Source organism: Bidens hawaiensis, unplaced genomic scaffold (assembly GCF_021521415.1).
Source record: "Bidens hawaiensis isolate Kalapana, Puna unplaced genomic scaffold, B.hawaiensis_p1.1 tig00052952_1, whole genome shotgun sequence".
Lineage (NCBI taxonomy): Eukaryota > Viridiplantae > Streptophyta > Magnoliopsida > Asterales > Asteraceae > Bidens > Bidens hawaiensis.
The window spans coordinates 39,397-111,485 of NW_027506237.1; the positions used below are offsets into that span (position 1 = coordinate 39,397).

Consider the following 72,089-nt stretch of genomic DNA (forward strand, 5'->3'; position numbering starts at 1 on the left):
TAGCTGAAAATCTCTAATGCACACAACTTGTTAACTAGTAAATAAAAGAAAGCCTTACCTGAGAAAGCAGTTATCCAAACTAGCAGAACCGCCGTTAAATGTGCAGTTGACGAGGTTAGAAACAGCAGTATCAAAACAAGCGACACACTGATCAACAGAGAGGTAGTCCCGGCACTGGGCTGCGGCAAAGACAGAGACCCCTGCACTTAAGGTCTGCGCTCTTGCATAAAGAGCCCGTTGATTCAATAGTTGCATTCTGAGATCATTAAAAGTAGAGTTGCGATTATTGATAAAATTCGGCAGACTTATCACCGTGTTTCTACCACAAAACACTGCAATCTGGAGATCAGTACTGTTGTTATCACGATCGTTCGACTGTGAAAATCCTTGCTTAATTAATAATAATACAAGAAACACAACCAGGAAAGACATGATCAGCCACTTTGAGAATCAAGAACAAATTTAGAAGAAGAACAAGAAGAAAGCTTGCCTAACTTGTGGTTATTACAAGAATTTTTAAATTTGGGCTGTTTCCAATATTTTATTGAATGTTCAATTTTGTCGACTCAAAAATCAAATGGTGTGGTCAACCATAGCAGTCTGGAATATTGGTGTAATAAGTCACTAATGGTCCATATATATTTCATAATTAGATAGGAATAATGATGCATTACTTATTTCCTGCTTTCTAGCCTTAATTATCCAGCACATCGTTGATATTTAATTACTTATACAGATCATGAAAAAAGTTTAATACCACATTCGGCCAATAAAGCTAGGATGATACTAAAGCATATATATACCCAATATATATGTTATTTTCTCTGATTTTAATCTATAAAATGTTTTTTTAAACGATGAATCTGTAACATTATTTGATTAATTAAATTGCTTAATCTTACTGTAGCCATCCGGAGGGATAATTAAGGTTGAAAAGCACGCAGGGCCCAAAGAATAAATTGAAGTATTGAAGCATCTTCATCTGTGGTAGGTCCAGCCTAAAAATATATTGTTTAATCAATGGCTTGGAACAAAAAGATATTTAAATGCCACCTCGTTACCATATCAGCATTTTATACAAAATTATTAGTTTGAAGTTTGAACATTCATTTTCTGAAATATGCGGCAATCATCTTAAAGGTTTTTAAATGAGCCGTATCTTTTTATATCTGGTAAAAAATAATAATATTTTTCTTAAAATAATTTAACTTTATTAAATATTTTAAATCACTTTTTTTTTACTTTATAACTTGTATAAAATATGAAATATAGTCACTTGCTTGTTTCTAAATCAATTTAACTTTATGAGACATCAGACTTTAATAATCTCAATTTTGTTGTGGGTCAGGCTGCGTTGAAGGCTGAATCGGGCAAAATTGTTAAACACGAGAAAGCTTGTTTAGATAATCAACATGTCTTTCTACCATTTGCCTTTGATACATTTGGTTTTCTGGCTCCAGAGGCTGTGAAATTTTTGAGTAGGGTTCAGCGCGTCGTACACGGAACCTCTTCAGCTTCTAGGTCCCAAAGCTTCGTTTTTAGCAGGATTGGCTTTGCTGTTCAAAAGGGGGTTGCGGCGCAGCTTGTTGCCCGTTTGCCTGCCACTTTATTGTAATCGTTTTATAGTAAATTATATAAAACTTCGATTGTGATAGATCAATTCTAACTTGGAAAATGTCTAAATACAGTTTTAATTTTAAACCTTTTTTATATAAGTATTTTTTTTCGATTAACTGAATTAGTTACTACAAAACGTACGTTTACAATAAAGTGGCAAGCAAACCGGTAACAAGCTACGCCGCAATCTTATAATAACTAAAAGTTAACCTAGTGAGTTTCTTGTACTATTTAAGTGGCAAAAAGATTAATTTGTTTTTATTTTTTAAGGGATATTGGTTTTCAATTCTCCCAAGTTTCACCCGTTACTTGATACCACTCCCAACTTTTGATTTGTTATCTACTACTCCTAATTTTTATGAATTTCCTGTCACGAACTTTTACCTCTCTTCTAGCACGTTAGGTTAACTGCCACCACCATGAAATTGCCACCTCCACTCCTTGAATCACCACCAATATGTAGTTCTGATTACCACTATGCACCACAGTCTGAACCTTGACATCACCTTCGACGGCCCCACCATATGCATCTTCTCTTTCAATCGTTTTCTACCACAAGTGTCTCCACAAGATCTAGGTTTCAACACCGGAAAAAGGAGATATATGATGACCTGCAACCAAATAAAAGAGATTGATCGAGAAAGATAAAAGGATGAAGTCAACTTCTCTGCTTCCGGAAAAATGAGATCTACGACGACCTACAAGCAAATCGACTTCTCTATTTCCGGATGTTGCTTGAAGCCCGACTGTTGAGTGAAGCCCTAATTGAAAAGTCGAGGGTGAGGTTTCTAATGCAAAGTTTTTTTGGCGTCCATATTTGGGGGATTATGACTCTCGTTTCATCTTGAGTAGAGTTGGTGGTAGAAGGGAATGAATGGATGATGAGTTTTGGATTTTAGGGTTGATAAGGATAGGGAAAAGTGGGTTGGGTTTAAAGGATTAAGAAAAGAATAAAAAAAATGCCAGATATCCATGCCAAGTCATAAAAAATGCCACGTCAACAAGAAAAACTAACGGAGTCAGGGTCCGTTAAGTTCGAGAGTGTCATAAACAAATAAGGTGAAAGTTAGGAGTGATGGGCAACAAATCAAAAATTTGGAGTAATATCAACCAACAGGTGAAAGTTGTGAGTATTAAAAACCAATATCCTTTTTTTAAATACCTCTACACACAAAAGAAAGCATGTAAGGCTATCCGTAATGGGCGAAATATAGGGGGCGAGAAGGGGCGAATTTGGGTTCCCCCTGGTCGATTTTGAGGCAATAAGGGGCGGGGGCGGAGGAATATTGTCGCCTGAGAAGAAAAAGAAATATTATTATTATTATATTAATGTGTGTGCGTGTTATATATATATATATAGGGGATGGATCTTGCGAGAAGTGATATTACAGCGAGAAGTGCGAGAAATGAATCATGACCATTGATTGTGTTTAATCAATGGTTTACAGTAGAAATGGCATTATCGTAATTAAAAACACATATTTATGACATATTTTTAATTAAAAAGGGTAGACATGTCTTTGATGTAGGCCTCATTAAACCGGAAATTAATGTATTGAACAATTATTTTTTCTTATGCATAATCAATGCTCATAAGATGATTAATACTATTTAATTTTTCTCATTAAAATTTTGCAAATAAAGTATAATTTCTTTCTTTTTTTGGAATTTACGGTTGTGTAAAGTGTTTATTTAATTTTAGGATTTATTCATAAAGCACATAATTTTTTCAACATTACATTGTATATTATGGATTTTTTTTCATATAGTACCTACGTAGAAAAATTAGAATCATACAATTATTTGAAAGGAGGTTTTGTGAAAATGTAGTTACATATTAAATTCAAATTTGTATGTGTGTGCGGGATAAATGTTTATATAGTAGTGTATTGTGTGATATGTAGGGATTATATTTTACGGTGTAGAGTGGTATTTCGAACTGTGTATTGTGTATGTTCATATATTATACTATACAGGGATTAGGGATTAGTTCAATGTGAAGGTATTTTTAGTTCATTTCATTTTCACAACTAATATTATTTGTGTAGGAAAATTGTGCTTACTATGTAGGGTATGTGGGAAAAAATACGTTATATGTTAGGTATGTAGGATAACTTTGTTTACTATGTAGGATAAAATATTTAATGTGTTGGATGTGTAGATTCATATATGTAATGTGTATGTGGTATTTTGAATTGTCTATGCGTAAATTATATCGTGTGTAGATTCATATATGTACCGTGTAGGTGCTATTTCGAAATGTGTATGTGTAAATTTTATCATGTGTAGGTTCATCTATGTATGTGTTTGTGGTATTTCAAATTGTGGATGTGTCAATTTTGTCATATGTAGGATCATTTATTTACTGTGTAGGTTCATATATATACTGTGTAGACGGTATTTCAAATTATGTATGTTTAAATTTTATCGTGTGTAATATATAGGTAATAAAGTATTTGTAGAGTAATTCAATATTTAAAGTCATATATGTAACCTAGGCTTGATCGTATGTGCACGTACATGAATATGTTATATTATATAATATGATTTAAAGATATTGAATATGTATTTATCTTAGTTTTATTAGTCGTAAAGGAATCTTTTGTTAACGTCAAAATAAAATCCTAGAAATTATGCAAGCTGATTTGGATGATGAATAATTAAAAATTAAAAAAAGAAAAACATTTTGAAACTTCCTAAAACATTTATTAGTTACCAAAAAATAAAAGCTAAGAATTTTACTATTATGCCCATCTAATTAATTAAAGATAAAATAAATAGAAAATACCTGATTGATTCTAATATCTTCTCGCACTAAGAAACACTTCTGAAATGAACCAAAACATATATATATATATATTACTATTTGTAGCCCCTACACTATTACACCCTAAAAACAAAAATCTACCATTTGTTAACTGGGCGCCATATAGCTCAAAACGCCCCATTTTATAGCCCCTCCAATACACATAGTCTAAGTGGAGTGATAAGATTTTTGGAAACCATTTCTCTTCTCTTCTTTTCGTTTTTCTTTTTATATATATGTTTCTTTTCCCTTTTTCATTGCTTTTTTTGCTTCTTCTTTTTTTTTTAAGTTAAAGGAAGCCAAAATGTTAATTAGAAACGTTTCACCTGATTTTATATTACGATTTGTTTAAAATTGCGTACTACATTTTTATTGTTAAGTTTCTATACGCAAAATGAGTCATTGCATCTTTTTCATGTAGATATCTTCTTTGTATGGAAACGGTTCCGGTTTTCGGGTACAAATCGGGTCCGGTTCAGGTACGAGTTTGGTACTGAAATGCATACCCTATCTATACCCTAACGGTAGGGTCGGGTACGGGTTCAGGTATAAAAAATCCAGGCATACGAAAAACCGGTTCTGGGTTTTCTTTTTCAGGTCCGGTTCCGGGTTCGGGCTTTTGGTGCACCTCTACATGCCGGTACCGTAACAAACCAAACGAAAATCAAAATTAAGCAAATTCAAACGCATTGTGGCATGAATCCCAATAGTTATTATATTTTTTTTCCCGAATGGCAATATTTTGTTTACAAAGGCAACTAACAAATAGCTAGTCACCAAAATTACTAAGTGAGACACCAATTTACATGTTTAAAAATGCAACATCAAAGTTAACCCATTTAGCCCAATTAACTCAAATGGTACTTGATCTAGCGATCACCCGTAAAAAGGATTAGGATCTTTATTTCCTCCACGATTTTAGTTGATCTCGTATCAGTTCCTTTGAAAATCTTCTTGTCCCTCGCTCTCCATATGTTTCACATCGTTACCCAAAAAATTGCTTGAATTAGTTTTCTTCGAATTGAGCCACAGTCCAAATGATTTTGTTGGTCTATGACATCTAAGAGTGAGAAGACATAGCTAGAAAGGTGGGATCTTGCACCATCATGCAATACCATGCCAAACCGTATCCGTCAATGAGCATGTGAATAGTATGTGTTCTACTATATCTTCATGGTCCGTAGAAAAAGGACAAAACAAGTTACTTTTAAAGATAAAGGACATCGAGTGAAATTTGGTACAAACATAAAGGATAATTTCTGTAAAAAAAACACACCCTTGTAAGTTGCTAGCTTCTAGGGATGACACAATAGTAGAGCAAGTTCAAAAGGATCACCACAAAACTCAACCCACTTACGTTTTATCTTCAAGACGCTTGTTTTCTAATAATAGTTATGTTTATCAACCCTAATCTTGTTCTATTTCTACCCTGCATAATGTAATTCTAATCTTGTAACGAGCTTAATAAAATACCTAGTTGCAACCCGTTGATGTAGGTCGTCTTGACCGAACCAGTTTAAATTGTTGTGTTCCTATTGCCTTTTGTTTTATAGTCATTTGCGTGATATTCGTTTGTGTGATTGTGTTGGTTCCGTTGCGCAGTTAATCCTAACATAGAATAACTTTTACATCTAGTTATTATTTTGATTTTATTGCAACTAAAATTGTGTTGCCATTTTAAATGTAGGTTTAATATATGTTCTCAGTTGTTTTGTTACCGTTTGGCGTTGGTTTAAGTTCTTTTAATGTAACGGATTCTTTTAGCAAACGAGTGTATCATTATTGAATTGCCACCTAAGCCTAAGCCTAAGCCTTCGACGTTTGTTCAGACTTAACTGAGTGGCCTTCAAGTGCCCAAACCCCACATTTTTAAATTAACGTGATTTGACTAAAGACCAAAAGAATAGCGAATTTGGAAAAATCAACCCACTAAAGCCAAGTTCATGATTTTGGTACCACTTAACAACTACAACATCGTGACGAAACTTCCTTGTTATTATCTAATAATTGAAGACAATTATGGCTAAATCGGGCCATTAACAAGTATTGGTTTAGTGCTTACAATATTATTCAATAACTAATCATTAATTTTCCATTAACCCCAACTAAACGACCATGAAAGTAAACCCGGCCAGCGACATTATGTTCCAAGGAGATAAGCGTTCACTTGGTCTTAGTTCTCGAGTATCCTTGAGTGCTGCAGTTGCACGTTTGTTCAATCTTTCAAATAAATCATATGTTCTAAAATATCTTGCCAATTTCGGTCAACAAACTTATTAAAAAATAATCTGAATTAGTTCCAAGTAAGACATATGAGTCATCCAACGTATTTTGCGGGCTTTACAACAGTGGCCAACTCTCGGGTCAAGTCAACAAACGACCTTTACAAGACGTTATTAATCAAAGTGTAGGTCCGATAGATACAGGGAGGTGCTAATATACGGTATCTATGGATGCTTGTAGTTAAGGGTAAGGACAACCCATGTGACGAAAAAGGTGGCAACATTGGTAACGACAAGAGACAGATATGTTAATGTAGGATATATGTGGGCTCTTGGTATTTTTGTATTTCCTTTTATTATTGGCACAAGAATTTAATTGATGTAGAAGAATTTACGATTTTCGACATTCTTTAAGAATTTTGGCATTATTGTACGCCTTTCTTTAGTCCACTTAATTGGTTTACACTACGAGAAAACTTATCTGTCTGACTACCCTTATACCGATAACATTTGTCGTCGCTATAGCATACAAGTATCAATCTCATGTCTTCGGTATATACAGGGTTTGAGCATATTTCAATTCTGACCAATCCTATACTGACGACATGTGGTTGGAATAGATTTAGTGGGAATTTTCACGCCTTGTGAAAATTCATCCCGATGTCATGTCCTCTGAAAAAAGTAATTCTTTTTTATATTTTTTAAATTAATTCAATCCTTAGCCGCATAATAATGTTTTCACAAGCCCTATTTTTAATAATTATTTTCACGAGGTTCGAAAAATCTATAACTTCTTGTTTTTTTTATTTTTAATAATTATTTTATTTAATAGCTATTTTCGTTAGTAAATAGTAATGGTGTTTTAATACTGTAAAAAAATATTTGTGACAACTTGTTGGTAAATTTTTTTATTTTTATATTTTACATATATTTATTATAATTTATATATCTAGAAAAAATTCGCAACAAATTATTTTGCGGCCACTTGTCGTGAAGAATGGTGTATGTATAGACATTTTTTATGCCGGCGACATTTGTGGCCTATCTGACTATCTCGACTGTTTTCTAGCGACTAACCTGTGTCGAGTTATCCTGCCAACATTTGGTTGGGAGAGGCAATCAGATCTAAATGATTTTTAATAGCCAACACACTCAAGTAGTGAGAATAGAGAAGTTGCGATGGGCACATTTCATACTGGTCCAAAATGTTTAGAATTCTTGTGCTGGCAATATATTACTTAAGTCAACATTGATCGATTTCAATATGAGGCAATTGATGCTGATAATTGTATTATTTTTTGTAACAAATTATTGCAAGTGGGATCCGAAGACCAGAAGTTAGGTTTGTAACATACCATGATTTCGTATTGTACATCAAAATCGTCAGCTGTATGCATATTATATTCAACTTAAATATTAATCACGAACTACCCTATTATAATTAATACCATTAGATTTACGGGAACCTAGAAACAAATCGCATCTTGTGTATAATTGAAAAAACTAAAAGCTTTATTTACTCTTTGGCTAAAAAAATATTCATAGTAGAATCTGGAAAAATGAATAGTAAATGCATTAAAACATAAACACAAGTATGCATAACCTTTTTTGTAATTTTTACTGTAATTTTACTTAAAATATCCTATCTGCGTAGGTGGAAATAGAGGAAGGGGCCAGATTTATCCTGACGGGAGCAAAAGTAAAGATACAATTTATAATGCTACGTCATTAGGTATAGTAAGCAAAATTCCACGAAAAGAAAAGAGGGGATACGAAATAACCATAGCGGATGCATCAGATGGACGTCAAGTGGTATATATTATCCCTCCGGGGCCAAAGCTTCTTGATTTAGAAGGCGAAAGGTGCTTTAAAAGATTAATAAGTGTTTATAGGTTATCTTTACATATATGGTTTGTAGGTAGTTCGACTATCAGGTAACGGACTTTGAGTAATGTCCAAGTCCACTTAGTTAGCGGACTTTACTTTTTTCATTTTCCTTTTTTTTAATTTAATGTTTATTTAATAATTTATGTTCGTTAGTTATGTTTTTCTGAAGTTTGAAATAAGTTGCTTTGTTTAACAAAAAATTTCTGACATTGTGATATATATTCTCAGTAATATTAAATATTTTAATACGTAACTCAGTTTTTTATCAAATTTATATTCAATTATTGGAAAAGAAAAAAAATTAAACGTACAAACTTGTATATATATTCAGACATAAAAATATATTAGTGAGCAAAATTTATTAAAAAAATAATAAATATACGTAAAGTATATATTAAATGAAAAAAAGATTTATGAAATGAATTGATGTCCACAAGTTGAATAAACAAAGTTAAATTTATGTGAGACCTTATAAGTCAGGTTTCGAACTTGAAACCTCAATGATTCAAAGCCTTAATTAACCATTAAGTATATTATTGTATCAATAATATTTGTTAAATTAAATTCATTTTTCTAATAATTGTGTTCATTTTTGTCAAACTTAGAGTGTTAAAATTAATTTGAACGATTGCATCATATCTTATAAAAGCTCACTCAAACATTGAGTGTAATTTCAAACCTATGACTTTACCATCTACAAGAAAAGACTTAATGATAGTTAATGTGAGACCTCACCATCCATCAATGCATGATGTTCTTTAACTCATTGTTACTCTAGATGGTGAAGATGTTACTGACTGTGAACCAATATTTGTTGTTAAGAAAAAGATACAATAATACTTGAAAAATATGTGCATGATCAGAAAAAAACGGAGTATAATTGAAAAGTAAATAGATTTGCATTAATTATATAAAGGGAAAAAAAACTTATTTGGTATGAACTCTCTTGTAATAATAATAATTATAAAAATAATAATCTTAAAGCAGTCTTTAAAGTGGTGGGAGTGCTCAAAAGATGAAGGATCAATACCGCGTGCACGTCAACAAATTGAAAAGGTTATTCGGGAGCTTCAGAGTGTAGAGCTAGCCTGAGTGGGGGGGAAAGTTATAAAGAGTAGAAGATTTCGAGGAAAGGGGATTCGGGAGAGCGGGAATACATTCCCTCCCCCACGGTCCAGAGCGGAACGCTGCCCCCTCCCTTTTCGGTCCCAGTTCAAATTTGCTTTCCGATTAATCTAATCTCCCGAAGCAACTCCGTGCACCCTAATTGGCAAAAAAAATTTCAGTAAAACAATATTCCTATTTCGTGATACCATTACTATTGGAGTATTATTGAAGTATTCAAACAATACGTACGTACCACACTCCACTCATATTCTTTAATCTTTATTGCGCATGCTGATCATCTTTATTGACATTAGATAATAGTTAATAGTAATAAAAGATATAATTTATGAGTGGAAAAGTCATGCATGGGTATGATTACTGTTTTGGATTAATAACGAAATATGGATTATATTGCCTTGTGGACACCACTACACCCTTGCAAACTAGTGACGTCTTTTACAATACATATAGTAATCGCAAGTTACATATACTTTTACAATACATATAGTAATCGCAAGTTACATATATCTGCTGATAATCGACGGGAAATGAAGAATTCCACAAATGCCTACCAAAACGCAATAGAATATTATCAATCTTTTTTTATTTATTTTCTTATAGGGTTGTAAACGAACCAAACGTTCAGCGAACAATTCGTGAACTGTTTGGCGGTAAGTTCGTTATATTCGTTCGTTTAATAAAGGAACAAACATGAACACAATATTTTGTTCAATTAGTTAAATAAACAAACATGAACAAAATCTCCGTTCATTCAATTGTGTTCATGAACGTTCGATAATTAATGTGTTCATGAATGTTTGTTCACGTTAATTTGTATATGTTGTTAAAGAAAGTTTTTTTGTACATTTAATAATTTTAGCTAAACATTTTATATTTTTTTTTTAATTTAGTACCCCTAACATCAAATATAAAATAGAAAACAGTTTTCTCATATAGTTTTTACATTTTTCTAATTTTTTTTCCATTATATACATCGATCTTAATCTCTAGGCTCCGTCGATTTTATTTGTGTTTGTGAACCATTCGTGAATGCATTCATTTTTCAGTGAACGAACATGAACACAAAATTTGGATATGTAAGTGTTCGTGAGCGTATTATTTTCCTACCAAACGAACATAGGCAAGACCTTGTTCGTGTTCGTTCGGTTCAGTCCTGCTTTTATAACTAGGCTTTCTAAGAAAAGAAGACGAGTTCAAATAAAAAGTTTCATTTTTGTAAGAAGAGTTAATAGGATTCTAATCACTTGATTATGAAAATATCTCATATTTGTTGATTTTCTCTCTACACTTAAAAGACGCATAGTGCTCCCATCAATTTAAAACGTCGCCAACTTTTTATACGATCTTTTTTTATAAAAAAAAATAACCATATTAACGGGGAAAATTCCCAAAATAGGTATTTTCAAAAACAAGTTTCTAGTTTTAGGTATCATTTGCAAATAGTTTTAGAAATAAGTATTTTAAGCTAGTCGTGACAACTATATTCTTGGTTTCAATGAGTAGTTTACAAAAATGGTTACGACGACTATTTTAGGATAAGAAAATTTTCATACGAGTATTTTGAAGCACAAAACTTGTTAGGACGACTAATTTATGTAAAAAATAGTTTGGACGATTTTTTATGAATATTTTGTTACTTTTCTTGAAATTATATTATTATATTTAATTTTACTCATGATTAGTTTTCTTTTATAACTTTTAAAATATAAAGTTTTATTAATATTTCTCATGCTTTTTATTTTTGTCCATAACTCAATATATAAATAAAAAACAAAAAAAAATTGAAAAAACCATATTGTTTCCCCCGTATTCCAGTTCAAAAAAAAATAGCGAAAAGACACAATGCCGAAATGAACAAACAACACGATGATAAACAAAAAAGACACAATATATCGTAAAATATAACACCATGTCGAACACAATATTAAGTAATATAACACAATATCAAGAAAATTTCAATGGCATCAGTTAAAATACTACTCCATCCGTCCTATTATAAGTGTCCACATTTCATTTTTTATTTGTCTCATTACAAGTGTCCACTTTCAAAATTTATTAACCAATTTTCAAATTTACCCTTAAACACACAACTAACATTAATAAACAATATTGATTGACCCACTTTTCAAGGACGTTATTGTCATTAGATAAGAAAAAAAAATAATCATTCAATTCATCTTAAACTTTGTATTTTTAAAACATGGACATTTATAATGTATCGGGGGGAGTATTATCATATGCATGAAATCAGTCCAAGTATTTCTTTACCATTTTGCCTGTTGCACTCCATAGTCGACTCACTATGTGGAACCGTAAACTAAAAGGGCCCTCACATAATGGATTATATGCGTATATCAAATCAATGAGATGGATCGTTTTAACTTGTTGCTTTAGCTTTCTGCGATGACTTTCTCATTTTTATAAAGTCTTGCCGTTATATTTTGTTTATAATAATTGACATTTTTTCCTAAATGGCTACATCAATTTTTACGTTTAAACAGTATCTAATGTTATACTTGCGACACCATTTTTATAAAGGACAAACATCATACTATAGACATGTGCGTCACAGTTTACAATAATTTAAGTGATCTAAATAAACAAATAACTTATAAAATTAAATTATCCACATGGTTTAAAGGGATAAAAAAAACGTTATACAAAAACTAAGGGTCTGAAGTTATGAAACAACTTAAAAGCATGATACGAAACTTACACGATTTTCACTTAGGGTGAGATTTATTACCAGAACATAAAAAGTAAAAACGTGACACAAATCAAACATTAAATTTACATTTTCCAGTGTACACTAACTACTGCCAAGGCCAAGAGTCGGAAGATTCTGACATCAATAAAGAAAGCGATTTGTCTAATGAAGAATTCTACGAATTAATCACTGGAACCGGCCCCACAAAAAGTATAAAAACGAGCTAGAAGAAGACACTTTAGCTAGGGGGTTGGGTCTTCATATCGAAGATAATAAACTAAAACTTGAAGTGAGTAAACGTACATTCGCTAAAAACAAAGTAGCACAACTCGTTTGGAAGTAGGGATGAGCATGAGACACTACATGTATCCGTACATGTACGTGTACCCATACAAAAAACCAATAAAAACATGTACCAACACCCGTACCAAATTTTTCGGTATGGTACGGGTACATGTATTCTGATACGGTACTCGTTTTTGTATCACTTTGCTTTTTTTATTTCCAAATCTTCGACGATCTTGAAACCGGATAGTACAAGTAACAAATAACCTGAATTAGTCTAGGTATCGGTATTTGCAAAGGTACATGACGGGTACCAAATTGGTCGTTGATTTAATAATAAGATAGTATTGAACAACCATAATTCATTCGCCTACTTGTTGGTTTGTGTCTTGGATGTTATATTATTTAATATTAAAGAAACATTTGGTACTTGTTCAATAACAATGTGGTTGGAGAATTTATTTTATATATTAAATATGAAAAATCCGAATTAAATCCTATATATTTCAAACAGGTACAAAATACCAAACGTATACGTACCTGTACCCAATTATACTTACACCAAAATTCAATGAAAATGAGTACCAATATCCGTACCAAATAGGCTAAGTCGGTACGAATACAGATACATATACGGGTATTTGAGACAAAATGATCATCCCTATTTAAAAGAACTACATCAAACGTTGTTAGGAAAGCGGGCTTCTTTTGTCAATCACATGATAATATGACCGAGGCAAAGTAATTGTCAATTTTGGGAAAATGGTTTCATTAATTTGTATCTTAAAAGAATCTCATGTGTTAATTTGATACTAGGGTATAGAATCTCATGTGCAAGTTTGCAGGTACAGACAAAAAGATCAAAATGCCCTTACATACATCTCACGTGAGGGTATTTAACTGAGTTTTTCTAACCTAATTAGCGTAAATGACATAACGTGTAGTAAAAAAAATGTTTAAAGGAAACCGCTTCTAAACAAACTAAAAAATGACAAGATCCATAAATTGGCTTTGTTTAAAGGAAAAAATTTGTAATTCTGTCAATTTTTAATTTAGATACCAAAAAATATAGCTAATTTTTAAGTTAAAATTTCAAATTAACATATTTACAAAAAAAATCTATGGATTTGATCTCTTTTTAGGTGTTTCACAAGACGACATTTTATAAAGAAGAAAATAACAAAAATAAAAAATAGTTGTTTTTATTTTTGGAATAATTTGAACCTACAACCAATAAGTCATGAATGTCGGATTTAACGTTTAGTGTGTAATCAATAAGTCATAAGTCATGAATGTCACATTAAACGTTTAGTGTGTTAAGGAAATTAATATTTCTTAAAATTTTCTCCCTAATAATAACATTTAAAAGTTCAGCCTTTTACTATATATATTTTAGAGTAAATTATCTTATATTGTTGCTTTAATTTATTGTTTAGTGTTTAGGAATCAAATCTATTGTTTACTTTTAAGGAATCAAAAACGTTAAGTCGTGAAAAAAGGTTGGGTGTTAAATTAGTAATTAGTAATTTTTTGTTTAAATAAAGACAAATTTGTCGTTTGAAGTTTGAACATTCTATTCCACGTTGACCAACTTGTAATTATTGGTCAACCTAATACAACATGTTCTAATTAATTGACCCTTCCAATACGGCCCATGGGAAATGGACCATGACTTTCCACAAAAATCCTACGTCGTGTTCTATAAATTATGTAATAAGCAAAAAAAAAAAGACACCAAATAAACCAAACTGAAAATAAACATGAGGCAAGTGGGAAGCTGGTGGTTGTCATGGCGGCTGGGCAGCTTGCTACTGGTGGTGGCACTTATAACCATGGCTGAGCAAGTGACATCACAGCCAAGTGATAGAAATAGTACTCTGATGAGATACTATTGTAGTATGTACAGAGGTATGAACGGAGATTTTTTCAAAAGAAACCTTAACACCACCCTTTCTGACCTCCGTCACCAGTTGAACACCAGCGGCTTCGCTGCCTCACGCACTTTGCTCAACGGCGAGTCGGTTTGGGGCCTCGCTTGGTGCCGGGGATATCTTTCCACACCAGATTGTCTGTCTTGTTTCGATTATGCTGTTGATCAGCTAAAAGTATGCGGGCTTGGTAATGGTGCTCATGCTATTTACAGCGATTGCGATCTCAGGTGCGTATCTATATCTAATAAGTAACTATCACGGTATAAAAAGATTTACAATAAAACATCAAATGTTGTATACAAAGAATTAACTCGGTGATCATTTTTTTCAATTTCAGTGTTATTACTTTACTTTATTATTTACTAGAAATTACTTGTACGTAATTTCAGTCATGTCTAATCTCAAATATCGTCTTATAATTTATTAAATATCCTTACAAACTCTTTAATATTTTTTGTTCAAACCGTGTATTCAAAGCTTTCTAACTTTGTATACATATTGATATAATATATTTTTGTTTGGTTACTTATGGATTTAGCTTGGATTCTAAATAACTAATTTTGCTATAACATGTTCGTTCGTTATAGGTACGAGAACAATAACTTCTACACTGAGGCTAACAACCGGGCGGGTGTGGTATTATGTGACAACACAAAATCGCCTCAGGAAACAGAATTCCAACGAGCAGCGCAAAAGTTATTATCAGACCTTCAAATTGCTGCACCAAGAGCACCCATGTATTATGCAGCTTCTACAAGAAAAGTAGGTGCTAGTGATGCAACTGTGTATGCCATTGCGCAGTGTAATCTAAAAGTAAGCCAGAGTGTTTGTTTAGAATGCTTACAGTTGAGATCCAAATCTCTGTTTGATTGTCTTCCTACTTCTTCCGGGCGGGCGATGGACAATGGATGTTTCATGAGGTATGACAGGACTCCATTTTTTCGACAAGATCAGAAAACTGATATTTCACCTCTTCTTTGGGACGGTGAGACCTCTACTCACATTCGATTGATTTTTCCGAAACTGATTTACGACCATTTTGCGACCAATATTTAATATTAATTTTTCACTGTTTTACGACCACTTTTAGAAGGTCGCAGTTTGTGAGACCAGTTTGCGACCGCCATATTGATATAATTTTAGTTAAATATCTTTAATTTTTATGCGTTGATTTACAACCAAAAATGGACGCCACAAAATTAAATTGTGACTGGTTTGCGACCGCCACATATAATATTATTTGTTAATACTTTTTTCTTTTATTTTTTATGCGTTGATTTACGACCAAAATCGGACGTCACAAAATTAGCGACCGTTTTGAAACTGTATCTTTTCGTCGCTAAATTTTGTGATGGTTTTGGTTTCGGTCGAAAATCGGTCGTAAACATATTTTTTGTTGGCATTTGTTCATTAGTTTGTCACTTTGTGAATCGATTACATTTTTTTGAATATCTATAACTTACAGATGATTCAAGCAAGAATAAATCAATAATCGGTGGAGTTGTTGGAGGCGTAAGCTTCCTGTTGCTTCTACTTGCAGTTTTCTTATGGTGTCGAAGATCTAAGAAGACAGGTAGAGGCCAACAAGGTAAAAATGATGAACTTCGACTCCTTAATTCTTTCGACTTACGTCGTAACAGGTATATTACATGCCCTCTGGAACGTATTTATTAATTATGTTGTCCACTTGGTAGATAAATCAACTGGATCAACTGATTTGTTGCAAGCTCCAGCAAGATATAGCTACAATGATTTGAAAGTAGCGACCGATAATTTCAATGATGAGAACAAACTTGGAGGGGGGATGTATGGAGAAGTATATAAGGTAATACTTATGTGAGTCATAACTATATACTTCTATAGTTCTATGTATATGATGTCCACTTACTTTAGTTTTGTGTTTGGTGGCACTTACTAGGGAACCCTCAGGAACGGAGATGTGGTTGCGATTAAGAAAACCTTTATGGCCTCTAGTAGAGGAGAGACACACTTTAATAATGAACTTAAAATCTTGAGTAATGTCCATCACCGGCATCTTGTACGTCTTCTCGGATATTGTAGAAAAGGCCCACAGTTGTTCCTAGTACATGAGTACATGGAAAATCATAGCCTTGATCAGTTCCTCTATGGTGAGTTGAAACAGATTACTTTGTTTTTATACCAATCCCTTTAATAGGAAATTCTGGATTTGATAGATGTTAAATCTTTGAATTCAATAACAGATAATAATTTTAAAGACATAAAAAACCTAGTAAATTAACTGACCAATAAGTGATTACGCGTGTTACACTAAAATGGAAAGACTCATAAATCACTAAATATTCACTACGAAATGGGAGTCCTAAATGATGGAATCCCGGATATGAAACATGATCTGACTCACTGAGACCTTTTTGTCCACTATTTATGGCTCTCGTAACTCTAGTGGTAGCGTAAGTTATGTTCTTTCAGTTATCTTGGAGCATTTTTTGCCCTGTTTTCCTCTGTGTAGATGATCCAGATAAGACTGCTAAATTATGTATTGGCTCCGTATCACTATCAAGCTACTAATGTGTTTTTATCAACAGGTAACAAAACGACGACTTTAAGCTGGAAACAGAGGTTTGATATAATCTTTGGGACAGCAAGAGGTCTTGCATATCTACATGAACAATACCATGTTACCATCATCCATAGAGATATAAAAACCAGCAACATTCTACTTGACAATGAACTTCAGCCAAAAATTGCAGATTTTGGGCTGATTAGACTATTACCTGAGGATAAAACTCATATTAGCACCGAAGTGGCACAGTCATTGTACGCCCAAATCAATACGTACAAATTAATTAATAGCGGTTTTTTTTCCGTATAAATGTATTAACAATAACAATTATTAAATGTTTCCAGGAATAGTGGTTATGTAGCACCTGAATATGCCAATCATGGACACTTATCTGAGAAAGTTGATACATACAGCTACGGTGTTGTGGTCCTAGAAATTATTAGTGGAAAGAGAAACATAGATGCCATAGATGGCAAATCAGTCACCCCAAGCCTTCTTGATCATGTAAGTGCATCGAAACTAAGGTTTCATTTCTGTACACAACTCTCATGATTTATTGTTTTAGTTAGCTATATCACAAGCCCGGTTATTTGTGGTCACGGATATACTATGTGATGATATGATAACCATGGTTGCTATATGTTTGACAGGCATGGAATCTATATGAGAGTGGCACGCATCTGAATTTGGTCGATGACAAACTAGACCCTAGTGAATACGGAATAGAAGATGTAAATAAGATCATAGAGATTGCGTTGATGTGCACTCAACCAACTGTTTCAGCTAGACCAGCAATGTCTGAGGTGGTTACTCTTCTAAGTGACAAAACACTTGACGAAAGACCACCGATAAGGTCTACCAATACAGATGATGAGGTGAAGATTCAAGTTGCTATGGAATCATCAATATCCGATGCCACTGCCTCGACAATTCACCTTTCAGGCCGTTAACGCTTTCTTTTCATACAACATTTTCTGGTTTTGAGTTGTATAAATATATGCAATAAGAAGAAGCTAATAATCATTACACTAAACCCATAGAGTTTTATTATAATGTAGAGTTAATGGCCATTTTCGTCCCTGTGGTTTGCTACTTTCGCGACTTCAGTCCAAAGTTTGAAATTTTGTCAATTTAGTCCTCAAAGTTTTAAAGATTAGCCAATTACGTCCTATCTGTCTAACGGCATCCGGCTTTGCCGTTACTTTAAGGGTATTTCTGTCTTTCTTCTTTTTATTTTGAGTTAATGGTCATTTTCGTCCCTGTGGTTTGATACTTTTGTCACTTCAGTCCAAAATTTGAAACTTTATCAATTTAATGTTCAATTTTTTTTCTTTTTGTCTATAACCCTGAAAAGGATAATCCAAGCCCAAAACCAGCGAGCATCAACCGAGCAGGTCTGCATTTACACTGTCGACAACAGTAATCATATCCCCAGCCCTCGTATTTAGTTTCTAAACGTTTCATAAACTCTACCCCATGGTGGAATTTAACGGTAAAGTGGTCAAGACAATTTTCTGAATCCGGAACAAACTAAAACTCATTTCTTTGATGAATGCATAATAATTAGGGTTTAGAGATTAACATATCATAGCGAACATTTGGGTCGAAATCAACATATGAGTCGAAATCAACTTTTATACATTAATCAAAGAAACAATTTTTAGTTTTTTCTGTACAATTCGGTTTCAAGGAGTTGCCTTGACCACTTTACCGTTGAATTCCACCATGAGGGAGAGTTTAGGAAACGTCTAGAAACTAAATACGGAGGGCATATGATTAATGTTGTCGATAGAGTAATGCAGACCTGTTTGGCTGATGCTCAATGGTGTTGGGCTTGGATTATCCTCTTTAGAGTTATAGACAAGAAAAATAAAAAAAAACTGAATTGAACTGGACATTAAATTAACAAAATTTCAAACTTTGGACTGAAGTGGCAAAAATATCAAACCACAGGGACGAAAATGACCATTAACTCAAAATAAAAGGAAGAAAGACAAAAATACCCTTAAACTAACGGCAAAGTCGGATGCCGTTAGACAGATAGGACGTAATTGGCTAATCTTTAAAACTTTGAGGACTAAATTGACAAAATTTCAAACGTTGGACTGAAGTGGCGAAAGTAGCAAACCACAGGGACGAAAAAGGCCATTAACTCTATAATGTAATTATTATATATATGAATTCGTTTTGAACGGCAAACATAATACTACTCTTATCTCAATCATAACAGAGAGGCATGATTTAACGCATCATGATATTAAATGGTCAAATTATTTATGAGACTCCAAATATTATCGGGCTGTCCCTTGTGTTTTGGAAGACAAGTGCCATAAGTATAAAGTAGACCTAGTAAACAAGAAAATTTAATATAGATAGGAAAAGTTCAATAATACTACGAAAACTGTTATAACTATTAAAAAAATATATTCAAGAATTAGATGTTACTTTGAGAACTTCAACCCAAGCCACCAAGAGACTACGAGTTATGAGATGGGTTAAAGGGATAAGATGAAAAGGGAAAAGTGTGATATTGAAGCGATGAGGTGTCAAAAGGGTTCTTACATTTATGTTTTTTACATTAAAAAAACATGTACTATTGTGATGCTATGGTGAAATGAGCAATATGACTGTATAGTGAGGTAAAGTAATTTGACTGGTTATTTTATCAATTAGTAACTTAAAAAACATTTGAAAAAACCCTCGCATGTTTTCATACTCAACAACAATTTATGGTGTAAAGTACACAGTCAAAACTTGTTGATGTGGCATTTTCAGGTCCGTCGGTGGAGACATAACGAGTAGTGTAAAGGAAGCACTAACGTCTTAGGCCCAAAAGTAATAAGGCCTTCATTTATCTTAGGTTAAGTCCAATTCTTTTAAGCAAACACACTAAAAACTAGGGGTGTAAAAAAATCCGAATCCGTATTCGAAAATCTGAATCCGAATTATCCGAAATTTTGGATATCCAATATTTCAGGCATTCGTTAGTTTTCGAACATGAAACCTGACACGTTTTATAGTTTTGATTTTCATTAAAGATTATTTTTGTTGGTGTGTGTTTGTGCCAGCAGTTCATAGGTTCCTGTTTGTAATCATATTTGTAATGAACAATATGTTTTGTGATTGTTTACGTTTATGTTTTGTACCTTATAATGCTGGGGCGAAGTTAGGAAGTGGCGAAGTTAGGCAAAGTTATTTAAAATGCTAGGTCTGTATTGGGGCGAAGATGCATAGTATATAAACACATCTTTGTCTTAGGATTTTGGGGTTGATCCACTTCATTCCGGCCATACTCTCCACTAGTGTATTGATCGTTTACTGAGTTAATAATCAATACAAGAAGGTTTTACCTTTAGCCATGCATTGTTTCTATTCGTTCTAATAACTTTACACTTGCAAACGAAGACTAAGGATCGCACCCTTAGAGTTCATGATAATCCTGTTATCGATACATTCTAGGAACCTACAATTTTTTTATTTATGATATTTATCATTGATTTGTATTTGTTAAGTTACAACCTGAATTTCCGATGCTATTTCATGTATTTTATACCTTTATCAAAGTCTAGGTGTTAAAACTTCCAATTTATAAACTTTATGTGAAAACTTGTTCTTTGCGTAATAGCATGATCAATTTAAAAAAGTTCTCACTCATCATTTATGTTGTTCAATTCAAGTTATTAGAATTGTTTTCATATGTGCGACTACGTGATTATATGTTCATTTCATTTTTCATGTGTAATAGGTTTATTTGACGCGTTGAATCGAGAATGCTTAAATTAATATTTTAACATGTGACATAAATTATTATGGTTATCGTAAATAAATTTTTATACTAAGTATTTTACTTTACATCTTTTATTAACATAATAATATCTTTCTATCATATTCCAAACACTACATATTCACCAAGACTTACCATATATATGTCTGTACATAAAAAACATGAACCTTGGCCTCCAAAACTGTTCACCCTTCCACCTCTCTCATCTTCATCTTCATTTATTCAGATTTTTTTTACCTATTTTTATTAAGAACACAAGGTAAGCAAGATGTTTTGAAACAAAAGTTTGACTTTTTTTATTTTTTATGTTCCTTTCATTCTTGTTCTTCTTTTCAATTAACATGGTTGCAAACCCATCATATATTCATGTCAAGGATCCAACATAATCTGTACATCATGGTGTCAAAGACTATTTTAATGGCGCATCCGAAAGTTGTAAAAGATTGTTGTCAAAGACTGCTTTGTATCTAGTTCATCATCTCATCTTTTTTTGCTTTACAAGTTTTGCTTCTTTTACCAATCCTTCAAATCTTATATTTACATTCACGGTCTAAACTAGTGGTGTGCACGGGTCGTTTTGGGGTAGGGTTGTCAATTTATACACGAGACACGAATACACGATACGTACCTACACGACTTTAACATGTAACGGGTAAGACCTTAACATGTTTCTTGTACTAAACATATAGACACGAATTTACCTGTTAAGTACATGGTTTGATTTTTATAATTATATATATATATATATAGGGGATGGATCTTGCAAGAAGTTATATTACAGCGAGAAGTGAAGGTATAACTCCATTAATCCATAATTTCACTCCCTTCCATATGATGTTACATACATATATGTAGATTGGTTGTATTTATGTCTTAATTACACATTCAAACCTTCCTACAAACATATAAATGTACCGAGCCACATTCAAACCTATGTAACTACACACATACAAACATACATACACATATACAAACATACGTACACATATACAAACATATGTACCTACACACATACATATGCACCTACACAACGCACCTACACATAAGAAAGGGAGTGAAATTAGGAATTAATGGAGTTACATCTTCACTTCTCGCTGTAAAAAAACTTCTGAAATGATCCAATACCTATATATATATAGAGAGAGAGAGAGAGTTAAGTGCCATTTTACTAATGTGGCACTTAACTCTAACTATATATATATATATATATATATATATATATATATATATATAATTATAAGTTATCATAAATCCTAAATTACTAAAACATTTTCACTCTCTATTTCTCAGCCATCACCTCTCACCACTCACAAACATTCCCTCTCCGGCTTTTGTTTCATTATACATGTTGTCAAGTATGTGTTTATAAACAGCTCCTATCGTGTTTTATAGTGTATACCACGTAGTAACATGTTCGTGTTTGTGTTTGGGATACTGGCACACGATAAGTTTTCGTGTCGTGTGCATATACGTTTCGTGTTCGTGTCTTATCGTGTTCGGGTATGCACGATATGGCAGCCCTAGTTTTTGAACAACTGGATTTTCAACTATTAACATCTTTGTATAGTTGGTAACGTATTATTATGTGATAGGTATAGAATATATCTTTTATTTTTGTTAATTATCTCTTACTTCTTTTGTGATGATCCTATCTTTAATTATAGAATCATAGCCTTGTTTATCTTTCTCTATATATGTAATCGGTTCCTTGAACCAAAGAATATCAATTAATAAAAATACTGAAATATCTCTTGCCATAGTTTTCTATATGGTATCAGAGCAGGTTTTACCTAGCTCTTGATAGATCGAGCAATGGCAGGAGACGACGCCTCAAGCAAAACCAAGGATGGAGAAGGGTACGGTGGATCTATTCCTCATGAGTCACCTTAGTATCTCCATCCTTCCGACCTCCCAAAACAATTACACGTAAATGAAGTTTTAACCGATTACAACTATGCAGATTGGAAGCAAGAGATGATGAACTTCCTGTTTGCTAAGAATAAAATAGAGTTCGTAGATGGGTTGATCATGAAACTAGAGAAATCATCCAAGGATTATATGCCATGGATGCGTGCAGATGCCATGATAAAAGGTTGGCTGACGACGGCGATGGAAAAGAACATCCGTAATAGCGTGAAATACGCTAGCACGGCTTCGGAGATATGGTCGGATCTCGACAAACGGTTCGGAAAAGAAAGTGCCCCTAGGGCATATGAAATCAAACAGAAAATTGCAAGTACTCGTCAAGCGGGAAACTCGGTGTCTGCTTATTTCACACACCTTCGATCGTTGTGGGATGAGGCCCAGTCGGTTTAACCTTTCCCACAATGTTCATGTGATAAGTGTGAATGTGATGTTGGGAAGAAGATTTTTGAACATCGAGAGAAGGAGCATTTGTATGAGTTTCTCATGGGATTAGATAATGAGTTCACGGTGATCAGAACTCAAATATTGGCCACTAAACCAACTCCATCACTCACTGCCGCATACCATATGGTTCATGATGACGAGAAGCAGAGGGCTGTGTCGAATGAAAACAAGGGCAACGTTGAAGCTGCTGCGTTTAAGGCATTCCAGAAAAGGACAGTAATTATAGCAAAGAAAAGTGTGGTGCGAAGGGAGTGAAAGACGGAACCGATCATTGCACGTTTTGCAACAGAGATGGCCATAAACGTGAGGGATGTTTCAAGTTAGTCGGATATCCAGATTGGTGGCCCGGAAGGAAAGGAGAAAAGATTAAAGGGAAGGTTGCTTGTGTGGAAACGGACTCTAGTCCGATACCGGGTCTGACACATGAAAATTATCAAACTCTTCTTAAACATTTCTCCGGCTCGGGTAATAGCGAAACCATGAAATCTCTTGCCAATATGGGTTATAAAACTGATGATGAAGGTGAGTGGATTATCGATTCGGGTTGCACCGAATACATAACTCATTTACCTAATGTTCTTATTAATAAGAAAGCAGCTCCCTTCGAAGGTCTTGTTCTCATTCCCAATGGTGAATCCATCCCTGTAAAGGGAAAGGGGGAATATATTCTCCCTGTAGGAGCCAAAGTGAAAAATGTCCTTTACATACCAGATTTTAAATGCAGCCTACTCTCTGTTAGCCGCCTTAGCCGCAACCTAAAATGCGTTGTTTCATTCTTTCCTGACTTTTGTGTCATGCAGGGATTGCAGAGGAGGAACTTGATTGGTGCGGGTAGATGCGAAGGGGGACTATACCGAATGAAGATGATGCAAGAAAAGAAAGCTTTTGGGGCCACTATTGAGACATGGCACAAGAGACTTGGACATGCCTCGAAGGGAAAACTAGCTAAAGTTGTTTTTCTTAGTACTATTACTACTGAACTTGGTAATTTTTGTGATTCTTGTGCCATGGACAAGTTTGCCAGAACACCATTTCCTTCTAGTTTTATTAAAAACCATTGAACCATTTCAGTTAATTCATTGTGACATTTGGGGGGGGGGGGGTATCGGCTGCCGTCTTATACTAAAGCAAACTATTTTGTCACTATAGTTGACGATTTTAGTAGAGCCGTGTGGGTTTTTCTCATTAAACATAAAAGTGATGCAAGCAAATGTATTGTAAACTTTTGCAAAATGGTTGAAGTCCAATTTGACAAATGCATTAAAAGGTTGAGATGTGATAACGGTGGAGAGTTCACTTCCAACGACATGGTAGAATTCTATAATAAAAGGGGAATGTTACTCGAAACCACATGTCCTCACACCCCTCAACAAAACGGTGTCGACGAAAGAAAACACCGACACCTCTTAGAAACAGCACGGGCCTTGAGGTTCGGTGCAAAACTCCCCAAACAATTTTGGGGAGAGTGTGTTTTAACAACGGCTTATGTCATCAACCGGTTACCATCCAAAGTACTTAAAAATAAAACACCTTTTGAAATAGTTCTTGGAATTAAACCCGATTACAATCACCTTAGAGTCTTTGGATGTCTCTCATACTTTAAAATTTTCAACACAAAAGGTGACAAGTTTGAACAAAGGGGGAAACCGGGAATATTCATTGGATACCCTCCTGGAACGAAGGGATACAAAATACTTGATCTTGAAACTAGAAAAATCATCGTTAGTAGGGACGTTCTCTTTCTTGAAGAGATTTTTCCCTTCACAAAAATCCAGGGGGGGGGGGGGGAAGGTGATGAAAATGAAAACCCCATGAAATTGCATGAATGTTTCTGTGATGACACCTACATGAACCAAAAACCATCGGCCGAACCCCAATTGAATTGTTCACAAAATCATAATCATGATGGAACTGCACAACTCTTGGCCCAAAACAGTGAGTAAAATGAGGTTGAACATGGGCCTGAGAATGAAATTGAACATGGGCCTGATATTGAAATAAACTTGGACCAAGGCAGTAATGAGGAAGTTGATAATGAAATTCCTATTGAAGAGCAAAATATAAACAATGATGAAACAGAGGTACACGTTGAGAATAGACCCACTCGCAAGAGGTCGCAGCCTTCAAAATTCAAAGACTTTGTCGTAAATGTTCCCCCTTCAGTGCAACACCCGACATCTAATCAAGCCTCCTCCGCGGTACGTTACCCCATCTCAAATTTTGTCTCTTATAATAACTTTTCCACTAAACAAAAGGCTTTCTTAGCGGCCATCAATAAAAATGATGAGCCAAGATGTTTTCAAGAGGCTTCACAGGATGCACGGTGGTGTGAAGCCATGAAGAGCGAAATCAAAGCCTTGGAAAGAAATGGAACGTGGACGTTAGAAACTTTACCCCAAGGAAAACGGACTATCGATTCAAGATGGGTTTACAAGATAAAGTACAAACCAAATGGTGAGGTAGAAAGGTACAAAGCTCGTCTTGTTGCGAAAGGTTTTACTCAACAAGAAGGAATAGACTACCACGACACTTTCGCTCCGGTTGCAAAGTTAGTTACGATGCGAACGCTTCTTGCTGTGGCAGTCAAAAGAGACTGGATTGTTCACCAACTTGATGTGAATAATGTGTAAGGCCCCGTTACCGGTAACCCTACTTGCGTGTTGGATTTACTCATAAACACAGTTCTAAATATCAGAGTTAATTAAAAACTTTACGCGGAATATAAAACTTTCATAAAACATTACATATCAATTCATAATCATGTCTTTAAACATTCCTCTTGTCTTTCAAAATCAAAACGTAACTTATAAAACATATCGGATCTTCAGATGCCAGGCTTTAGTCTTCTGCCATGTGTCCTCCACTCAAGCCAGCTGTCTCAACCTACTCACCTGCGTGCATACTAAAAGTCAGCTACGCTGAGTGAGTTCTAGTTAAACATACACTACCATGCAATACCTTGTTACATACATACGTACTTAACCTCATAACTTTCTTTCATACACACATAAGTACTCATACCTTCATTCTTACTTACATACTTTCTTTCTTACTTACATACTTTCTTTACATTCATAATCATACGTTTTAAAGAGCCTTTCGCCCTATAACCTCACAGATATTATAAGGGTCTGGTCCCTAACATCACAGATATTATAAGGGTCTGGTCCCTAACATCACAGATATTATAAGGGTCTGGTCCCTATCATCACAGATATTATGAGGGTCTGGTCCCTAACATCACAGATATTATTAGGGTCTGGTCCCTAACATCACAGATATTATGAGGGTCTGGTCCCATGTTTTTCGAATATTAGTAGGGTTCGATTCCCTCTTCGTTACCATACAACCATACATCATACCTCGAGTATTATTAGGGCTCGGTACCCCTTTTGTAACCATACAACCATACAACCGTCATTTCCTTCTTTTATTAACTTTCTTACGTTCATACACATAAACATACATATCATACTTGCCATATTTATAACGTTACAACCTGACAGTACGTGCAATATCCGAAGATCGTTCACGAACCATCAAGCAATCATTCATACATATCACATATATCACCTATGGCATACACTTATCACTTTGGATAAATGTATTAACAACACATCAAGTATGCACACAGCCCCGAAAACATAACAAGGAATGGGGCTAGAAACTCACCTGGATCCTGTTACGCTCGCCGTTGATTGTAATTCCTTTCTTTAACTGGGCTCGGCTAACTGTATAATATTTACACATATCAATTACTGCTACTACTATTACTACTACTCATTTTCGATAACCGCCTTAACACATTTTCCATTAGGTTTTTAATTTATTTCATAAACGAACTTCACTTCAGGCGAATCTTGGAAACAACTTGGTTCTGGCTTGATTCGATCGAATAGGAACACGTTCGATCGAATACAACACGTTCGATCGAATAGGAACACGTTCGATCAAACAGGAACACGTTCGATCGAATACAACACGTTCGATCGAATACAACACTCATTCGATCGAATACAACACTCATTCGATCGAATGAGTTGGAGACCATTCGGTTGCTTCCCTATTCGGTCGACTGGACTTGTTCGATCTACGCATTCGATCGAATGGACTGATTCGATCGACTGGTTCGATCGAATGAGTCTGATTCGACTCCTTCAAGCTGGGCGACGGAGAAACCCACGGGTTTTCCAGATTTTCCAGATTTTTTGACCCAAAATCGAAGTTTTTGACATGGAAATGCTCGGGATTGAAAGGGCTATCGATTCCTAGTACTTTTAAACACAAAAGCTTGCATTTTGACACCAAAACAAGGCGGTTTTTGACCCGAAAACTCAAGTTACGTTTTTGCTCGATTTGAGGCCGAAATGGTTATGAAAACGGATGATTTTCGAGAGGGACTTACCAAAAACGATTAGGAACAAGATTGTGGACTCGGATTTGTGATTTGAGAACTTTCTCTCTCTAGCTTCTCTCTCTAGAAATGAGAGTGTTTGGGTGGGTGTAAGTGAAGGAAGATGGTGAAAATGGTGGAAGTGTCAAGAACTTTCGTTTTTATACTACGGGTTTGGTTAGGCTCGGGTTGGATTCCTACGGGTCGAGACAGGCCGAGTTCATAAAATGACTAAGCCCAAGACCCGTTCCTTACTCGACATTAAATAACTAAAACGTGAATTTACTAAACATAACTTTCTTTTATTTATCAATATAAAAATTTTAGGATGTTACAAGTCTTCCTCCCTTAAAGAGGTTTCGTCCCCGAAACCTAACTATTACATAAACAAACTAGGGTAAAACTTGCGCATCTCATCCTCGACTTCCCAAGTAGCATCAGATCCCTTGCGGTGCTTCCATATCACTTTGACCAAGGGTATAATCTTGTGACGAAGCTGCTTCTCCTTGTGATCAACGATCTTTATCGGTTGCTCGATGTAGTTCAATTGTTCATCAACTTCAATGTCCATTAATGGCACGTGAGACGTGTCATCAGCTAGACACTTCCTCAGATGAGAAACATGGAAGGTTGAATGAATTCCTTCTAACTCATCGGGTAAATCCAGTTTGTAAGCTACTTCACCCACACGTTTTACAATCTTGAACGGTCCAATGTACCTCGGACTCAACTTTCCTCTTTTCCTAAAACGGATAATCCCCTTCCAAGGCGAGACCTTAAGCATCACATAGTCGCCAACGTTAAACTCAATTGGTCGTCGCCGCTTATCCGCATAAGACTTTTGTCTGTCTTGAGCGGCTTTCATTCTTGCTTTGATCTGATCGAACTTTGAAGACGTTTCTTGAACCACTTCTATACTTCCCATTTCCTTCTGACCAATCTCACCCCAACACACCGGGGTTCTACATCGTCTACCGTACAGCATCTCAAACGGTGGCATACCAATACTCGAATGGTAACTGTTGTTATAGGAGAACTCTGCCAGATGCAGATGATCATCCCAACTTCCACCAAAATCTAAAACGCAAGCACGTAGCATATCCTCAAGGGTTTGGATCGTCCTTTCAGACTGTCCATCGGTTTGAGGATGATACGCCGTACTGATGTTCAACCTCGTCCCCATAGCTTCATGAAATTTCTTCCAGAACCTCGAAGTAAACCGTGTATCCCTATCAGACACGATCGATAACGGTACTCCATGCTTGGTTACAATTTCTTTAATGAACAAGCTTGCTAACGTTTCTGACGAGATGGCCTCTCGTATGGGCAGAAAATGAGCACTCTTGGTCAAACGGTCCCACAATCACCCAGATGGTATCATGATGCTTAGCTGTACGAGGTAGCTTAGTTATGAAATCCATGGTGATGTGTTCCCATTTCCACTCAGGTATCTCTAGCGGTTGCATCTTCCCATAAGGCTTTTGGTGCTCGGCCTTGACTTGTAAGCAAGTTAAGCACTTACTAACATAATCCACTACATCACTCTTCATTCCTGGCCACCAGTAATCTCTTTTCAAGTCTTGGTACATCTTTGTAGCTCCAGGATGGATTGAGTACCTTGACTTATGAGCTTCATCTAAGATTCGACTTCTAAGATCACCATGGCGTGGAATCCACATACGGTCAAATCTAGTTTTAACTCCATGAGTGTTTTCCATCAACTCATCTTGCTGGCCATAAATCCTTTCTTTCTTTACTAACCCTTCGTCTACTAACACTTCTGACTGCACTTTGATGATTTCTTCAAAAAGACTTGAGTTCATGATCAACTTGTATGACTTCACTGTTGCAAGGACTTCCTCATTCTTCCGACTTAACGCATCAGCGACCACGTTAGCTTTACCGGGGTAATACTTAATCTCACAGTCGTAATCCTTTATCAATTCTAACCATCTTCTCTGCCTCATGTTCAGTTCTTTCTGCTCGAAGAAGTACTTTAAACTCTTATGATCGGTATAGATAGTACACTTAGTGCCGTACAGATAATGCCTCCATATCTTAAGAGCATGCACTACAGCTGCTAACTCCAAATCATGCGTCGGGTAAGTACTCTCATGGACCTTCAACTGTCTAGACGCGTAGGCTATCACCTTCCCTCGTTGCATCAACACGCAACCTAACCCTTGATGCGAGGCATCAGCACAAACAACAAAATCCTCATCACCATCGGGTAAAGTAAGGATTGGAGCTTGCGTGAGTCTCTTCTTCAATTCTTCAAAGGCTTCCTCCTGAAACTTTCCCCAATTGAATACTATCGTCTTACGGGTCATACCGGTCAGCGGTGCGGCTATCTTGGAGAAACCTTCGATGAATCTCCTATAGTAGCCAGCTAACCCTAGGAAGCTTCGTATATCAGTCGGATTCTGCGGAGTCTTCCAATTCGTTATCGCTTCAATCTTAGCTGGGTCCACGGTAATCCCCTCCGGATTAACCACATGACCTAAAAATTGCACTTCCCTTAACCAGAACGCACACTTCGAAAACTTGGCGTACAACCTTTCTTTCTTCAGAACTTCCAATACCTCTCTCAGATGCTCGGCATGGTCAGACTCACTCTTTGAATAAATCAATATATCATCGATGAAGACGATAACCGACTTATCCAACATCGGTCGACACACCCTATTCATCATGTCCATAAATGCTGCAGGAGCATTTGTTAGACCGAATGACATTACAAGGAACTCGTAGTGTCCATACCGCGTTCGGAACGCTGTTTTAGGGATGTCTACCTCTTTCACCTTCAGCTGATGGTAGCCTGATCTGAGATCTATTCGTGAGAACCAACTCGAACCTTGCAGTTGGTCAAACAGATCGTCAATCCTAGGCAAGGGGTATCTATTCTTTACCGTAAGCTTATTCAACTCACGATAGTCTATGCACATTCTCATACTTCCATCCTTTTTCTTCACAAACAAAACCGGTGCGCCCCACGGAGAAACACTCGGTCTGATAAAACCCTTGTCGAGGAGTTCTTGCAGTTGGGACATCAATTCCCTCATCTCGGACGGTGCTAGACGGTAAGGCGCCTTCGCGACGGGCTGGGCTCCTGGTACTAGATCTATCTGAAATTCTATCTCTCGCTCAGGTGGCAACCCCGGAAGATCCTCAGGGAATACTTCTGGGTAGTCGCGCACAATAGGAACATTCTTCATTTCTTTCGTCTCGGCCGTAGCGTTGACAACATACGCCAGGTAGGCACCGCACCCTCGCCTTAACAAACCCTCGGCTTTTATCATCGAAATGACATTAAGCCCATAACTCTCCTTATCACCATAAACCGTCACCGCACTACCATCCAATGACTTTAACCTTATCATCTTACTTTTACATACTATCTGAGCCTCAAACTCAGACAACCAATCCATACCCAAGACTACATCGAACCCTCCTAAGGCCATAACATACAAAGTAACAGGGAACTCATGTCCCTCTAACTCTATCTTACAATTCTTCACCATTTTTGTTATCTTCACCGAAGTGTCACTTGCGGTTTCTACTACGAAAGTTTCAGACACTCGGCAGCCTTTCATTTTAGCTAGTTTACTAAACGTCGTAGCTACAAAACTTCTATTCGCACCAGAATCAAATAATACAGAAGCGGAAACATCGTTCACTAGAAACGTACCTGTGACGACATCCGGAATCTGCCTGGCTTGTTCCTGGGTCAGCATGTAGGCTCTAGTTCTGGGCCTAGCTTGATCGGCATCCTTCTTTCCACTACCTCCAGCTACACCTTCAGTGCACTCCCTTGACATATGGCCTGTCTTGCCACATTTGTAACATGTTGGCTTCGCACTGCACTCATTGGCATAATGCCCTACCTTCCCGCACTTATAACAGGCATTCGACCCCATTCTGCATTCTCCACCATGAGCCTTTCCACATTTGAGACAAACATTAGAATTTTTACCCCACTTGCATTCACCACCATGCCTCTTTCCGCAGGTCTTACACGATCTCTTCTCCCACACTTTCTGTTTCTTATCCCTGGAGTTCCATAACTGAGTACCGGGTCGTTTAGCAGGAGTGACCCCTTTCTTCTCTTTCTCTTCGTCCCTTTCCACCCTATCATCCGCGGCCACGTCAGCATAGACCATTTCCGCGAGTCCAACAGCCGAATCAAAAGTAGCAGGTTGAATCGCCCTGACTAACATGCGGACCTTTTGTGGCAACCCCCTCACATAACACTTGATTCTCTTGACCTCAGTGTCAACCATGTCAGGCACCAACCTAGATAGTCGGTTGAACTCCGTGGTATACTCACGATGCGTCATCATACCGGCTTTTAAATTCTGGAACTTCATCTCCGTTCTTTCAACCTCGGCATCTGCACAGAACTTCTTCATTACCAACTCTTTCAAATCTTCCCACTTCATCTCTTTGATCTCTTCACGGGTCTTCCTCTGCTCCACACTCTCCCACCAATACATAGCCTCATCTACGAATGACTGAGTAGCATAACCCACAGCTTGGTCGGGACGGCATTCGCTAATGCGGATAACCTTGTCCATAGCGGTTATCCACTGGAGAGTAGCGATTGCGTCTCCTAAACCAGTCAGCTTAGGCGGGTCACAACCTTTGAAGGACTTATAGCTGCACCCACCTTGTCCTCCTCTCCTATCATCGACTTTCACAGACTTATCCCCACTCGAGGCCCCTCTTTCACCTTCCCCATCCCTTCTACCATCACCACCCGCCCCGTCAGCAGTTCGCTCACGGCTTCCAGCAGATCTTTCGGGATTCAGGTTCTTCACAGCAGCAACTACAGCCTGAACGATGGCTGCTTGAACTGCGGGGCTAAGTTGAACTTCTTCGTTGTTCTGGTCTCCTCCAGCTGCGCTTCCCTCATCTTCGGTGTGGGAAGCTTCTTCCACCGAGGGTTGCCGGACAAGACGAGGCCTGCCACGACGCCCAGTGCGACCCCCTGTTTCAACAAATTCTCCAGCTCCAGCCATCAGTATCCTATATGAGAAAACACAAACATCATCACTCAAGGAACTATTTAGTACAGGGATAGTAAGGCTAACAGGTAATAACAGTGGCCAGTTGTGTTTAGCTGATCACGTTACTTTCCGTGTCCTATACACTTCCCTTTATGAGTCTATTTGTGCTGGTTCTACTTAAGCAGTTTGTCAAATCAAACAATCAATTATTCCTATCCCTGACGTTCACATATCTTTCCTTTCTCATTAATATATATCATTTAATCATACACCTTACCTTCACTGATCTTGCTTGAGCGACACATGGCATTCTTGAACTGGCATCTTCTTTCCTTTCTTACTTAAATCCCATTCTCTGTTCGAGTCTAAGCATGTAGGATGCTTAAATCTCTCGAACTTTGCTCTGATACCAACTTGTAAGGCCCCGTTACCGGTAACCCTACTTGCGTGTTGGATTTACTCATAAACACAGTTCTAAATATCAGAGTTAATTAAAAACTTTACGCGGAATATAAAACTTTCATAAAACATTACATATCAATTCATAATCATGTCTTTAAACATTCCTCTTGTCTTTCAAAATCAAAACGTAACTTATAAAACATATCGGATCTTCAGATGCCAGGCTTTAGTCTTCTGCCATGTGTCCTCCACTCAAGCCAGCTGTCTCAACCTACTCACCTGCGTGCATACTAAAAGTCAGCTACGCTGAGTGAGTTCTAGTTAAACATACACTACCATGCAATACCTTGTTACATACATACGTACTTAACCTCATAACTTTCTTTCATACACACATAAGTACTCATACCTTCATTCTTACTTACATACTTTCTTTCTTACTTACATACTTTCTTTACATTCATAATCATACGTTTTAAAGAGCCTTTCGCCCTATAACCTCACAGATATTATAAGGGTCTGGTCCCTAACATCACAGATATTATAAGGGTCTGGTCCCTAACATCACAGATATTATAAGGGTCTGGTCCCTATCATCACAGATATTATGAGGGTCTGGTCCCTAACATCACAGATATTATTAGGGTCTGGTCCCTAACATCACAGATATTATGAGGGTCTGGTCCCATGTTTTTCGAATATTAGTAGGGTTCGATTCCCTCTTCGTTACCATACAACCATACATCATACCTCGAGTATTATTAGGGCTCGGTACCCCTTTTGTAACCATACAACCATACAACCGTCATTTCCTTCTTTTATTAACTTTCTTACGTTCATACACATAAACATACATATCATACTTGCCATATTTATAACGTTACAACCTGACAGTACGTGCAATATCCGAAGATCGTTCACGAACCATCAAGCAATCATTCATACATATCACATATATCACCTATGGCATACACTTATCACTTTGGATAAATGTATTAACAACACATCAAGTATGCACACAGCCCCGAAAACATAACAAGGAATGGGGCTAGAAACTCACCTGGATCCTGTTACGCTCGCCGTTGATTGTAATTCCTTTCTTTAACTGGGCTCGGCTAACTGTATAATATTTACACATATCAATTACTGCTACTACTATTACTACTACTCATTTTCGATAACCGCCTTAACACATTTTCCATTAGGTTTTTAATTTATTTCATAAACGAACTTCACTTCAGGCGAATCTTGGAAACAACTTGGTTCTGGCTTGATTCGATCGAATAGGAACACGTTCGATCGAATACAACACGTTCGATCGAATAGGAACACGTTCGATCAAACAGGAACACGTTCGATCGAATACAACACGTTCGATCGAATACAACACTCATTCGATCGAATACAAAACTCATTCGATCGAATGAGTTGGAGACCATTCGGTTGCTTCCCTATTCGGTCGACTGGACTTGTTCGATCTACGCATTCGATCGAATGGACTGATTCGATCGACTGGTTCGATCGAATGAGTCTGATTCGACTCCTTCAAGCTGGGCGACGGAGAAACCCACGGGTTTTCCAGATTTTCCAGATTTTTTGACCCAAAATCGAAGTTTTTGACATGGAAATGCTCGGGATTGAAAGGGCTATCGATTCCTAGTACTTTTAAACACAAAAGCTTGCATTTTGACACCAAAACAAGGCGGTTTTTGACCCGAAAACTCAAGTTACGTTTTTGCTCGATTTGAGGCCAAAATGGTTATGAAAACGGATGATTTTCGAGAGGGACTTACCAAAAACGATTAGGAACAAGATTGTGGACTCGGATTTGTGATTTGAGAACTTTCTCTCTCTAGCTTCTCTCTCTAGAAATGAGAGTGTTTGGGTGGGTGTAAGTGAAGGAAGATGGTGAAAATGGTGGAAGTGTCAAGAACTTTCGTTTTTATACTACGGGTTTGGTTAGGCTCGGGTTGGCTTCCTACGGGTCGAGACAGGCCGAGTTCATAAAATGACTAAGCCCAAGACCCGTTCCTTACTCGACATTAAATAACTAAAACGTGAATTTACTAAACATAACTTTCTTTTATTTATCAATATAAAAATTTTAGGATGTTACATAATGCCTTTCTACACGGCGAACTCGAAGAGGAGGTGTACATGAAGATCCCTCAAGGCTTCACCAATGAAAATGAGACGCGTGTTTGTCGTCTGAGAAAGTCATTATATGGGTTGAAACAAGCTTCAAGGAATTGGTATCAAAAGTTCACCACTTTTCTTTTGAGTTTGAGCTTCAAGCAATCCAAAGCAGACCACTCATTGTTCATTTTCGAGGCCAAGCATGTCATGATAGTCATCCTAATCTATGTGGATGACGTTATCATAACGGGAAATTTTCTAGCCAAGATTGAAGAAGTTAAGAAGAAACTTGATAAGAATTTCAGCATTAAGGATCTCGGGGTTCTAAAATATTTTCTCGGGATAGAAGTTGCTAGAACCGAAGAAGGCTTAGTCCTTAGTCAGCGGAAATACACGTTGGACATTTTAGAGGATAGTGGAAAGTTGGGGTGCAAACCCAGTTCGACTCCGATTGAACAAGGGTTAAAGGTGGACAAAGGAGAAGAAAATGATCGGGTTGATGCTAGCCAGTACCGTCGTCTGATAGGGCGACTTCTATATTTACAAGCAACTCGACCAGACATCACGTACTCTGTTAACATTCTGAGTCAGTTTGTCGCGGACCCGAGAAGTAATCATTTGGAAGCAGTTAATCATATTCTCGGTTATTTGAAGGCCACCCCGGGGCAAGGTATTCTTCTTTCGCGTACGGGAGATCCCACGTTATCCGCTTATTGCGACTCTGATTGGTTAGGGTGCCCATATACAAAAAGATCACGGACCGGGTACTTCCTCTTGCTTGGAGGTATGCCTATCTCATGGAGAACTAAGAAGCAATCCGTTGTCTCTCGTTCTTCAGCCGAAGCAGAATACCGTGCTATGGCTACTACTGTGAGCGAGGTTATTTGGGTACGTTGGTTGCTCAATGAATTACGGGTTCATACTACCTCGCCTACCCCTTTGTTCTGTGATAATCAAGCGGCTCGTCATATAGCCAACAATCCTGTTTATCACGAGAGAACGAAACACGTTGAAATGGACTGTTTTTTTGTTCGTGAACGCGTAGAGTCAAAGGAGATTATCCCGATGAATATAAGCAGTAAGATGAAAATTGCCGACCTGTTGACCAAGGGCCTTTCAAGACAACAACTCGATTTTCTACTTGGCAAGATTAGCATGATCAATTTACATGCTTCATCTTGAGGGGGAATATAGAATATATCTTTTATTTTTGTTAATTATCTCTTACTTCTTTTGTGATGATCCTATCTTTAATTATAGGATCATAGACTTGTTTATCTTTCTCTATATATGTAATCGGTTCCTTGAACCAAAGAATATCAATTAATAAAAATACTGAAATATCTTTTGCCATAGTTTTCTATAGACAAAATGATGACTTTGAGTTGGAAACAGAGGATTGGTATCCTCTTTGGGATAGCAAGAGGTCTTGCATATCTGCATGAACAGTACCATGTTACCATCATCCATAGAGATATAAAAACAAGCAACATTTTACTTGACAACGAATTCCAGCCAAAAATTTCAGATTTCGGGATGATAAGACTACTACCTGAGGATAAGTCTCATCTCAGCACCGAATTGGCACAGTCATTGTATGCTTATATCAATATGGAAATTAACAAACAGTGCCTTTTTTGTTATAAAATGTGTTAATTAACAACAGAAATTTTTAAATGTTGCCAGGAATAATGGTTATGTGGCACCTGAATATGCCAATTATGGACACTTATCTGAGAAGGTTGATACATACAGCTACGGTGTTTTGGTCCTTGAAATTATTAGTGGAAAGAGATACAAAGATGTCATAGATGATAAATCAGTCACTCCAAACCTTCTTGATCATGTAGGTGAATCAATACTAAGGTTTTATTTCTTTAGACCATTTTAGTGATTTATGGTTTCAACTAGTTATATACATAGGCGCAATTATTATTTAATGCTAATATGTTATATGATGACATGATACTACTGTTAAGTGCGCTCTTATTAACCTTAACGTTGTTATATGTATGACAGGCATGGAATCTATATGAGAGTCGCACACATCTAAATCTGGTCGATGACAAACTAGACCCTAGTGAATATGCAATTGAAGATGTAAATAAAATCATAGAGATTGCATTGATGTGCACTCAACCAACTGTTTCAGCTAGACCAGCAATGTCTGAAGTGGTTACTCTTCTAAGTGACAAAACACTTGATGAAGGAACAACGGTAAGGTCTACCAATTCGAATGGTGAGGTGAAGATTCAAGTTTCTATGGAATCATCAATATCTGATGCCACTGCCTCGACAATTCACCTTTCAGGACGTTAAAGCAGGGCCGGCCCAGGCCCATGGCAGGGTAGTCGACCGCCATAGGCCCGACCACCCGGTAGGCCTGAAAATTTAAAAAAAGAAATTTATATTTTATATAAAAAAAAATTGTTTAGGCCCATGTGTAAATTGTATATAGCCCAGTCTTCTGAAAATTTGTTCAGGCCCATTTAGTGATTAACGATTCATAGAACGGAAGTACGGAACTATGGAAGTATGAAAGGTTTTTAAAAAAAATATTTCATGCCAGAGACTAGAGTAACCAGACCAGACACCACAAAAACTCCAAAAGGCAGCCAGCCACCAACCACCGCGTCGCCGCGACCGCCGGCAGCCAGCCAGCCACCAGTACCACCACCGCAGCCGGCTCCAAAGTCCAACCCTGCTCCGACAGTCCGAATCCGTCAGTCCGTCGAGTCGTCGAGCTACCAGCGCCAGGTTAGTTCTGAGTTCTATCAATCTGACTTCTTGTTTATTTGTTTAGTTTTATACTTATATTATAAAAGTTAGTGAGTTAGGGAGTTAGCCAGTTAGGGTTAGTAACAGACTAACATTTGTCAGTTTTATTATAAAGGTTGTTGAATTGTTGTTTATCAGTTTATCAGTTTATGTCAACAGTAGGTTTATTGTTAATTGTTTGTTTTTGTTTATTGAATTAACACATATATATTATTTTTTAGGAAACTGCCTCCTAAATACAAATACCTATCCGGTAATGAAAAACGCAAAAAGAGGAAACGTGACGAAGAAATAAGAAAGTGATGTGTTGAGAGTGATGGCTTGGCGATGATATCTATTGAAAGTGATGTGTTGGAAAGCATAGATTATCAAGAATTGATCGAGAGCTTTGCTTCAATAAATGCAAGGCGAGCATCGCGTTTCGTTTAGGTATGTAAATTAGATTATTTTGCTACAATATTTATGTTTTGTGTATTGAAATTAATATTATCATCGTATGATTTGCTTTTTTATTTGCGTTATCAAGTTTATATTTAACTTAAGTCTTAAGGCCCAAATTTAGATTCGCCTTCGGCCCAAATCTTTTTTGTGTTTCTCGGAGCCGGGCCTTCGTTAAAGTTATCTTTTCCTACAACATTTCTGGTTTTAAGTTGTATAAGTTTATGCAATAAGATATTAAAAAATATAAAGTTACAGCCACCCAAGAGAGAAGAAGCTAAACGTTACATTAAAACAGTAAAGGTTCGTCATAATGTAATTGATTACAGTTATGAATATTATATAAATTAAAACATATTAGATGACTTGTTATTTATATTTACTTGTTATTACAAACTAGGGCTATTCACGAATCGGCAGAACCGAACGCAGGTTTGTTTATACTTGGTTTGGTTTGAAAGCGAGCCGAACCGAGCTAAAGTTGGTTTGGTATGAATTCGAGCGGCTTGGTTTTGCTTGGTTTCGTACAAATTTATTAATTTTAAATTTCTAAGAGTAACAAATATCATTAATCCAAGACTTTAAACTCCAAAATGTCTAAAATTCCAACCCTAAATTGTCTAAACTCAAAGTTAACAGGAAAATATATATAAAACGAACATCTAAAGTTTAAAACTGAACTTTAAAGTCAACACAAAATAGAAAAATTTCAAAAACTTTAAAGAATACTTTATTTTTATATATATACTTAATATATATATATATTTAATAAATGAAAAATAATTCAAACAAAAACGAACCGAATGGCTTACTTCAAAACCGAGCAAGGATTTGCTCGTTCTTGGTTTGTTTTCAAACTGGACCGAGCCAAACGGCTTACCTCAAAATCGAGCCGAAATTTAACAAGCATTTTTTGAATAATTTTCTAGCGAGTGGTGAAGGAGCGGCGAACGACGAACAGTTTGGATAGCCCTGGTACAAACAAATAATTATGAGACTTCATTATTAAGGGGCTGGCCCATTGGTCTTGGAATTCATGTACCGCAAGTATAGAGTAGATCCACTAAACAAGAAAAATTAATAGATGTTACTACCATAAAGAGTGAACTGCGGTTTTTATTCATATGGTTTGTTTAATTCTGCTATTTTAGTTCAACAGTTTTGAATTTGTGATTTTCGTTCCTGTGGTTTCATTTCACTTGCAATTAAACCTGACCCCATTAACCCCGTTAAGTCTGGACGTTAAACCCATCAGTTTGTCTCTCACATGAGGGCCAATTTTGTCATCTTTCTCCCTAAATACACCCCAGACCCTCACGTGAGGAGGCATACGAATTACGGGTGAAGTTTATTTAGGGAGAAAAAACTGGCCCTCATATTAGAGGCACGCTGATGGGTTTAACGTCTAGACTTAACAGGGTTAGTGAGGTCGGGTTTAATTGCAAGTGAAATAAAACCACATAGACAAAGATCGCAAATTTAAAACTATTTGACTAAAGCTGTAAATTTGGAAAAACCAAAGGAACAAAAACTGCAATTTACACTACTATAAAAGTTGGTACAACCATCTACATTTATTAATAAAATAAATATATGTTGGTTGTGGCTCAATGGTAGAACACTCACTTTACAAGTGAGAGGTAGGGGAAACCTCACTACCACCAACTTATATGGGAGATATGAGGGATGACCCTGGCTTGCCAGGGTTCGAGTCCTGATCTCACCCGGTTTTACCGGCTCCTCGCTGTCGTGCCGTTTGGCGAGCGTGGGGGTTGGGTTTTATCTGGTGAATCCCTCAACAGGTGGACCGCTAAGGGCTCCGTCCGTCCGGACTAGTGGCCGGCTCGGGCTACCTTTAACCAATGGGGGCCGCGTACGAGGTACCCGGCATTACTTAGTTGACCGTTCAAAAAAATAATAATAAAATAAAATGATAAGAATGATATGACAATCTATATTCATTATTAACATAATCTCTCTTCTTATTCATTCTACATATCTTCAATTATTTCCTGGTAAGTGAATTCATTATTTCATAATGTTCTTTTTTCCATTTTCACAATCCCGTTCTATATCTCGGCTATAAGCAAACCTCTACTTTTGAAGACTATCTTCAGTTAATCTATTTTAGTTTTAAAATTAATTTCATATATATTGTTACAAACTTGAAAATTTTCATATATGACCAACTAAAACTAAAATGTCATGCATATTCAGCTTTAATAAATTTTTACTTTAATGTTATTCTATCAATTTCCGTCATATTTGTTTAAACCCTATTTCATATATGGGGTATGGTAATATTTTGATAAAAGTATTGTCTATGGGTAAAAAAAAATAATAAATTAGTGTTGTGTACTAAAAGTTATTTACCAATTTTAATTGATAAAGCAAAGAGGTATGAACCATAATTTGCCGTTAAAGAAAAAGGTATTGGACCATAAATCCATAGTTGGGAACAGGTGCATGTTTTGTCCTTTACCGTCGGCGGATTCGTGCAATAAGATCGAGTGTACAAAATTAGTAAAAAAATAATTTATTTTATGAACTTTTCTTGTCAAGAATTTCCTTAAATGCTGTTCAATGTCTTCTTTATTCGTTACCTCCTTCACTATTAGCTATGGTTGTAAATGAGTCGGGCTAGTGTGAATTCGAGCTTGAACTTGAAATTAAACGAGGCACCTTGGCTTAGCTTAGTTACAAATGAGCAGGCTCGGCTCAGGTTATTTCAAATCAAGTTTTTTTACTAGCTTTATTCGAGCAGGCTACGAGCCGAACAACAATCCAAAAGCTTTTTAAATCTCGGTCATTCAAAGCTTCTCCAATTCACGTGTTTGTGGTTTTATAGACACACTTGTGGTGTGGTGTTGAAGAATCTATGGTGAAGACAACGAAGAGTATGCTTGAATACATATTAAACAACTTGGAAGATGCTTATGGTATGCAAATAATTATCTTAATATGTTTAGGTACTAGGGATTTAAATTGAAATTAAAAGATATCTTATAATATTATATTACAATATGTCAGGTGTGTCAGCAAAAATTACGTAATTTATAATCGTTGACATAGCTAAAGACAATATTGTTATACCTAAAAGATTATTGTGTCTGGTGTGTGATAGTTTAGTAGCGGTAGTAGTGGTGTAAAGATTAAAGTAAATGTATACTCGTTACATTTTGCTTTTATTTTATGTAAATCAAGGCTATACATGTAAACCAAACACTTGTTATTATTAGTGGATTAAATCAAATGCCTTGCTTTATAATGAGTAAATCCTTCAAATTTAAAGCTCAACCAAATGCAAATGATTTGATCGGATGATGGTATAACATGTACATTCTTTTCATTATTATTTGTTTTATGGTATAGGCGCTTTTTAATTTGATTAATAATGATGACTTTTTGAAACAAGTTATATTAAATTGTCATAGATATAATATAAATATTAGTTAAGAAGTAAACACAGGCAAAGATGTCCTAAATGAAACATTGAAAGACTAACGTTTAATCTTATTGCAAGAATGTATATGATGCTTTTAGTAAGTAAAACACTTAAAAATTTTAATAGTCGGCCAAAAGCATAAGAAATAAAATGATGTTTGGTTAAATTAATATAATCTGTATCACTTTTGTGTTACTTGTTATAACTATAATCATCCCTAGCCAAATATTTTAATAACGATGAATGTTAGAGAGTAGATGGTATTAAATTATTATATGTGAGGTATGACAGAATAAATATAAAAATACTGACTGAGGACGTAAATAAAGACAAAGATGTCTTAATTGCAAGACTATTGTATTTCCAATATGGTATTGGTAGCAGGAAAACCCAACAAAGACGCTCAATATAATATTACATTATGTTAAATATGAATTTATTGCGAAAGGAACCTCTCTTTCTTCGGTAATTTTTCTTATAAAATGTCGAGTAAACTAGACTATCGGCCGCTAAACATGTAGCCAAGCATTTGTTGCAATGAATATTAATATGTACTTACTGCTAGTACCGATATCGACTTGTTTATTACGAAAGTCGTTATATTAACACAATCACAAATACGCAGTTTAATCAATTGTATGGACTTCATTAAAATAAAAAATGCTAATGTATGGTACTCTTGAGTCTGGTTTACTTGCTTTGGGCCTAAAGCCCACGTCTTTATCCACAGTATATTAGTATTTCATCATTAAGTGCTGGGCTGGCGATCGGATCACTCGTAAGTCGTAACTTTTATGTAATCAAATTGCTTAGGACCAAATTGTGCCTACGTGTTATGTAAGAAATATGAAATCTTTTACTAATATAACTAGTTAAGAACCCGTGTATCACACGAGGCGGAAAAGATTAATAAATAAATTTTATAATTTTTTATTTATATCGTATAAATGAAAAATGAATTATATATACTAACAGTTTTAAAAAAAGATAAAAACATGTAAAAGTAATATATGATTCGGGTTGAAAATATTTTAATTAGTATATGTTGTAATATGGCTTTTATTTACTATTTGATTGAAAACAACACTTTTATAATTAGATGTCAAAGTTTCTTAAAGTAAGGGTAATTATATTATAATTATAATTATAAATTAGTATAATTGAGAAGTTTTGTAACACAAAAGATTTTTTTAAATATTTTATTAGCTTAATTTTATTCTTATGTAAATCATTTTGATACTTAACCAATTGTGATAACTTAGCATGTTGGTTGTTGATGAGTTTGTTAAAGCTTAAGAAGTTTGAAGAAAGGTTGTGCAAGTTCAAGGCACATCTCTAACAAATTTTTGATACAAATTTTGGGTTATGTGAAGACCTTTCTTTGAGTATTTTTTTTCTTTTTTTTTGTTATTTTATTTGTTTTTTTAAATATGTTAATTTGTCGAAATTATTATATGGGTTTTTTTCCAATGCCGCAACGAGCCTATTTGATACATATCGAATTCACGTCGAATCGATGCCGCAACGTCCGTGTTTTACCGACCACACAAACATCGTTTTACATATGTTGTATTTCGTATCATAAGCTATGCAAGTGTCACTATTATAATATATTCATGTCGGTTCTCCGTCTCAACGCGTGCTTTTCTTTAAATATGCTTATTTGGCGTATATCTAGGTGTTGACGAATTAATTTTTTTTGTTTAGATCCGGTTACGACCAAATAAACGTCGAATATTATATGTTTTTTATATGTTAACTTGACCAATTTGTTTTTGGGTTTTCACGCTCAAATTTTACTAATGGTGTGTATAATGTAGCGAGCCTAACCGATAATTTCTAAATTCGCGTCGACTCACCATTGTAGCACTTAGCTTATCAATACACGGGTTTCAACGTTCGTAAATCACTCGTTATATATATTACAATTTCAAACTTTCGTATGCATCTACACTTGTAATATGTTTACCCAAACTTTGTATTCTTACTTTCGAATGCATATATGAAGGAATTGGACATCTTTATTTTGGAAGTTCTAAATATATTAATCAGAAGATTATATGATTCCTTTATGAATGCTGGCCCGTTATATATATATATATATATATATATATATATATATATATATATATATATATATATATATTTAATCTCTATAATTTTATTATTTTTTTAGATAAAAGGGTAAAATAATCAATTAATAAGTTAATTTGAATGAAATGAATATATATGTAATATATATGTTTTAAGAAGGGGAAATATATAATTTATCTTTTTAGGTTAGGGATATATTTAATTAAGGAACTTAGGAAAGGAAATATATAAATGTCTCTAAAAAAAGAAGAAAAACCTAATGCATTTTAGTTGTGGAGAACAAAGAGTGGGTATGATCAAATAGATGGTAATGGTTATTGGTTTAGTGTTCTAGAAGGTTGGTATTATATGCGTTTTAAATGTTTGATCTTTTATAGCCAAAACATGGCAGACCCACCACCACCACAAGCAGTTCACCACCATCTTGTTTACCGTTCGATCTCATCTCCTACGACCACTACCAAAGTCCTGTTTTTCAGATCTGAAGTACAGCCCTAGTCAAATAAGTAGTTAGCTCAAGATTAAAGCGTTTGAGAGCTGCGGGGTAGGGGAATCGGCGTCTCCGGTGGGGTTAGGTGGCGGGAGATCGGTGGAATTCAGATGATACGGCGTGGAGGAGATATGTGAGGTGTTAGAGCATTCCCATCCCATCCCCCATAATTATGTGAGGGGGATTGGTAAATTATAGTGTGTAGTTTTGAATGATTATGAGTGTAAATTATAGGACGAGGAGAGAAATGTAGTGATTTTTTGTAAATTTGGGGTATATTGTTTGCCCATATATATTTTTTAATATTTGTTGGATTAGTTGCGAGTAGAGGAGAGAGAAAACTGTAATGATAAAAGTATTATTTAATTAAACAGGAAAGAGAAATGTAGTGTAATTATAGAGATGAGGATGAGGGATAGGATGTGAATGCTCTTAGGAAGGGAAAATATGTAAAAATCCTTTTTTTTTTCTTTTTTACCTTTCATCATATATTTTTTTATTTTATCTTTAGTCTCTATATCTTTTATTTTATTACAAGCTAGTCACAAAGAATGTTTCATTTTTAATCTTAACAATTTTTTACTTTCAACTTTGTTCTCTAATAATTTACATCTTTTACAAAATTTTCATACATTTTAGTCTAAATTTTACAAATTTACAATCTGCAACACGCATGTGTTGTTCAGCGTTCTTACGTCTATCTTCCCCATTCAGCTTCTCGATCTAAGACGACTTAGTTATATTTTTCGGTCTATTTTTCACATGTTAACAAGCCACAACAAACGGCCGTGACTGAACTTTTTTAGGTATACCTTTTGTTCGGTTTAACAATCTCGCCACAAAGCACGGGGCCAACGACCCCGACCCATCAACACACGGGTTCGATAAATGTTTCAAGGTTACTTTTTTAATGGTTTTCGACGTTGCGGTGGGGCTTAATACTAGTTTAAAATAAATGTGTTTTTATTATAGCTGTTATTTTTTAAAATATATCATTATTATGAATAATGGAAGAAAAAAAGAGGTGTATATATATATATACTAGCATTTATCCCCCTATATTACGAGGATTTTACATTATTCGTTTATAATAGTTATATATTTTTTGGATTTTAATTTTATTTATTGTACAAAAGTTATTAATATTTGATAATGAAAGAGTTTCACAAATAAATGAGATGTTATAACCCGATTTAAAAGTTATTTGGGTTTGATGAGACCCATGACCCGCTTATTATTTTTTACTATAAAATTACTTTTTAATTATAAATAATATATGTCTTTTTTTTAAATCGGATATTATTTTTTAGTAAATCTGTATTTTATAAGATTTTCATATTAAGTATTTGGTGAGATTAATTTTTAATTCAATGAGATTTTATAACCCGTTTAAGGATTATCTGGGTTTGGTGACACTCATATCCGTGAATTCGGATCAAATGCATGGGAAGCCTCCATTTACAAATAATGGAATTTGGTGGCTTGAGAGAATGTAAGGAACAACTAGAGAGGTTTTAAAGGTTTCGTTTATATATATTACTAGTTTGTAGGGGTGAGCAAAAACCGGTTCGAAACCGTCCGAATCGAGGAATCGGTGTAACAACGTAAAAATTTCGAGTTCAAAGTATCAACTTTCCAAAATATAGGGACTAAAATTGCCAAATTCCAAAGTTGAGGGTTAAAAATGAAAAATTTGTTTTCCTGATCCATCGCGCTACGCGATGAGTCAGAAGAGACACCAATCGCGTACCGCGATGGGATGTCTAACAATATGTGACACGTGGCACACGGTGGCACTATGTGCCGCCACGTGTCACCACGAGGCAACACTGCCGCTACGTGTCGCCACGTGGAGCGGCGACTGCCACGTGTCTATATGGGTGACTCAGCCGACCTATATCGCGGTACGCGATAGGTCAGCCAGGGACCCATCGCGTACCGCGATGGGAAGCAAAATTTTGCCTATAAATAGCGACAATGGGCAGTTCATTTCTGCACACCTCACAACTCAGTTCTATCTCTCTTTAAAACATCTCACTAGAACTCCAAGTTCGTATAAACGATTTGCCTCGATAAGCGTGCCTCGAATCTTGTTTGTGTATCATCGTTTCCTTGAAGTTCATACCACCCTCCACCCACATACCAAGAAGGTGTTTGTTATAATTGAATCTCGTAAAGCGTGACGACGAGTACTGAAGATTTGGCGTTCCTCGATTTGCGTGTCGAGAAAAGAAAAGTAGTGTCGGAATGCTGCTCAAGTCCCTAGGGTTTCCATATGCCACTAAGGTTAGGTTAAGCCTTAAGTCGAGGTTATACTCGATACCTAGATAAAAGAAAAGAAAATAAAACATAACAAATAAACGAATGAAAGAATGATATTGTGATAACATATATATGTGTGTAAGTATATATGTATATTCTTTGTTATGAAAATATTATTTAATGAATAAAGAGTATTCTTAAATAATAAAAGAAAAGACTACGTTTCTTGGAGAAGAAGAAACGTCGGGTTTTCAGTATAAACTAAAGGTTTATAATTTACTTTTAAACTAAAGGTTTTCAAGTAAATAAGAATTGAACTAAAGGCTCAATCGAGGATTGAGATATAAGACTAAAGGTCTTAAGCCGGATCATGTATCCGACTAATAAATATTTATACTCGTACTATAGGTGCGAGATAAAGAAAAGGGAAAGACCCTAGGACGGTGAGTGAATCCGATCCTAAAGAGACAAGGTGAATACGCCCCCAAACTTTTAAACTTATTTTCAAACGAGTCAACTTGTTATATGAAATTGTTTACAAGGAACTATGTGTTCCTAAAACCGTTATTACTATGGGTATGAACCTAGCCCTCAGGCTGTGGTATACGTATGTCTGGATCCTTACATAGGTGGTACTATGCGATGTATGGGAAAGATCGCACCACCCTTGGTCGTAGGACGCTCTCCTGCAGGGAGTACGACCGTATGTGTATATTTACAAGTACTTAACTAAGTCGAACGCTGCGGTGTTTGCTGAGGTGACCTAGTGTAGAGGCTCTAGTTTATAATGTGTTATTTGACTTTGTTATTCCTAAGCCACGTTGGGCCGAGGCAGGCGTAGTCTCGAGGGGTAATAAAGTAAAAGAAGTTATTTTGCGTCAGCGTGTTCACCAGCATTCGTTGCTGACGTATTTTCTTACATTTTGCAGGTGAATAATGATAGCGCTTGGAAGTGTCGAAGTGCTATAAATATCCGATGGCTCGGATTGTTTTGTAATAACTTAATATGGTGGTTTGTAAATTATAAACACATAAATATTTTGTAATAACTTAAACTGGTGTTTTATAATCCCGTCTTTTGAATGTATATATATAAATTACACTTTCGATCCTTAAAGTTTTATAAGTCTTCCGCAAATTAACATAACTCTGATTTATTTACAAATACGATACCAACTTATGGGTCGCACTCCTAGGCCTAGATTGGGGGTGTGAAAACCGGAACCGAACCGGTGCCTCAGAATCGCTAATTTGTGTACCAGTTCGGTTCTCGGTTCTCAGAATTTGCATTAAACGGTTCCCGGTTTGGTTCCGGGTAAAACCTGCGGTTCTAGACTTGGAACCGAAAAACCGAAATATTCAAAACGTTTTTAAATTTACCAATCCCCATTTTTATAGAGTAACTTATTAACCGGCACCCATTTAATCATTTTTTAATTCAAATCTTCTTTAATATAAAATGATCAATTTTGGTTTAAGCTATCAAGGTAATTTAATATAAAATGATATGATCTTACATTAATCTATCGTTGCTAATGATTTATTTAAATTCAACACTTAGGGTTTAATAACGGATGTTCATGTTGCAATCTAAATTAGTTATACCGTGAAAGAAGACATACAATTGTATAAACTTGTTTTGCAAAGTTTGCATAACTCATTTGATAAATAAATGATAGAACCGGTTCTAGCCAGAACCGCTTAGCGAGAACCGGATTTAGCGGTTCTGGAACCGAACCGGTTTACTATAATAGGTTCCGGTTCCGGTTCAATTTTTCACTCATTTTCGGTTCCGGTTCCGGTCGGTTCTTGCGGTTCTGAACCGTTGCATAGCCCTACTAGTTTGTATCCCTCGTAGTATCGGGGTTGTTTAAAATTTTCATTTTCTAATATTGTGAATGTATTTTTTTGGATTTTAGTTTATTTATTGTAAGAACTAAGAAGTTAATAATTTACTTAAACTTGTTTTGACTAATTTATGTTGGGTTATGTTTATTTTTTAATGAAACTTTAAATGACTTATCTACTTAATTTTTATATTTATTCGTTTATGTTCATTTGTTATAATTTGGATATTAATTTGTGAAACTTTTTATTTAAGTTAAACTTGAAAGAAAAAGGAATCGTGTAACTAAATCCATTTTAAGAAATTAAATCAAGGTTTGATTACAGGGTTTGTTTTACATTTACGTTTCTAATATTTATATAATTCTTTTTTGTATTTTTAATTTTATTTATTATAAGGAAACAAATAATATATTTAGGGTTTGATGATGAAAGGGTTTCACAAATAAATAAGATGTTATAACTTGTTTAAAAGCTATCTAGGTTTGATGAGGCCCATGACCCTCATATTTTTGTTTTTTATTCTAAAATTGTTTCATAATTATAAATAATATCTTTTTAAAAAAATCAGATATTAATTTTTATTACATCCCTATTTTATAATTAAAATGTTTCACAAAAAATTGAGATGTTATAACCTGATTTAAAAGTTATTTGGGTTTGATGAGACCCATGCCCGCTTATTTTTTTACTATAAAATTATTTTTTTAATTATAAATAATATATATCTTTTTTAAAGAAACCAAATATTAATTTTAGTAAATCCCTATTTTATAGGATTTTCATATCAAATATTTGGTGATATTACTTTTTAATTTAATGAGATGTTACAACCCGTTTAAAGATTATATAGGTTTGGTGGCACTCATACCCGTGAATTCGGGTCAAATGCATGAGAAATCTTCATTTACAAATAATGCAATTTGGTGGCTTGAGAGAATGTAGGACGCAACCAGAGATGTTTTATTTAAAGGTTTTGTTTACATATATTACTAGTTAGTATCCCCCGTAGTACGGGGGTTTTTTAAAATTTTCATTTCTAATATTGTGAATATATTTTTTTTTAGATTTTAGTTGATTTATTGTAAGAAGTAATAGTATACTTGAACTTGTTTTGATTACTTTATGTTGGGTTATGTTTACTTTTTAATGAAACGTTGAATGACTTATCTACTTAATTTTTATATTTATTCGTTTATGTTCATTTATTATAATTTAGATATTATTTTGTGAAACTTTTCATTTAAGTTAAACTTAAAAGAAAAAAAGAATCGTGTAACTAAATCCATATTGAGAAATTAAATCAGGGTTTGATTACGGGGTTTGTTTTACATTTTACGTTTCTAATATTTATATATTTTTTGTATTTTAATTTTATTTATTATAAGGAAATGAATAATATATTTAGCGTTTGATGATGAAAGAGTTTTACAAATAAATAAGATGTTATAAGTTATAACCTGTTTAAAAGCCATCTGGGTTTGATGAGATCCGTGACCCGCTTATAATTTTTTTTACTATATAATTATTTCATAATTATAAATGATATCTTTTTTAAAAAAATCGGATATTATTTTTTATTATATCCCTATTTTATAAGATTTTCATATCAAATATTTGGTGCGATTAATTCTTAATATAATGACATGTTATAATCCGTTTAACGGTTATCTGTAGGGGTGACAATCTTGACCCAAACCCTTTCAAATGAGTCAATTTGAGTTGTTTAAAAATTAAATGAGTTGGTTTGGGTAAAAGGTTTTAACTAAATGGGTTAAAATGAGTCATTTGAAATTATATCCTTTTTATTTTCGGGTCAAAATGGATCGGCAAGTTAAAAAAAATGGGTCAATGTGGGTTAGTGTCATAAGGACTCGTTTTTGTCCGTGTTTTCAGTTTTGTTTTTGTTCGGTTTGAATTCTTTTAGTTTCGTTTTAATTGTTTTTTTCGATTTTGATTGATGTGGTTCGGTTTTGGCTTTTTGTTTCACTTTCATCGATTTTTTCAGTTTCGGTTCGATTGTCGGTAGGTTTTTTTTATTTTATGGAACAAGGACAACGTAGAAAACATTTTAGTGAATATACCTTTTTTGTTTATGATTTATATTTTGAGTTATAATTTTTTTATTATTATTTTTGAATATTTATTTGAGGGTTTTTTATCTTAATTAGAAAACCCCTCAAAAAAATAACTAAAAATCATAACTTAAAATATAAATTCGGAGAGCATGCGGTTCATTGCAAGGAGATGCCTGGGTTCAAATACCGACATGATTGGGTGCGGGACGTTCTTTGGGACATCTTAAGGCGAGCTGGGATATCAGCTAAAAAGGAAGCCCCCGTAAACTTCCTTACAGACCCCACGGAAGGGAGATCCACTCTACGACCGGCATATTTGCTCGTCTTTGGTTGGGCCGGGGGAAAACACGCTTGTGTTGACCCCACATGGGTATCTCCTTTAGCTGGTTTGAGGGATAATGGGTTTGTAGCTGGGCAAGCAATGAAAATGGCTGAAACGAAGAAGGTGGAGAAACATGCTAAAACCTGCGAAGAGAACCAACATGTTTTTGTTCCTCTTGCTTTTGATACCTTTGGCTCCTTGGCACCGGAAGCTATCCGTTTCCTAACCAGGGTCCAACGGGTTGTGCATGGAAATGTGTCGACTCCAAAGGGGCAGAGGTATGTCTTTAGCAGGTTAGGGTTTGCAATTCAGAAAGGGGTGGCGGCGCAGTTTGTTGCCCGTCTACCTGCTATGTTGATGTAATATCTATGTTTCTATATAATGAACAACTCTACGAAATCAAATTAAAATATAAATAGAAAACAAAAAATCTTAAAAAACTAAAATGTTTCGGCCGTTATTCTCGTTCACAAAAAAAAAAAATCAAAACCTGGTTCGACCTTAACCTGTTCCTACCCAAACCAAAACAACCATTTTTTTAATTGACTTGTTCTGACCAAAACTCATTTTGACCCAAACTCGTTTTGACCCATGACTCGTTCGATCCAACCCAACCCAACCCAACCCAATCGCCACCTCTAGTTATCTGGATCTGATGAGACTTATACCCGTGATTCGGGTCAAATGCATGAGAAGCCATCATTTACAAATAAAGCAATTTGGTTGCTTGAGAGAAAATAGGGAGGTTTCTTTTATGTATATTTAAGATAAGATTTAAAATTAAGATTAAGATAAGATAATTAGTCCAAGAAGTAGTGGACTAGAAAATAAATAAAATTTTAACTTTAAATAGCGTTAATAAAATATTTGTTAGCTTATAATACTTCAATTTTATTTTCTAATGATACTTTCAATAAACTATCATGTGCGCGAATAACATATAGAAACCAAATGTCATAGCATCAAAATTATATAAAAACTCAGTAAGAGATGTTTAAGTAAAACAATTTGAAGTTTAATTGCTCCATCATTTTATTCTTGTCCACATTGCTAATCTTAAAAAAGTGTTTTTTACTAAATAGTTTTAAATAAATTAATCGGCTTTTTAAGATTTCAATAAGCTCAACACGTTTTACAAGTACCCGTTCCATTAACTAATACACAATGAAATTTTCTTCTTATTCTTGTATATATATGCACACCACACACACGACTATTAAACCTGAGCAATGCAAGTATGCAACAACGACGAATAGTTTCAATTTACAAACATATCCGTCTAGCAGCGTGTCATGTACATTGATCGTCAATATATGAAGATTGTGAAATGGAGGAGCGGGAAATAATTGTTTGTGAGTGACGTGGTTGTTCGAGAATGAAAATAAAGAATTTATTCAAAGACAACTTAATCAAGAAAGCCTACAACTTCATCGATGTTAACAAACTAAACAATACAACTAATATAAATAAAGTTAGCTAAGTAGTATAATATCTGATTAATATAGACAAATTAAATTATATAAAACGTAGTCTGCGATTAGTAACTGGTCCTCTAACGTACCGGTTCCAAACCGGTTCGCTTTTGGTTCATATGTTTTGTTCACTTAACCGGTTTCGATCTCCACCTTTAGATGAATTGGTGAATATATTTCTATGCTTTTAGGATGGGATGGAAAATGTGATGTCAGGCCAGTGTGGAAGACAGATAGAGTTGTAAGATGGAAATAATTGGGAGGATGTACTCCCACCACCCTTAGACTGAAGCACCAAGTTCCTTTATTGACCACCAACAAGTCTTCCGAATTTCATAAGGTTTGATTTCGATATACACTCAATGGTAGCTATTGTTTCATGATATTCGCAAATGGATTAGTTATAATAGAGTTCCATCACAAATCATTGAAAGATTATTTATTAATATGGCGTACGGTCCCAACATATGTTTCCTTGTATTTTAACTTATATAGATATTAAAAATAATAACTTTTTAAGTAAAATTAATTAATGAAGGAATCAAGAAAAGAGAAGAGGCGATTAAAGGTAACATAGAGTTAGCAAAGTGGCGATGGAGGAAGCGGAAGCAAGACAAAATGATGAATCAGGCGATAAAAAAAGATGATTCAAGATAAGGTAGAGTGGGATTAAATGTTTTGGACGAAGCGCATACTAACAGGGTAATGTGTGGTGATAAAAGAAAAAAATTGAAATGTATGTTTTTATGAGTTTAATAAATTGTCAAATCTATATTCCTTAATGCAGACCTATCCATGGGAATATAGGAGCATGTTAAACTATGGCAATATACAGTTAGAAAAATCGGTGGTACTATTAGTTTCTACGGTTGTATGGTGATTGTCAGCAATTGAAATGTTGTAGAGAGTGACTTAGGTCACTCTGCAATTAGATGTGTCACGACCTGTTAGTAGCAGAATGATAGATTTAGAAGTTTAATTTCAAACTCATTAATGAAGTTATTTTCTGTTGTCAATCCTATAGAACGATGAGCAGTTTTCTTTTATACATGTGTGCTTCTGGCACGTATGTGTGATTTTTATAGTAATTAAAGTGAATGTTGAATGTTGTAAAGCTAGAATTCACTCGACGGGACTAACTTTTTAGTATGCACATCATCAGCTTGACATGTAAGCTTGAGGCAGTAATAAAGACTAGCTAACATTTTTACGGGTGATCTGAGCTGAAGACTAAAATTCTTACATAGTTTCCAGTATAGCTGAACTTTCATTGTTTAGTCGGGTTTTAAAGACAATGTTAATAAGCTTTGTTTGAAGTTTGACCATGTAAGAATTTCCATTACTGTTATATTTAAATTTTGAAATTTAAGAATACCATACATCTGAGACACCTTGGTTTAGTGTTTCACTCTTAACCCATACCTAGACTATGAAGAAGGTGTCCTTTGAACCTAGACTTAGTCTCCGAAGAGGCTACCCTAATAATATTTACGTACAATGTTTTAAAAACCGATATTTACCGGCCAGTTGAACCGGTTATACCGGATTTTCTTATAGAAACCGGTATTTAGAGCTTGGTATTTTTGGGCGGTGTGCTAGAACATCGTACCGCCCTTTTTTCAAAAATATCGGTTTGAACCGGCAAACCGATTTTAAGAGATTTTTTATATGTTTTGCAGCCCATAATTTTTAAAAATGACTTTTAACATAACAGTTAAAACTGAAACAAGTAAACAAGGTCAATGACGATTTGTTTATCAATGAATTTGGTATCATGCAAATCCAATGCTGGTTTATTTACATCTTTTGTAATTGGCTGATTTCGTATACAAAGTACAAACTTTCGATCGGACCCAATCATTGTTCATGTGGGATATTTGGTTAAAATGTGATGTTTATTAATGTACTTTTAATTTATTTTTTGAGTTGAATTGTAGTTATATGGAATTACAAGGTAATTATTAAACCCGGTTGAACCCCCCGGTTCAACAGTTTGTACCATTTTTAAACTAAATCTAGTACGAGTATGAAGAAACACGGATCTACTCCCCAAGTATGGGTCCTAGATCCAATGAGTCAACATGGTAGGATACGGTTAACTGCCAAACGATATGAACCCAGTTGCCTAAAGTCCAGTGACGAACACCTGCAAAACAGACACCGTGAGCTCGTTACGGGAAGAACAAGAGGGGGGGGGGTCTTCCCGTAACCACCCTCCGGCGTGAGAATAAGTATTGTTCTGTAGGAGATAAGCACTTAAGTAAATTGAGAGAGTACTGTGGGAGTGAATGAATACCTCATGGTGATTGAGAGAGTATTTATAGCCGAAGGGTGTAGGAAGGTGATTGGGCCAGCTGTCCTTTAAGAAGATGCCTGAATAACCGTCTGGACACGTTTCCGTACGTGATAGGTTCATCTTATACGTTGCATGTGCATGTATAACAACCTGGACACGTGTCACTTTATCATTGGTTAACGGGAGAATATTGGCCATGTGCACGGTTATAACGACCTTGCCAGATGTCACTAGTTGATTGGCCGAAAGATCACGTATTGCTCAAGAAAGCATCTTGACAAGTCTTCTAGAAAATAATTGGTTATTGACAGCTGTCCCGGGGCATTTACCTCGTGGTTATTTAGGCGGAAGGATATTCCTTCTTGCGGATTCCCTTTGAGGATGTTGTGATGCTTCCGCATGCGCTATGAAGGTGTTTCTTCCTCAGCTGATTGTGCGGGTGGTTTATGTGTCCCGCGGGTGCCTTATGAGGGATTTCTGATTGACCCACGGGTGGTCCTTAAGTGTATTTGGGTCTTTTTGATACCCTACCTCTATAAGTCCCCCCCCCCCAGTCCAGTGTTTCTTCCGTGTGAAGTATTTTATGCGGGTGAAATTCTGGACTTAATGTGGATTTGGGGGTTTTTGACCTTACGAGTTGGTGGGAAATATCTTTTGTTGTTGTGGATAATCATGAAAAAGGACAAGTTGACCACTAGCAGGCGCGTGTGCAGGTGACAGGACGTTTATGACGGCTGTAACTGTACCCGACTGTGCATCTTTTTCACTTTTTTGAATTTCCCGCCTGACGTGGCGACCATTTACTGGATTGATTTTTCTCTCTCTCTACTGTTTGTATCCCATCGCATTAATTGCGGTGGGTATAAATAGATGGAGTTAACTTCTTTTAGAAGTTTTATCGTCTTTGCTTTCTGAATATTAACTTCCTTTCTTTCTTTGAACCTTTTGATTTTTCCTTTGATTTACTTCAATACTGTAACGAGTTTTCTTGTAATGGCATCTGTACAATCCGAAGTTGACGAAATAGAGGTCTGCTGGGACCAAGGGTGATGTGCTAAAAGTAGTCTAATTATTATTAACTAAAAATAAGCTAATCTAGACACTAAGTAATAATTCTAGACTCTTAACTTAACTAAAACTACTAACCGGCAAATGAACCGATCGACTCTAGTACAGCTAAGTAAGTCCGGATATCGAACCCACGAGACTCTTTAAATTACGTTAACTAGCTAACTTAGACTTAACTATTGACACGACTATTTATTTATTATTATTAAGGGGGGATTTAACCAATAACTATATAATTAAACTAATATTAAAATCTAATTAATAAAAAACAAGTACAAACGAAAAGAATATTTTTATGAGTTTAAATCAGATGACGATGCAAAACCACCTAGGCTAGAATCCCCAAAGTTTCAGTTATCAAATAGTTGGAAAATAATAGTTATGGAACTGGGATCGTAAAATAGACACTTAAAAGAAAACCCGAAAAGGACCCTTGACACTTCAAGAAGACGCCTATGGATTTCTAACAAGTTTTAAGACTCACCAGTTTTATGAATTAAACTTCCTTACGGTTATTTAGTTATTTATGATAGAGTACCTTTATAGTGAAAACCTACCTTACAGCGCGGAAATCAAAGGTAATTTGACGAACTTAATTGACTCGCTAGACAATATTAATTAATCAAACCTAGACGGACTCCTTACGAAGAACTAAATCTAGCAATCTCAATCAACAAAGATCTAGCAATAACCTATCACCTTACAGCTTTCTAGGTTAGCAGCACACTTTTATTCGTTTGACTAATGTTATTATTCCTATGATCTTATTCGAATTCAATCATAAACTAGTCAAAAACACACAGTAGATGACCTAACAAAATCCTATAATATGAAACAATCACCAAGAATTTTGTGGAATAATAAAACTAGAACAACCAAAACCAAGTATACATATGCATCAATCAAATAAACCAAACAATTTACTGAATCATAAAACCATAACGAAAAGCAAATTCCAAATAAAATAAAACTTCAAACAATGGTTCATCACAAGCCTAGGCAGTCTAAGGGTTTAGCCAACAACCATACTCAAGAACAAGCCAAATAAATAAGGTTCAAATAATGAATTCATAAAGAAAACTATAAATTCAAACCGACTAATAATAATGTTTGATAGAGTAGGTGTTGAACCCAAACGTTCTTTGCTCGAACCAAAGTGCTCAATTCTTTTTCCTTCTTGTCCTTGCGATGAACAACAGGGGCAACCCCTCTCTGCTGCTCTCTGATTCGTCTCTCCGTCTCTCCGTCTCTCTCTCACCAATGCTTCTGCTCGCTCCTCTTTTTATTTACGTCAAAAAGGTCTAGAACCCTCCAATATTACAGCCCAAATAATTTATGTAAAGGCCCATTACAATTAATTTATTTATGACCTCAACCAATTTATTTGACCACTCCTTATATTCACGTGCGCCACATCCAAACGCCAAAACTTTGAACAATCTAATTAGTGGTCAACTGTCCATTTTCATCACATTATAATAATGTTGACCCTTAGCTTTCTTTTTTCTTGATAACTCTGTGAAGGAAAACCAACAAAACATAAATATTTCCACCTTTTAACTTTGAGATGTACGAACCGATAGAAACATATATAAATTCATAAAATTCTAAGATACAAAATTCATATAAAAGCAATTAGTTTAATTTTCTATCATCAACTTTAATTGTAAATGAGATATGTAAAACAAGTGTATTAAAATATTAATATATAAATATGAGCCACTTGAGTAATGTTCAACAAAAATCTAACTTAAAGTATTTAAAAATGTAGGAAATATTTATATAATAATGTGTATACTTTGGACCATATCAATGGGGAATACCAGAAGCTTATTATGACTTATGGTATTCCACCAGAGTGGGAACCGGAATTCCCTTCTACTGGTTCTATAGCCAGCTTTCCACCTCCAGGAAAAATGGCCTTATATGCCGACTATTTTGTTCACGGGAATTTCCGTCTTCCCATCACGAAGTTTTTTCAACGAGTGATCAAGGCGTTTGGGATTCACTTATCTCAACTCCATTCTCGTGCCGTTATGCGGGTACGTCACTTCGAGTTCACGTGTATGGCGCATGACATGGTACCTCGGTTAGATCGATTCGCTGTCTTCTATAAGATGGCTAACCGGAATGGGTGGTTTACTTGTCATAGCTTGCCTGATAGGACTATCGGTAACGTTATTGAAGAAATTTCCAAGGACTGGAAGAGGAAGTTCTTTTGGATCTCCGAGGATGTGATACCGGAGGCCATGGTTCGTCGATCTCCGAACGACGCTCTTATTGACATCACGCCGGCTGCTTATGAGAAGCGTGATTGGTTTCGTAAACTTACTACTCCGCCTACACCGATGCGAGCACTTCCTGAAGAAGCTCTCGTGTGGGCGGGCATGAGTCGCTTGTGGCCTGCTCCCGATATGGAGCCTGTTTTCGTTGAGCCGAACGGCCGTAAGTTTTATTGATTTTCTTTGGGTGGTCTTCCAAAGTTTCTGTTATTTTAATTTCTGCGTTTTTTTTCCAGATTTTGGATCTATGCTTAACGCCTTGTATGATGACAAGGGGTGTGTTGGGAAAACTATACGCGATGTTAAGCAAGTGTCTGTCATGGAAAGGAATGCCAAATATTTCCTCTTTCCTGTGAATGTGCGGGCCGAGCCAGTTGACTCGGATACTATCTTTGAAACAGGTGCGTACATCTTAAACCCACCTCCTCTTAATGTGTTGACCTCCGACGGGACGTTCGTCATTCTTAGTGATGACTCTGCCATCCTCGAGGAGGAAAGCTCAGATGATGCTTCTGAGGTTTCATCTGTTTATCCTTTACTAGCAGAGCTTTACCGGAAGAGGCCTTTCCAAGCATCGCAGGCGAGTGATGCGGGTACTAGTGCTTCGGATGCTGAGAAAGAACCGAAAACGAAGAAACGCCGGACCCATCGTCCGCGGAAACCACTACCGCCCAGCCTTTCAGAACGACTGGGGGCAGTGACCGGTACGTTCGTATAAGACAATGGGATCTGACTTTGATTGTGCTATGCTGATCCGTCCATTGTTAAGGGTCACACATTTGGTAGGCTATCAACGCCGAAACCAAATGTTGAAAAGCAACCGTCGCCTCCTCCAGAGAAAGAGGCAGAGAAGCATGTTACCCCTCCTGTTGTAACGGCTGTGGAGGGGTTTAGCGTTCAACCGACAAATGTTGGGCCGTTGTATTACCTTTTTTAAGGCGGGGACGGCACCGGTTCTCAACAAGATAACCCTCAAGTCACTACAGAAGGCTTCAGGGCTGATGAACCCCTTACGCAACCTGCCCAGCCATTTTACTCTACTTCTTCGCCCTTTGTGTCGGGCGGGGGAGGTGAGTTTTTCTTTGGACCATCTGTCCATGATATTGGGGGAGGTTCATCACGGGGTGGCCCTCAACAATCTTCTTCTACTCCTGTTCTTCTCGGGACTTCTAGTTCCCAGTACTTCGAGAACGTTCAGTTGGGAGGAGACTATGATTTGTTTGTCCCGTCTTGGGACATTGTCAGTGGGTCGCGGGTTTCCGACCCAAAAATTTGTATGAGTTTTGTCGAACATTGCATGCCACCTGCTGAGATAACACATCAGAAGACTCGCTCCCACCAAGAGCTTCATACTAATTTAGCTGTTTCCTTGACGAACAGCTTGGCTTGTAGTCAAGAAATCTTGCGGGAGTGGTAGACAATGGGTGGGAAGCTCGGTGCGGCTTCCGAGGCCGTGAAGGTTGCGGAAAGAGAAGCCGTGGAGCAGCGGAAGGCAGCAGTCGCGACAAAATGGAAGCAGGTCGATGTTGAGGCTGCACTCAAGCTAGAGAAAGACCGAAGTGCTGCTGCTGCCAAGAGTTGTAAAGAGGCATGTGAAATGTCTAATTCCACTCTTGAAGCTTCTCGAGCTGAAACTCAAAGAAAGAAGGACGAATTGGCGCGGGCACAGGACGAGGTGTCTCGTCAGGACGCCCGGATTCAAGAGCTCGAGGAAGCGTTGAGATTGCAAAGGGAGCAGTCCGAGCTTAAGGATAAGACTATTGTTGAAATCCAATCTGCATACAACTTCCTTTTGCAGTCTCACACTGAGACAAACAACCAAGCCTCCACCGAGTTACAGGGGCTCCGTGATAGGGCGGAACGTGCCGAACGGGAGAGGCAGTACTTCCTCAACCGTGGCCTTGACTCGGTAAGACTTTCTTTGTGTGCTGCTTTGTTGGCATTTTGGGTTTCGTGCTAACATGTTCTTTACGCCTTTTGTTTCAGGTCATTCGTCATATCAAGAGGAGCACGGAGCTTACCGATTGCTTCGTGAACCTGACTGCTGCTTTGGAAGGCGTTGGCCGGGTGAAAGGTTTTGACGAAGGATTGGCGTTTGCCCAATCTGGACAACCTATTGAGAGTCACCCGCTCTATGGCCTCGACGCGAAGCAGGAGTTGGATATGCGGGTTCAAGAGTACGATGACCTTGTCTTCCCGCTACAAAATATGCTTCCGGAATTTGCTTCATCTGAAGATGGTGTGAATCAATTGCGGGTATATATTGATGATGAATTTGATGATGATGAGTCCGATGATGACAAGGCGGAAGATGTGGCTCATACTGCCCCAGAAGATACAACGCCACCTAACCCATAGGATAGGTGTAGGTGTTTAAAATTTTGGCTTGTAATTTCTTTTCATGTTTTTTTATCACTATTTTGAATGAAAAGAAACTTTATGTTGATAATATCTTTTTTGAAATATCTTGTCTTTTTGAATTTTTGTACTTGTGCAATTTGGATTGAGTTGATGACGTGGCAGAAAGAGGATATAGGCGACGGTTGACAAGACGTGTAAATCGTCCACTTGACAGCCTGTATACTCTTTTTCGAATCTCTCGCCTGACGTGTCGGCCATCCTGTGGCCCGGATTTTTCTCTTTCCTCTGTTAGTCAGACGGTCGCATTAACTGCGATGGGTATAAATAGGCCTTGAAATCTTCAATCCATTCTTATCACTTACATATTTTTTCTCTTACTCATACCAAAGAACTTCTTCTCTCGTATATCCGTCTCATATCATTTACCATAAAATGGCTGCCCAGAAGAAAAATCCTCCCGATATTACTGAAGTCGGGTGTGATATTAAAGAGAAAGACTTCGAGGACGTTAAAAACATGTACGGCTTTCCTCCTGAATGGGAGGCTGAACGTCCGTCAAACGGAGCCATTGCAACGGCGCCTCCAGCGAGGAAGATGGCTGTTTACTTGGACCATTTCACCACCGGGAACTTCTGGTTGCCCGTAACCAAGTTCGTGCGATCGGTCTTGACGGTGTATGGGATTCATTTATCCCAAGTTCACCCTTTTGGGATGCTCAGGATTCGCCACTTCGAGTTCTACTGCCAAACACATAACTATGATCCTTCCGTCAGCATGTTTGCCGTTTTCTACTAAATGACTTTCCGGGAAGGTTGGTATAGTTTTGCTACCACCGGGAAAGGGGTTATTGGATTTGATTGGGTTCGCAGCATTCATGGGTGGAAATCCAAATTTTTCTGGATCCGGGAAGATGTTATCCTGTTTACAATGATCCATCAAGATGAGCCGTTTGTGGCCATTCCCTACCTTGGAACCGTACTATGAGAATTCCGATGGAAGTAAGTTTTTGCTTGTAACATTTCGGGTTCTCAGTTTATTTGTTTTTAATACTCTGCGATTGCAGGTGAAGGTACAATCCTCTCCACTCTTGTGGATACGACGGGTGGCATGATGGTACGCCGCCCCATTGCACCACATGATGTGCCGTTCTTGGATCGCACGGAGAATAACTTTCTTTTGTCCGCTACTCTTACTCCGGAGCCCATTGTTTCCTAGGCGATGTACGCCCAAGGTGAGGAGTTTGTCAAAAAATGCGAAGGTATTTTTCAACCCCACCCTGTAACCGCCGTTACCTCAAGCGGAGCGATAGTTCTTTTTTCTTCCAGCGAAGAGTCATCACTCTGTGAAGGGGGGTTATCGATTGGTGCTACTAACTTTTCACCTTCGACTGTAGGTTTGACCCGCAAGAAGGATTCGAAGACCACCACCGACTCGTCAACAGGTGGGGAGGGTGGTCCTCGAACCGTTGAGGGTGAACCTCAAGTTTTGGATGCGGGTATTTCTAAGGTGCTGGCAAGCGGAAAGCGCGGCCTTCCGATGTTGCGCCTAAGAAAAAGAAGAAGAAGGAGGAAAAGACCCAGGTTCTTGACTTGGGTGCTTGCCTTCGAGAGCTATCTTCCCGAGATGCTTCCAAAGGTCAGGTTTTAAACCATTATGGCTATATTTTGACCTTGTCACTTACTGATAGCTAAGAAAGCTTTGCCTTGGAAATTTCAGGTTTCAAGGATTCAATTACTGTACAACTTCCGACTCTGCCAACCTCTCCATTCAACACTGTTCAAGAGCCGATCAACCTATCAGACTCTTCTCCGATCAGGGAAAAAGAGGTTGGTGAGTTTGAGCAGCCTCCCACATCTCCACCCCATGATGAACACAATCTCCAAGATCAGGGTGGGGTTAATGTGTCAAAACACAGAGGGCAAACTTCCTCGTCTCAAACGGGTGAAGATACTGCTCCGCATCATCCCCAATGGACGTTACGGCGGAACTCGGTACTGAATGATGCGGATGTTTACCAGGAATATCTCGACGAAAGTCTTCCTCCTGCAGAGAAGGAACGACAACGTCGCCGCGTCCGCAAAGATCTGTTCGACTCTAACTCTTATCATGTGGCGAACGCTGTGTCTACCAATCAAGAACTTCGCCGGGATTGGTTAGCTATGAATGATGAGTTGGAGGAAACCGAGCGGAACTTGCTTGATGCCAAGAAAGAGGCTCTCAAGGCATTAATTGATGCTCGAGACAATCATCGAGCTATGGAAGTGACGAAAGCCGCACAGCTTGCTGCTGAGGAAGCTAAGGTCGCTCTTCAGAAACGTCTAGACGACCAAGATGAGCTCATTAAGACCCTTCAAGCCAACTCAGCAGCCAAGGACAAGCGTTTATCCGACCTTAATGCTAAGAGTCGAGAACAAGCGCTGGAGTGTGCTAATCATAAGATGGATCTTATCCGAGCTCAGGCGGACAAGAAATGGCTTCTATCGACGGCAATTCCCAAGGTACTAAATCTTTTGCTGCCATAATTCATTTACACGTGTATGTGTTCATACAGAGTTTTATGACTTCAACAGGTTATTACTGATGTTCGGAATAGTGACGACCTTGGGAACTGTGTCGCAATACTCCTCCGTGCTTCCGAACAAGCAGGCCGGCAAATGGGTTTTGAGGAAGGCTATAATTTTGCTTCCGAAGGTAAAGTGTGGGAGGAGTATGTCTTGGCTGGTGTGGATACCGCTTCCATCCTTATCGAGAAAACCAAGGATTATGAAACTCTGAAATTCTCCCTCTCTGATCATATATCGGAGCTTACAGATAAGGATGATGCCATTGAGCAACTAAAGGAGTTGTTGGATCTTGAGGAAGAAGAAAACGAAGGAGCCGAAGATACTGCGGGAGGCGAAAATGTCGCCCCATAAATGTACTTTCCTTTGTAAATCTTTCTTCATGTTTTGTAATCTCTTTTGATCAATAATAAGAAGTCTTTGTGTTTCTCCCGGTGCACTTTGTCTTATGCACTATAATATAAGTGCCTATCCGGAACTTCGGTTTTGTCAATAAAAGATTATAACTTACCAAAATAACATGGAATTGACTGGACATTTCTCATATATTGGGCATAAGCCTTCTTAGAAAAAGAAATTTCACAATTACTGTACTATGTGGGCGCGCAGGCCGAAAATAAAAGACAAATAGGAACACTACATGTAGCATTTCTTTAGTTGTGCTGTATTCCATGTCCGAAGAATCTCAGTCCCGTCTAATTTCTCCAGCTTGTAGGCACCTTTGGTTAATACTTGTTTGATTCTGTAGGGTCCTTCCCAAGTTGGGGCTAACTTGCTCGGAGGCTCCTGTCCAGATGCCTCGTTGTTGCGGGAGACAAAGTCTCCCGCATCGAATTTGCATTCTTGAACCCGCGAATTATAGTATTTTTGAAGCTGTCTTTTGTAATTGTGCTCGCGGATCGATGCTAATTCTCGTCTTTCTTCGAGAAAATCGAGATTCATCCTTAGTTCGCGATCGTTATCGTTAATTAACATAACCCTCGCGGATGGGATCCCGATTTCTGCCGGGATCATGTCTTAAGTGTCGTAAGTTAGGCTAAACGGCGTTTCTGAATTACTAGAGTTTTTCTGGGTGCGGAAGGCCCAGAGTACATGGGGTAACTCGTCAACCCAACCGGTCCGTTTAGTACCCAACCTCGCCTTAATTCCTTCCTTGATAGTTCTGTTGGTCCTTTCGACTTGACCATTTGCTTGCGGGTGAGCTACAGATGTGAAAACTTGGGTTACCTGAAGTTCTCTTAGCCATTCTTGTAATCCGCTATCAGCAAATTGGGTCCCATTGTCACTTACCAACTGTTGGGGGAGACCAAACCGGCAGATGATGAATTCCCAAAGGAATTTCTTAACACTTGATGCCGTTATTGAGGCGATTGGTTTGGCTTCTACCAACTTGGTGAAGTAATCAATGGCCACTATCAGGAACTTGACTCGTCCCGGGGCTTCTGGGAAGGGTCCCATAATGTCGATAGCCCACTTCTGGAACGGCCAGGCAGATGTTACCGAAATCAGTTCGTTCTTTGGACGCAAGGTATTTGGGGCATGACGCTGGCAAGAATCGCACTTTCTGATTTCTTGCACAGCGTCTAAATGCATTCCAGGCCAGTAATACCCTGCGTTCATGATTTTTGCAACTGTCATTCTTGGACCCGCATGAAGTCCACAAATACCTTCATGAATTTCCCGGATGAGGTAATTCGCGTCTTCCGCGTCCACACAACGTAACAGCGGACCAAGAAATGATCTTCGGTACAAGATACCATCAGTCAACTCGTAATTCAAAGCTTTGTGTTTGATTTTCCGAGCTTCAGCTTTCCCAGCTGGAAGCACTCCGGAAGATAGATAAGCTTTAATTGGCGTCATCCATGATTCGACGCCTGTTTGAATTACCAAGACTTGATTTTGGGGAACGGATGGATGGTCTAAGACTTCTACACGAATATCTTTGGCAAAATGCTCAAAATTTGTTGAAGCTAACTTGCTAAGAGCGTCCGCCGATTTGTTCTCACTCCTTTTAATGTAAATAACGTTGAAGGAGGTAAATTGGCGAATCAAGACCCTCGCTTGTGACAAATAAGAAGCCATGACATCGTTTTTGGCTTCATATGTTCCATTTATTTGTCCCGCAATTAGCATAGAATACACGCATGCTTCCAAGTGTCTCACCCCAAGCTTTTTCGCTATCCGCAAGCCTGCCAAGAAGGCTTCATACTCCGCCTCGTTGTTGGTACTTTTGAAGTCCAATTTGATGGCGTATGTAAATTCATGTCCCTCGAGATTGACTAGTCTTAGGCCAGCACCACATCCTTCACTGCTCGAGGCTCCGTCCGTAAACAATAACCAAATTTGTCCTTGTTCCTTAGGTGCTTGGGGTTGTTGTTCAATCAAACACTCTTGTTCTTTGTGTTGCGGAACTTCTGTGACAAAGTCCGCCAGCACTTGTCCTTTGATTGCCGGTCTTGGTTTATATTCTATTGAGTGTTCACCCAATTCTATGGCCCACTTTGCTAACCGACCGGACAATTCAGGCTTACTCAACACGTTCTTGAGTTTGTACCCCGGTTAACACATTTATGGGATGACCCTGGAAATACCTGCAGAGTCGTCTGGCGGCATAAATCAGTGCCAGTACCAGCTTTTCCAACATCGAATATCTTGTTTCCGGGTCCGATAATATTCTACTGACGTAATAAATTAGAGTTTGGACATTTTTCCTATCCGTCAATAGGACAGCCCCCACAGCAATGTCGGATGCCGACAAATATAGTGTTAATGGTTCACCTGCGTGTGGAGCATTTAACGTGGGTAATTCCATTAAACACTTCTTGAATTCTTGGAAAGCTTGCTCGGCTTCCGGAGTCCATCTGAATTGTACCTTTTTGAGGCAATTTCTTAGAATTGAAATGAACGGATAAGATTTAGCAGCGTGGTTTGCCAAAAACCTATTTAATGCTACCAATCTCCCGTTAAGTGTTTGGACTTCTTTGAGGGATGCGGGAGATGGCATGCGGGCTACTGCTTGTATCTTGTCTGGATTAGCCTTGAAACCCGTGCCTGTAATGATTACCCCGAGGAACTTCCCTTCCTCCATCCTGAAGGAACACTTTGCTGGATTGAGTTTCATGTTGATACTTCTCGGTGTTTCGAAAGTTTCCTCTATGTCCCTCAGCATTTGATCTTCTTCGATGCTTTTGATCACTAAATCGTCCATGTAAACTTCGATGTTTCGACTTATCTGACCTTTGAAGGCTTGATCCATCAGCCTTTGATACGTGGCCCCCGCGTTTTTTTAACCCGAAAGGCATCATTATGTAGCAGAATGTGCCCTGGTCAGTGCGGAACACTGTCTTATCCTCATCACAAGCCGCCATATGAATCTGGTGATACCCTTTGTAGGCATCGAGGAAGCACTTGAATTTGAATGGGGCCACAGCATCTACCTTTAAGTCAATTTCCGGAAGTGGGTAACAATCTTCCGGACATGCCTTGTTTAGATCTTTGTAATCTATACACATCCTCCATGTTCCATTACTTTTTGGGACCATCACCGGGTTAGCCACCCATGTTGGTACTTGATTTCTCGGATGATTTCGGCATGAAGAAGGTCTTGCACTTGTTCGTTCATGGCTTTTGTCTGTTGGGGGTCCATTTTTCGCTTCTTTTGCACAATTGGGGTGATCAACGGATTCACCTTCAACTTGTGCTCTGAAATGTTCCGCGGGACACCTGTCATGTCCGCGGGTTGCCATGCGAAAATGTCGATATTCTTTGTCAATAATTGTTTCAGAAAAGTTCGGACGATTTCGGAGATAGCCGGACCAATTACTACGGTTTGATCGGGAAATTTCTTGTTGAAAACCCATTTCTCCGATTCAGTCCTCTGGTTTTGTTTGGAAACTTTGTTCGGACCTTGAACTTTCAGTTGTGTAGCAATGTCGGTTAACATGGATTATTGCTACGCCAGTGCGGGTCGGGACCCCTACTGCTCCATGAGTTGTGGAAGGATGGGCATTGAAGTCACCAATTGCCTCTCGTCCGAGGATAATATCATGTTTAGAGGTTGCCAGTAAAACTAAGAATTCAACCTCTTCAGTTCTTGAGTGAACTCCATCACTAAGTGTGACCGGGAAATTAATGACACCCCGCGGGTGCATTATTTCCCCACCAAACCCAGAAACGGGTGCATGAATAGGTCGTAATCGTTCTTTATCCTCTTCCTCAAGCTGTTCAAAGCACTGTTCATACATAATGTCGGACGTACTACCGGTGTCGAAGAACACATATTGTGTCCGGTAGTGTCCGAATAAGGCAGTAATTATCAAAGGGTTTTTGTTACATGGTCCTCCTTTGATACGAGGAAAAATGACTGGCTCATTTTTCCACTCTTCGTCCTCAAATTTTTTCCTCTTCCCGCTGGTCTGCTGGCCTCCGTGAATCATATGAACGTTCAGATCTTTTATTTGCCTTTTGGCTGGGCCCTGGTTGTCCTTTGCGGGAGGTTTACCAGCCCCTGGTCTTACATTCTTGACCAAATGGCTTAACTTCCCGTTTTTTACCGGTGCCTCTATTTCATTTCTTAAGGCCACACATTCGTTTGTGTTGTGCCCTATGTCATCATGGTACGTACAACACGTTTATTACTGTCAAGGAATGATTTCCTTGGTAATGGTTGAGGCTTGCGGAAAGTCAGATTCTCTGTCGTGAGGATTTCTGATGGAGATTTTGACAACTGAGTCCAACTGTTATTGGAAGAACGTGCGGGAAAGTTACGTTTGTTCTTGTTGCTAATCAATGATCTCGCATCAAATTGCTTTGGTGCTTCTGTACTTGGTTGAAGTCTATACCAAATTGGCCCCCTTGGCCTGTCGATTTGGTCTTGGGGTTTGGAATTCGACTCTTGGCACTTGTTTTTGACTGCCGGATCCCAAGGTTTTCTCAGTTCTTGCGAATAGCTTAGCTGACGTCATGATTTCGTCTCAAGATTTGGGCATACCATCTCTTCCGGTTATAGTACAAATCAGAGTGTCACTATTTACATTCTTTCAGAATGCTCCCCTCAGCATGTCTTCACTAACCCCGCCAATATTAAGGCTCTCATTATTGAAACAGGTAATAAATCCTCAATGGATTCATTATTTCGCCTTACTACATCAAGTATTTCAGACGGGTCACGAGTGTATTTCTTTTGTTGACTAAAGTGTTGGGAAAACTTTGCTACGAAGTCTTTCCAACTCTTAATGTGTCCGCAAGGCAATTTTTCAAAACCATTCTCGTGCAGCTCCAGTAAATGTCAATGCGAACATATGACACCAGTATGGAAGAGTCCAACCACTGACTCCTCCAACCACTTCGAACCTCAGCAAGTGATCACTGGGGTCCGTCATCCCGTTATATGTCCCAAAAAATGTTGGTATTTTTGAGTTTATCGGGAACGGAGCTGTCGCGATGGCCGGAATAAACTTTGATTTTTCTGCAAATGATTCCGGACGATATTTTTTGGAAAAATCGTGTTCCGCGTTGATATAATATTCTGCGTTGCGAATAGCCGATCGCGGGTAACTAGCCTCTCCAAATGGAAGAAAACGGCTGTCCCCCGCTGTAATAACTACCCCCCCGGATGATATGTCGAGTCATGTCCGTCTAGTTCTTCTTCGTAAGACGGTACTCTCATTTTTCTGCAAATGATTCTGGTATTGTTCTTCTAGGTGACTGTACTGAATATGACTTCCCCTTATCGAAGGAGAAACAGATCTCCTAGGAGGGTCGTCATAGCTCAGGGTACGGACATGAAATCGGTCCATTCTGTACCCTTCGTCCATATTCACACGGCCAGACTCTCTTGTTGGATACGGTACCACTCATCTGGAGACAAAAGTTCTTCAGATCTATGGCTTGCTGTATGAGTTTTTGCCGGGGCTGAGTCACCTGAATTTTCCTCGAGGTCCAATTCTAGGTGAGTCCGGCGATTATTTCTCATAACTCGCCCAAGATCTCCCAAATTGGAACCTCTCTGAGCTGTGACTCCTCCTAGATCATTGGGAGGGGTACCAGCTGGTGTTACAACATTTCTCGTACCCACTGGAGCAGCGTCTGCCAGTGGGGTAAAATGCTTTCGAGTTGATGAACCACCCAAAGTAAAACCTCCGGGTGCCACAACATCATCTTGCTCATCAGGAGTAAGATTCTGAGCGAACAATGACGTTACTCTTTCACGTGTTTCTAGATTAGTAACACGTGGAGTTTGCTCTGAGGTCCCCGTTGGCCCTTTAGGAATTTGGCTCATATCGTAACTTCGAAAACAAAAATTGTTGTTCTAACAAAAAACACGGATGGCGCCAATGAAGAAACACGGATCTACTCCCCAAGTATGGGTCCTAGATCCAATGAGTCAACAGGGGGTAGGATACGGTTAACTGCCAAACGATATGAACCCAATTGCCTAAAGTCCAGTGACGAACGAACACCTGCAAAACAGACACCGTGAGCTCGTTACGGAAAAAACAAGAGGGGGGTCTTCCCGTAACCACCCTCCGGCGTGAGAATAAGTACTGTTCTGTAGGAGATAAGCACTTAAGTAAATTGAGAGAGTACTGTGGGAGTGAATGAATACCTCATGGTGATTGAGAGAGTATTTATAGCCGAAGGGTGTAGGAAGGTGATTGGGCCAGCTGTCCTTTAAGAAGATGCCTGAATAACCGTCTGGACACATGTCCGTACGTGATAGGTTCATCTTATACGTTGCATGTGCATGTATAACAACCTGGACACGTGTCACTTTATCATTGGTTAACGGGAGAATATTGGCCATGTGCACGGTTATAACGACCTTGCCAGATGTCACTGGTTGATTGGCCGAAAGATCACGTATTGCTCAAGAAAGCATCTTGGCAAGTCTTCTAGAAAATAATTGGTTATTGACAGCTGTCTCGGGGCATTTACCTCGTGGTTATTTAGGCGGAAGGATATTCCTTCTTGCGGATGCCCTTTGAGGATGTTGTGATGCTTCCACATGCGCTATGAAGGTGTTTCTTCCTCAACTGATTGTGCGGGTGGTTTATGTGTCCCGCGGGTGCCTTATGAGGGATTTCTGATTGACCTGCGGGTAGTCCTTAAGGGTATTTGGGTTTTTTTGGTACCCTACCTCTATAGAGTAAAATACCGATTTTTAAAACATTGGTTACTTATCACACCCGCTAGTTGTGCACCAATGTCTCAATCATCCTCGTTTCGTTATGAACACAATTTAGTTTGTTGTAAAGTTGGTTGTTGTGACATTCGTCAATTTCGGGTCACTTTTGTTATGTAAACCCGACCCGTTTGTAACCCGAACATTTCAAATATATAAAATATTGGATCTTGTCATTTAAAATATATAAAATATATTTTTTTTATTATGCATTGTTTGACCATTTAAATATACCCATTTTTATGCAAACCATAAAAGAATCTTTATACCCAACCCTTCACTCCTTCCCTATATATACACACCCATCTTCTTTATTTTACTCTTGCTACATCTCCAAAAAATCTCTCAAACTCCATAGATTCAAGGTTGTTATTTCTTATGTATTCTTGAAGTTTTGACTTCTCAAGTCAAACTAACTATAGTCTTTCATTCTAACTTGTTCATCTAACATTACTAACTCTTGAATATGGTGGTACAACATATATATAATACACACCCCTTGTTTCCTTTATTTGTTACTTCACCGACTTTGGTTGGTTAAGTTTCGAATGTCATAAGGCAAGGCTTCATGGAGGACTTCGTGTTCTTGATATATATTTACACACACATAACTTATTATACATATCACTTATGACTAACTTCTAACCCTTTAGTTTGTTCATCTTATTTACAAATTCCATGGTGTGGGTTTGTATAAGACTAACCTCGGTTTAACCGAAACTAGTCCAAACCGGAAACCGAACTTTTTGTTTACTAGTTTTGTTAAAATAGTTGTTTAAACATGTTTATTGCTAGATTTGAGTTTCAAAAATCATCTTTACAAGTTCTTTGATATTAAGCATATGGAATCCATCTATGAACTCGTTGGGAGATGGAAACCGAACTAAACCGAAACTTTTGCTTAAAAGACTTGTAGTTAACTTTTTTTTGTTGTAAAATTTAAGTTTTCTTCATTTATAAACCAATATACAAGTTCTATGATATTTGGGCATGTAGAAACCATCTATGAACTATTTGTGAGATGGAGACCGAACTAAACCGACTTTTACTCGCTTAAGACACACAAGTGTGTTTTTAGTTATCAAGACTTGTATATTTCTTTAAAAAATAGTTTACAAACTGATTTTAATTATTTTCTTAAGTACTTGGAATAGTTGGATCCAACTTGATCTCATAACATAGCTTGGACCGACAAAACCGAACACTCGCTTAATGTGCGTTGTTAGTTCTAAACAATAGATCTACATACTTGGTTAAGTGTTAGTATGTTTTAATGAGTTATCTCATAACAATTAATATTTTGGAAAGTTGACTTTGGGTTTGACCATTTGTCAAGACCCGAACCGACAACCCGAACACTCGTTAAAAACCCGTTTTAGTATCTTTAACCTAATGGAACTTGCATTTTAGCATTTTCCTCACCTTATTACTTAACATTGGTTAAGTAAATATTAAGGTTAAATACTTTAACCCGGTTTTGAGCAAACTTACATTTTTTAAAAGGGTTATTATTATAAATTCTTAAATAGTTACATTTCAAACCTTGAACTTTAATTGATTAGTTTTTGCAACAATTATTTTATTTAAATATCTTCAAGACAACCTTTCTAAATCCAAGACTTTCTTTTATTTAGGCTTCATACGTTAAAACTCGTCGTTCCGGCAAATCTCCCCAAATAATCAATCTTTCAAGTTTATTACTTGAATGTGAGTAACTTCATACCCCGTTTTCTATCTTTTATTTTGGGGGTGACATTTCAACTTATCTAAACTGAATGTTTTATACTTGGGTCTTAAACCACAAACGTTGTTGTATACCTTACTTGAATAATTGCTCGATTTGATGTTCTATGCTTATTTGACTATGTTTTTATCGCTTTTGGATGGTGGAACTA

The 72,089-nt window shown here is 37.0% G+C and overlaps 3 protein-coding genes and 1 pseudogene across 3 annotated transcripts in view; 3 read left to right on the forward strand and 1 right to left on the reverse strand.

Annotated features, from left to right (window-relative positions):
• The window catches only part of LOC143617189 (cold-responsive protein kinase 1-like), a 6,370-nt gene extending 5,921 nt beyond the window's left edge, over positions 1-449 (reverse strand). The window contains exon 1 of the mRNA XM_077089825.1: positions 59-449. Coding sequence (XP_076945940.1) covers positions 59-432 — 374 coding nt within the window. The 5' untranslated portion in view covers positions 433-449. The remainder of the gene's footprint in view (positions 1-58) is intronic.
• A 13,916-nt stretch (positions 450-14,365) lies between these two features.
• On the forward strand, positions 14,366-18,174 carry LOC143617194 (cysteine-rich receptor-like protein kinase 2). Its single transcript, XM_077089827.1, has 8 exons — positions 14,366-14,810; positions 15,171-15,568; positions 16,049-16,171; positions 16,278-16,408; positions 16,502-16,712; positions 17,151-17,382; positions 17,473-17,632; positions 17,779-18,174. The coding sequence occupies exons 1-8, from the start codon at positions 14,413-14,415 to the stop codon at positions 18,076-18,078; spliced, it is 1,953 nt and encodes a 650-aa protein (XP_076945942.1). The 5' UTR covers positions 14,366-14,412; the 3' UTR covers positions 18,079-18,174.
• A 4,550-nt stretch (positions 18,175-22,724) lies between these two features.
• Positions 22,725-23,537, forward strand: LOC143617191 (uncharacterized). The gene is made up of 3 exons (XM_077089826.1): positions 22,725-22,773; positions 22,873-23,222; positions 23,280-23,537. The coding sequence occupies exons 1-3, from the start codon at positions 22,725-22,727 to the stop codon at positions 23,535-23,537; spliced, it is 657 nt and encodes a 218-aa protein (XP_076945941.1).
• A 13,056-nt stretch (positions 23,538-36,593) lies between these two features.
• LOC143617192 (cold-responsive protein kinase 1 pseudogene) lies at positions 36,594-37,538 on the forward strand (annotated as a pseudogene).
• Positions 37,539-72,089: the final 34,551 nt, after the last annotated feature.

Excerpts from the sequence above, each read along its gene's own strand:
- LOC143617194 (XM_077089827.1), top strand. The coding sequence starts at position 14,413 with ATGAGGCAAGTGGGAAGCTGGTGGTTGTCATGGCGGCTGGGCAGCTTG. Across the intron at positions 16,409-16,501 it reads TGTATGGAGAAGTATATAAG|GGAACCCTCAGGAACGGAGA; the intron begins GTAATACTTATG and ends GGCACTTACTAG. Across the intron at positions 17,633-17,778 it reads CCCCAAGCCTTCTTGATCAT|GCATGGAATCTATATGAGAG; the intron begins GTAAGTGCATCG and ends TATGTTTGACAG.
- LOC143617191 (XM_077089826.1), top strand. The coding sequence starts at position 22,725 with ATGGCAGGAGACGACGCCTCAAGCAAAACCAAGGATGGAGAAGGGTAC. Across the intron at positions 22,774-22,872 it reads CAAGGATGGAGAAGGGTACG|ATTGGAAGCAAGAGATGATG; the intron begins GTGGATCTATTC and ends ACAACTATGCAG. Across the intron at positions 23,223-23,279 it reads TGTGGGATGAGGCCCAGTCG|ATTTTTGAACATCGAGAGAA; the intron begins GTTTAACCTTTC and ends GTTGGGAAGAAG.